At 44.9% G+C, this 72,089-nt stretch overlaps 3 protein-coding genes across 3 annotated transcripts; 2 read left to right on the top strand and 1 right to left on the bottom strand.

Moving 5' to 3' along the window:
- Positions 1 to 33,363: 33,363 nt before the first annotated feature.
- LOC123403291 lies at positions 33,364 to 34,240 on the top strand. Its single transcript, XM_045097242.1, has one exon. The coding sequence runs from the start codon at positions 33,364 to 33,366 to the stop codon at positions 34,138 to 34,140; it is 777 nt and encodes a 258-aa protein (XP_044953177.1). The 3' UTR covers positions 34,141 to 34,240.
- On the top strand, positions 34,178 to 38,514 carry LOC123403292. The gene is made up of 2 exons (XM_045097243.1): positions 34,178 to 34,692; positions 38,034 to 38,514. The coding sequence occupies exons 1-2, from the start codon at positions 34,178 to 34,180 to the stop codon at positions 38,233 to 38,235; spliced, it is 717 nt and encodes a 238-aa protein (XP_044953178.1). The 3' UTR covers positions 38,236 to 38,514.
- A 6,675-nt stretch (positions 38,515 to 45,189) lies between these two features.
- Positions 45,190 to 47,734, bottom strand: LOC123403290 (receptor-like protein 2). The gene has a single exon (XM_045097241.1). It carries the CDS (start codon positions 47,641 to 47,643, stop codon positions 45,391 to 45,393), a length of 2,253 nt encoding a protein of 750 aa, XP_044953176.1. The 5' UTR covers positions 47,644 to 47,734; the 3' UTR covers positions 45,190 to 45,390.
- Between the last annotated feature and the right edge of the window lie 24,355 nt (positions 47,735 to 72,089).

Genomic DNA, 72,089 nt, shown 5'->3' with positions numbered 1-72,089 from the left:
TGCTATCACTACTAAAGCTACATCCTAGCAAAATAGTAAACGCATCTGCAAGCACATATGTTAGTATAAAGACAACCCTATGGCTCCTGCCGGTTGCCGTACCATCGACGTGCAAGTCGATATTTCTATTACAACATGATCATCTCATACATCCAATATATCACATCACATCATTGGCCATATCACATCACAATCATACCCTGCAAAAACAAGTTAGACGTCCTCTAATTTTGTTGTTGCAAGTTTTACGTGGTGACCAAGGGTATCTAGTAGGATCGCATCTTACTTACGCAAACACCACAACGGAGATGTATGAGTTGCTATTTAACCTCATCCAAGGACCTCCTCGGTCAAATCCGATTCAACTAAAGTTGGAGAAACCGTCACTTGCCAGTCATCTTTGAGCAAAGGGGGTTACTCGTAACGATGAAACCAGTCTCTCGTAAGCGTACGAGTAATGTCGGTCCAAGCCGCTTCAATCCAACAATGCCGCGGAATCAAGAAAAGACTAAGGAGGGCAGCAAAACGCACATCACCGCCCACAAAACCTTTTGTGTTCTACTCGAGAAGACATCTACGCATGAACCTAGCTCATGATGCCACTGTTGGGGAACGTCGCATGGGAAACAAAAATTTTCCTACGCGCACGAAGACCTATCATGGTGATGTCCATCTACGAGAGGGGATGAGTGATCTACGTACCCTTGTAGATCGTACAGCAGAAGCGTTAGAGAACGCGGTTGATGTAGTGGAACGTCCTCACGTCCCTCGATCCGCCCCGCGAACAATCTCGCGATCAGTCCCACGATCTAGTACCGAACGGACGGCACCTCCGCGTTCAGAACACGTACAGCTCGACGATGATCTCGGCCTTCTTGATCCAGCAAGAGAGACGGAGAGGTAGAAGAGTTCTCCGGCAGCGTGACGGCGCTCCGGAGGTTGGTGATGATCTCGTCTCAGCAGGGCTCCGCCTGAGCTCCGCAGAAACGCGATCTAGAGGAAAAACTATGGAGGTATGTGGTCGGGCTGCCGTGGCAAAAAGTTGTCTCAAATCAGCCCTAATACCTTAGTATATATAGGAGGGAGGGGGAGGGAAGAGGCAGCCTCAAACCCTCAAGGTTTGGCCGAAATTGGAGGTGGAGGAGTCCTACTCCAATCCTACTTGGAGTAGGATTCCACCTTCCCACTTGGAAACTCTTTCCACCTTGTGTTTTTTCCTTCTCAAACCTTATGGGCCTTAGTGGGAACTTATTCCAGCCCACTAGGGGCTGGTTTATCTCTTCCCATAGCCCATGAGACCCCTTGGGGCGTGACACCCCTCCCGATGGTCCCCGGCACCCCTCCCGGCACTCCCGGTACACTACCGATGAGCCCGAAACTTTTCCGGTAATGCACGAAAACCTTCCGGTAACCAAATGGGGTCATCCTATATATCAATCTTCGTTTCCGGACCATTCCGGAAACCCTCGTGACGTCCGTGATCTCATCCGGGACTCCGAACAACATTCGGTAACCAACCATATAACTCAAATACGCATAAAACAACGTCGAACCTTAAGTGTGCAGACCCTGCGGGTTCGAGAACTATGTAGACATGACCCGAGAGACTCCTCGGTCAATATCCAATAGCGGGACCTGGATGCCCATATTGGATCCTACATATTCTACGAAGATCTTATCGTTTGAACCTTAGTGCCAAGGATTCGTATAATCCCGTATGTCATTCCCTTTGTCCTTCGGTATGTTACTTGCCCGAGATTCGATCGTCAGTATCCGCATACCTATTTCAATCTCGTTTACCGGCAAGTCTCTTTACTCGTTCCGTAATACAAGATCCCGCAACTTACACTAAGTTACATTGCTTGCAAGGCTTGTGTGTGATGTTGTATTACCGAGTGGGCCCCGAGATACCTCTCCGTCACACGGAGTGACAAATCCCAGTCTTGATCCATACTAACTCAACTAACACCTTCGGAGATACCTGTAGAGCATCTTTATAGTCACCCAGTTACGTTGCGACGTTTGATACACACAAAGCATTCCTCCGGTGTCAGTGAGTTATATGATCTCATGGTCATAGGAACAAATACTTGACACGCAGAAAACAGTAGCAACAAAATGACACGATCAACATGCTACGTCTATTAGTTTGGGTCTAGTCCATCACGTGATTCTCCCAATGACGTGATCCAGTTATCAAGCAACAACACCTTGTTCATAATCAGAAGACACTGACTATCATCGATCAACTGGCTAGCCAACTAGAGGCATGCTAGGGATGGTGTTTTGTCTATGTATCCACACATGTAAATGAGTCTTCATTCAATACAATTATAGCATGGATAATAAACTATTATCTTGATACAGGAATTATAATAATAACTATACATTTATTATTGCCTCTAGGGCATAATTCCAACAATATCACCATATTAATTGCCATTAATTTAATGCACCTATATACTTGGTAAAAGGTGGAAGGCTCGGCCTTTCTAGCCTGGTGTTTTGTTCCACCTTTTCCCCCTTAGTTTCGGCTACCGGTGTTATGTTCCATAACTGAGCGCTCCCAACACGATCGGGGTTGTTATGGGGACCCCCTTGATAATTCGTTTTAGATTAAAGCTGGTCTCGCAAGGCCCAACATTGTTACTATTCGCCCAACATAATAATTCTGATAATTCTTAAATGCATAGGGAGTTAGCGCTACTCGCGGAGTAATTCTACATAATACAGGGAGGGCCATTGCTGGTCCAAAACAGAGCATCGTGCGGGGCCAACCCGGGGCAACTCGGAAGATTTTTATCAGGCCACCATACGCTTCGCTTATCCGTCGTGTCCTGAGAACGAGATACGCGGCTCCTATCGGGATCGTCGACACGTCGGGTGGCCTTGCTAGATTAGTTTTACCCTTGACGAAATATCTTGTGCATCGGGATTCCGGTGATGCTTTGGGTAATCTTAGAGTTGAGGTTTTCCACTAGGGAATCTGACGAGATCGCAAGCTTCGTGATCGAGGATTTCTATGCGGCTTGTGGTAATTTGTGATGGACTAGTTGGAGCACCCCTGTAGGGTTAAATCTTTCGGAAAGTCGTACCCGCGGTTATGTGGCAACGTGGAAACTTTGTTTAACACTGGTTCTAGATAAATTGAAGATAACTTAACTAAAACTTGCCAACTATGTGTGTAACCGTGACTGTCTCTTTCGTGAGTTCTTTCTCTGATCGAGGACACGGTGGGGTTATGTCTGACGTAGGTAGGTGTTCAGGATCATTCATTTGATCATCAGTAGTCACGTCCGTTATGCATAGATCTTCCCCCTCTTATTTCTTGTACTCGTAAGTTAGCCACCAAATATATGCTTAGCCGCTACTGCAACCTCACCACTTAACCATGTCTCACCCATTAAGCTTTGCTAGTCTTGATACCTTTGGAAATGAGATTGCTGAGTCCCCTGTGGCTCACAGATTACTACAACACCAGTTGCAGGTACAGATAAGGGTTACTTGACGCGAGCGCGTTGATTGTACATTTGGAGTTGTTACTTCTTCTTCTTCTTCTTCGATCTAGGATGGGTTCCAGACCGGCAACCTGGGATAGCAAGGATGGACGTCGTTCTTCTTTTCTCATTTGTTTTCGTCTGTAGTCGGACCCTGCTCTTCTTCATGATGATTATGTAATGTACTGCTGTGACTCTGATGTAGCTTGTGGCGAGTGTAAGCCAATTGTATATATATCTCTTCTTTTCTGTACATGCACTTGTAACGCTATCCATTCTTGCGACAGACGAGATGCGCTTCTATCCCTGACGAGGCCTTCGTGCCAAATTGAGGATAGGGTCGCATCTTGGGCGTGACACGTATGACTACACACGGAATGCATGCCTACATCACATTGACGAACGGGAGCTAGCCACATATCTCTCCGTGTTATAACTGTTGCATGATAAATGTCATCCAACAAATCACCGATCCATTGCCTACGAGTTTGCCCACTGCCATTGTTACTTGCTCTGCCGTTACTACTGTTGCTGCTATTGTTACTTGCTTTGTCCTGCTGCTGCTGCCGCTACTGTTGCTACTACTGTTACTTGTTGTTGTTGTTACTTGCTACTGTTGCTACTTGCTACTGCTGTCACTACTGCTGTTCTTGCTACTGCTGTTACTTGTTACATTGCTGCTACCTGCTACAATACTTTTCTGGAGCCGTTGATACAACCGTTAGGAATAGTCTACCAAGTCACCAGATTGTTTCTGGCACCGTTGCTATCATACTACTTTGCTTGTAGACACTAATCTTTCAGGTGTGGTTGAATTTGACACATTCAGCTGCTAATACTTGAGAATATTCTTTCGCTTCCCGTCGTGCGAACCAACAAATTTGGGTTGAATACTCTACCCTCGAAAACTGCCGTGATCCCACATGCTGGTGGGCCATTGCAAGACAATTGCTAATTGTTGAGCAACTGGAAGCAACTCTTTTCTGGCGCCGTTGCCGGGGAGGCATCAAGTCAGGAATAGTTGCACGTCAACAACATTTTTCTGGCGTCGTTGCCGGGGAAGGATAGCTATATTCTCTGAGTCACTTGGGATTTATATCTACTGATCACTATGAAGAATCTGAAAGATCCAAGAACCAAAGTCTTGCCCTCAACTACGAGGGGAGGTAAGGAACTGCCATCTAGCTCTGCACTTGATTCACCTTCAGTTATGAGTAAGTTTGTGACACCACCTCGTGCTAGAAATCTTGATATGTCGCGTGTGCTTGATGATGCTTATGATGCTACTATGCCTGATACTGCTAGAGATGCTATGCCTGATACTGCTTTGCCTGATGATGCTAGAGATGCTATTTTGCCTGATGATGCTATGCTTGATACTGCTAGAGATACTACTTTGCGTGATATGCCACTAGGGGTATTCCTCGATGCTCATACTGCTAGAGTTATTGCCAATGCTTGTGATGCTTCTCAACCTGCCGATACTATTGAGATAGAACCTGCTTTTTCTCGTGCTAGATCTAGCTCTCCTAGATATGAATTGCCTGAGATACCTGAGGGTTATGTTATGGAGGGAGAGATAGCTGAGGATTTTCTTGCGTGTAAGGATGCCTATGACGCTGAGAAATTACTTCTCAAGTGGAAGGAAAAATCTTTGAAAGCTAGGATGAAATATGACCCAAAGTTTGCCACTTCACCATCTTTATCACCGATGAGGATTATGAATTCTCTGTCGACCCTGAGATAATCTCTCTAGTCGAATCTCATCCTTTCCACGGTTATGAGTCTGAGACGGTCGTAGCCCATCTTACCAAACTACACGATATAGCCACCCTTTTCACTAGTGAGGAGAAGATCCGCTACTACTATATCCTTAAGTTGTTTCCTTTCTCTCTAAAGGATGACGCTAAAGCCTGGTTCACTTCTCTTGCTCCTGGATGTGTGACTAGTCCCCAGGATATGGTCTATTACTTCTGTGAGAAATATTTCCCTACCCATAAGAAGCAAGCTGCCTTGCAGGAAATATACAACATTGCTCAACTCAAAGAAGAGAGTCTCCCACAAGCTTGGGGGAGGCTCATCCAGCTACAGAATGCTTTGCCTGATCACCCTCTTAAGAAGAACGAGATACTTGATATCTTCTATAACGGACTTACCGATGCTTCTAGAGACCACCTAGATAGTTGTGCCGGTTGTGTTTTTAAGGAACGAACTATAGAGCAAGCTGAGATTCTACTGAATAACATCTTGATTAACGATAATGCTTGGACTATCCCCAAACCACTTCCTAAGCCAACTCCTAAGAAAAGAGGTATTCTATTCCTCAGTCCCGAAGATATGCAAGAAGCCAAGAAATCTATGCAAGAGAAAGGCATTAGATCTGAAGATGTCAAAAATCTACCACCTATCGAAGAGATCCATGGTCTCGATAACCCGATACAGGTAGTGGAAGTAAATTCTCTGCATAGATTCAATGAGAGTGATATTCCTTTTGACAAACCTGTTAGCCTATGATTTGATGAATTTGACAACTTTGTTGCCAAACAACAGAGTTTCAATGATTATGTTAGCAGACAATTGGAACAAAGTACTCGTATGCTTAGTCATTTAAGTGCTTGTGTAGACAAAAATGTCAATGATCTGAAGCTTATGAGTAAACATGCCTCTATGATTACTACTCAGGTAGAACAAGTACTTAAAGCTCAGAATGACTTGCTCAATGAATTAAATGACAACTCTGTCAGAGTCATTACTAGAGGAGGCAAAATGACTCAGGAACCTTTGTATCCTGAAGGCCATCCTAAGAGAATTGATCAAGATTCTCAAGGAATTAATGCTGATACACCTAGTCATCCTAAGAATAAGAAGAAGGATGATAGAAACCTGCATGTCAGTTCACCAAATACTGTCACACCTGAAGAACCAAATGATATTTCTACGTCTGATGCAGAAACACAATCTGGTGATGAACATGAACCTGGTGACAATATGGACAACGATGTTCATAATAATGCTCACCCTAGCAATGATAAGGATGTGGAGATTGAACCTACGGTTAATCCTGATAACCCACAACATAAGAGATATGATAAGAATGACTTCACTACTAGGAAGCATGGTAAAGAAAGGGAGCCATGGGTTCAGAGACCTATGCTCTTTCCTCCTAAGCCATCCAAGAAAAAGGATGATGAGGATTTTGAGCGCTTTATTGAAATGTCGAGAGCCGTCTTTCTGCAGATGCGGTTAATTGATATGCTCAAAATGTCTCCATATGCCAAGTACATGAAAGATATCGTGACCAATAAACAGAAGATACCAGATCTTGAGATCTCCACCATGCTTGCCAATTACACTTTCAAAGGTGGAACTCCTAAGAAACTTGGTGATCCCGGAGTGCCCACTATACCTTGCTCCATTAAAGGAAACTACGTAAGAACTGCCTTATGTGACCTTGGAGCCGGTGTTAGTGTTATGCGTCTCTCCTTTTATCGAAGACTTGAACTGGATAAGTTGACACCCACTGAAATCTCTCTGCAAATGGCCGACAAATCAACTGCTTTCCCTGTCAGCATTTGCGAGGATGTGCATGTTGTGGTTGCTAACACCACTATCTTAACAGACTTTGTTATCTTGGATATTCCCGAGGACGATGCCATGGTTGTCATCCTCGGAAGACCCTTTTTAAACACTGCAGGGGCTGTTATAGATTGCAACAAAGGCGATGTCACGTTCCATGTCAACAGTAATGAGCATATAGTGCACTTTCCGAAGAAACGATATCAAGTACATTGCATCAACGCTATCGAAAGAACTTCATCGATTCTTATTGGGAGCTTTGAATGCCCTATTCCTCGTGTTAAGATGAAGTATGATTTGCTTGTTGGGGAGATTCATATCCCCATTGTGGTGACTTAGTGGCTATTCGACAATTCTCTGTTTCTTTTTGCAATTTGAAAAAGTTTTGTCATGAGGATTTGATCAACCCCACTGACGGTTTCTTTTCATGACCATGAAATGGATGAATCAAAGAGTCACATACCTGTGTTTTAAGCTTTCACTTTCTGTTGCTTAGAAGAAAAATGATAGATTTAGTTTAGTTTTTCCTGTTTTCTGTTATAGCGTCCCGGAGAAAAGTACCCCGAAAATAAAAGTTCTCCTATGGTCCTGAAAATCAAATATGATTTTTTCTGGATTTTTTGAAAAATACTAGGACTGAGAGCTGGCCTGGGAGGCCACACTTGTGGGGCCCACAAGGACCCCCTCCACTCATTCCTCCTCTTCTTCTACCTCCAGAAAAAATCGTTTCGCAGCTCAAACCCGTGTTCTTGCTCATTTGGCTGTGATTTTCAATCTCCTTGATCAAAGCACCATTCTTCGAACCGTTTTGGGGAAATTACTCCTTGGTAAGTGACTCCTCCATTGGTCAAATTAGTTTCTACTCTAGTGCTTTATCCTTCGCGTATTCTTACTACCTTGGTGACCCTGTTCTTGAGCTTGAAATATTGATTTTAGCGGGTCCCAAGTAGTTTTAGCGCGTGATACGGTCTCTAGGCACTGGTAGGAGTAGTTGCTACAAGGTGTGGTTGGTCTTTATTCACTTTTCTCTTGAACTTCAAAAATTTCAGCAAAAAGAAATTATGTTCAGGAGGAAGTTTCATGGTGGTTCCTCAAGTAAGAAGGGTCCCTGTCTTTCTATTCGGGAGCCCGATCCTTATCAACTAAGGGACGCACCGGTACAACCATGTGAATGTCCTTCTGATGAGTTCATGATCGAAGCAGGCTTCAAGGATGAGTTTGATACACTTGTCCGCAATGCCGGGTTAGAAGAATTCCTCTCAGATAAATGTCAATAGTATGCTATGCTCACTGCCTCTTTCGTGCGTAGATTTAAATTTTCAGTTGGCCGTGACTCATCCATACTGTTTGATCTGTATGATAAATCCTACACCATGGATTTGGAGGATTTCAATAGGATTTGCAAGATACCCGATGGGGGTAGTCTTAATGATCCTGCTAAGTCTTCGGTTAGAGATTTTGTCTCTAGTATAACCGTTGGAGAAACTCGAGACATCACGCAAGCTACCATAGGAAGCATTCATTTCCCTGCCTTGCACTACTTTGCCCTCTTCATAGGTAGATGCATTAACGGCAAGGTTGAACATTGTCACCTATGCGCATCCGACCTTAGTATCCTTAAGAGCGCAGTGACGGGTGACAAAAGCTTCAACATGGGAGCTATTATAGCTAGGAGGCTAAATAAGAATGCTATTGATGGGGATTTCATTGGCGGGATCTATGCCACTCGCATAGCAAGTTTTCCTGGAGTACCCATCCGCGCAGGAGATCCCCCACTCCATACAGCTTTCCTTGACCGCGTCGCTATGACACGCTACCAGTTCCTTCAGAGGGATGATGAATCCCTCCTACACCGATTGATATTTAACCGGCAGCGTGTTTTCCATATTAACCTTCCTGCTCCTGCTTTCTTTGACTTTTAGGTAAAACAGAGATATTACATAACCATAGGAGAGGCAGAGGAGTATGAGAGGGAGGCGACGGTTGCTCGTCTCCGTGAGGCAGCTATTCAGGCAGTGGCTGCAGCGCTCCCGTATAACCCCGATTATGATTTTGGGTTTCGCCAGGACCGTCCTTGGGAGTAGACCAAGCTAGGCCAAAAGCCTAAGCTTGGGGGAGTACGTGTTTGCACCAACTTTACATTCATGCTTATGCTTTCACTTTGTTAGTCGGTGTTTACACTTTACCACTATATTATCCATGCTAGTTTATTTTCATTTTCTTGTTTTCTTGTTTTGTGTCCTTTTGAGAAAACCCAAAAAGATTTTCCTTTCTTCTTTTGCTTGTTGGGAGCTTTCCCGTGTAAATAGTTTTCTTTTTCTTTGAGTTGAGGTAGAAGACCATGGTTACAATGTTTAGTGGCTCTCGCATGCATACCTGTTCATTTGTTAAAGAACCATATTACTTTGTCTTCTCCTTTGTGCTTGCCTGCAGATTCAGCTTAGTCCAATGCACGAGCACTCTTATTATTGTTCACATAGTTTGATCGTGCAAGTGAAAGGCAATAATGATGATATATGATGAAGTGACTGAGACTGGAAAAGTTGGTATGAACTCTATCTATTTTGTTTTTGTAAATATGACTAGCTTGTCGTCCCAGATTCAGCTTTGTTGAGAGAGAACCATGTTTGCAATGACAACTTAGGGATCATAGTTTCTGATGACATGCTTAATTAGCTAGGAGCTTATAATGTTTTGTCTTGAGTGCCAACATAGATTTTGAGATGACTATGATGTAGTATGATAGGATGGTATTCTCCTTTGGATGATTCAAGTGGCTTGACTTGGCGCATGTTCATGCATGTAGTTGAAACAAAATCAACATAGCCTCTATGATGTTCGTGTTCATGGTGATTTATATCCTGCTCATACTTGCACTCAATGTTAGTTAATCTCAATGCATTTTGATGACTGTTGTCGCTCTCTAGTTGGTCGCTTCCCAGTCTTTTGCTAGCCTTCACTTGTACTAAGCGGGAATACTGCTTGTGCATCCACCTCCATAAACCCAAAAGTTTTTCCATGAGAGTCCACCATACCTACCTATTTGCGGTATCTACCTGCCGTTCCAAGTAAATTTGCATGTGCCATTCTCTAAACCTTCAAGAAATAATCTATTTTGCTTGCCCGAACCGCTCATGTGGTGACAGGGGGCTATTGGTATCTTCGATGTTAGGCGTGTTATCCTCGACATGTGTTTATTCACTGTCATTCACGAGAAAGGGGCCGGTAATTGGAAGGCCCAGTTCCACGCTTAAATCAAAAACATAACTGTAAAACAAGACTCCCCCCGGATTGATGTTAGTATGGACGGTACCCGAGGATTCGGCTAGCCATGGAGTGTGATTGATTGGTGGTGGGGGAGTTAAAACTTTACTTTTCTGTTTGGGAACCGCCTATAGCATGAGTAGCATGGAAGATATTGAGAACTCTTAGTCATTGCGTTGACAATGAAACATGCCACCCAAAATTATTATCTCTGTTTTCAAATCTTGAGCTTTGGCACCTCTGCAAATCAATGCTTCCCTCTGCGAAGGGCCTGTCTATTTATTTTCCTATTGAGTCATCCTCTTCTTATATAAACACCAATTAGAGAGCACCTCTGTCATTTTTATGCTTTGCTTTTGATTTATATTGAGTATGACTATGACTGGATCTTCGTTGCTATGAATTATAATGTTTAGTCAGCCCTTGATCTTTGAAAGTGTTCTGCATTTATGTTTTGCGGTCTCGGAAAGAGCTAGCGAGATACCACCTATTCATATTTCTTCATGCTTGTTTTGATTAAATTGTTGGTATCTGAAACTCATTATTATTTGCTCGCTCGCTGATTATGCCATTAATATTAGTTTACCGTGAGACCTTTGTGTCACTTGCTCATATGGTTAACTTGTGATCTTGCTGAAACTCTGGTTATGAGTTAGACATAGTTGCAACAACAAGATCAAACAGAGTTTGTCAAAGTTTTTCTTTCTCTTTTAGTTTGTCAACTGAATTTCTTGAGGACAAGCAAGGTTTTAAGCTTGGGGGAGTTGATACGTCTCCATCGTATCTACTTTTCCAAACTCTTTTGCCCTTGTTTTGGACTCTAATTTGCATGATTTGAATGGAACTAACCCGGACTGACGCTGTTTTCAGCAGAATTGCCATGGTGTTGTTTTTGTGCAGAAATGAAAGTTCTCGGAACGTCCTGAAAATTTACGGAGAATATTTCTGGAAAATATGCAAAGATCCACCGGAGGGGACGGGCTAGTGGGCCACAAGCCCTGTCGCCGCGGCCTCCCCCCTGGCCGCGACCACCAGGCTTGTGGGGCCCGCATGGCTCTGCCGTCCCCAATTCCAGCGCTATTTATTCCCTTTTGTCTTGGAAAAAATTAGGAGAGAAGATTTCATCGCGTTTCACGATCCAAAGGCGCCGCCACATCCCGTTCTTGCCCTGGAGGGCAGATCTGGAGTCCGTTTTGGGCTCCGGATCAAGGAGATCGTCGCCATCGTCATCATCAACCTTCTTCCCTCTCCAATTACATGAAGCTCTTCATCGTTCGTGAGTAATCTATTCATAGGCTCGCTGGGCGGTGATGAGTAGGATGAGATCTATCATGTAATCGAGTTAGTTTTGACGGGGATTGATCCCTAGTATCCACTATGTTCTGAGATTGATGTTGCTACTACTTTGCCATGCTTAATGCTTGTCACTAGGGCCCGAGTGCCATGAATTCAGATCTGAAATTATTATGTTGTCACCAATATATGTGTGTTTTAGATCCGATCTTGCAAGTTGTAGTTACCTACTATGTGTTATGATCCGGCAACCCCGGAGTGACGATAACCGGAACCACTCCCGGTGATGACCATAGTTTGAGTAGTTCATGTGTTCATCAAGTGCTAATGCGTTGGTCCGGTTCTTCATTAAAAGGAGAACCTTAATATCCCGTAGTATCCATTTGGACCCCGCTGCCACGGGAGGGATGGACAATAGATGTCATGCAAGTTCTTTTCCCTAAGCACGTATGACTACACACGAAATGCATGCCTACATCACATTGACGAACGGGAGCTAGCCACATATCTCTCCGTGTTATAACTGTTGCATGATGAATGTCATCCAACAAATCACCGATCCATTGCCTACGAGTTTGTCTCATTGCCATTGTTAGTTGCTCTGCCGTTACTACTGTTGCTGCTACTGTTACTTGCTTTGTCCTATTGCTGTTGCCGCTACTGTTGCTACTACTGTTACTTGTTGATGTTACTTGCTACTTGCTACTGCTGTTCCTTGCTACTGTTGTTACTCGTTACACTGCTACTACGTGCTACAATACTTTTCTGGCGCCGTTGATACAACCGTTAGGAATAGTCTGCCTTGTCACCATATCGTTTCTCGCACCGTTGCTATCGTACTACTTTGCTTGCAGACACTAATCTTTCAGGTGTGGTTGAATCTGACACATTCAGCTACTAATACTTGAGAATATTCTTTCGCTTCCCGTCGTGCGAACCAACAAATTTGGGTTGAATACTCTACCCTCGAAAATTGTCGCGATCCCACACACTGGTGGGCCATTGCAAGACAATTGCTAATTGTTGAGCAACTGGAAGCAACTATTTTTTCTGGCGCCATTGCCGGGGAGGCATCAAGTCAGGAATAGTTGCACGTCAACAACGTCGTGGTATCAGCCGAAGCTTTCAAACGTCAGCAATGGAGCGACGCGCACCCGAGTGGCCTGGATAAGCATCGTTCTTGTATAAGAGGTGCCAGGACTGACATCAGCCTCCCTTGCATCATGCAGGAGCGCAAAGGGTGATGGGCCCATGACTCGTGCGCACTTAGGATTTAGACCGGTGGGATGGCCTCTCTGTTGAGCCTAGGTAGGGCTGCGACGTATTGATGTTCCTATGTCGGGCATAACCCATGAAAGTGTGTCTGGCTAGAGTTTATCAAGCGTGTTAGGTACTGTGGTGCACCCGTGCACGGATAAAAATTAACTATTCGAATAGCCATTTCCACAGTTACAGGACGACTTGGAGTTATGCCCTCATCATATACAACTTAAAGTGTTACTTAAGTGGAATGTTTGCTCCGGGATTGCTTTCTCATAGGGAATCGAGGAAGAATCTCTGGGTGTGACCTTAATTAATATTGCTGCAACAATATGACTATTTAATTGTGTTACTTGCTCTACTCTCATCTATTGTGCAAGGCACTAGAGATGCTAGTCTTTGATAGGACTAGACCTTCGCTATATTCTCGCATTGCTGCAGTCAGTCCACATATAACCCCTTCCCTTTGATACTGATGCATACTTAGTATAGTTCTGATGTCAATCTTGCGAGTACATTGGATGAGTACTCACCGTTGCTTTCCTCCCCCTTTTCCCTTGATACGATGCTGCGACCAGATGATGGAGCCCAGGAGATGGCGTATCCCGCCGACGACAACTATTACCCCGACGGTGCCTTCTACTACGTGGAGGCCGCTGACGACCAGGAGTAGTTTAGGAGGTTCCCGAGCAGGAGGCCTCACCTTGTTTGATCGATGCATATTTTGTGCTAGCCTTCTCTAAGGCACTATCATGTTTCATGTCTATACTCAGATATTTGTTGCTTCCGCTAACTCGTGTGTTTATCGAGCTTGTGTATTCTATCCCTCGAGGCCCCTGGCTTGTAATATGAAGCTTGCATGCTTTCATTTGTGTCTAGAGTTGTGTTGTGATATCTTCCCGTGAGTCCTTGATCTTGGTCGTTGATAACGAGTTGATGGACATACTTCTCGCCCCCCGTTGGTTACCCCAAGTGGAAGGTGGAGATGTAGTCAACAACAGATTTCCCTTACACGGAGACTGTAAGGTTTATCAAACCAGGAGGACTCCTAGGCTCAACAAGTAGGTGTCTCCTGTCCTGGTCAGCAGAAGACGTGGACCTACACACACAACAAATAATGTTGCTCCCAACGAGTACAGAGAGGTTGTCAATCTCTCAGGCCTTGTAGTTTGCAAAGGATCAAAACACAAGCAGGAAAGTAATAGTGATTGCAACGGGAAAGTAAATGAAAGCGGTAAATGATGGAGCTGTAAACAATGATGGTGATATGGACCGGGGTCACATGATGTTCATTAGTGATGTATCTCTCCCAAAAGATGATAAACAACAATGCATGGGTAAACAAATCACAGTTGGGCAATTGACAGAATTATGATCGCACCGCAATGCTAATTATGCTACTTGATAGTTAGAGGTTCAATAGTAATGGGCAGTACGCCAAGACAAGTAGACCGTTAATTCATCAGCATCTACTTACTAATCATCCACCTTCAGATATCTATCCAGAACATCTCTCCGGTATTAAGTTGCAAGGCCCACCCAAAGTGTAAACTCAAAGCAACGGACAACTGCATTAAGAACTATGCGTAAGGTAAACAATCCTTGCAACCGTGGTCACAAGCACCATTGTTTTCTCCCTGGTGGAAACAAGCACATCCTCTAGTCTCATGTTTCTGTCACTCAAGCTAGACATCGAGGGAAATGAACCCACAATCATGCATAACGCTCCCTCTTGGAGTTACAATCTACTACTCGGCAAAAGCAATAAATAGCAAAGGAGAACATGATGAATCACTAAGGAACATAATATAAAAGTATAATCAAATATATAGCTCATAACAATCTGAACATAATCTCATAATCCATCGGTTCCCACCAAACCGAGCATAGCAATAGCAAGAGAATTACATAGATGCCTTGATCATGTAGGGCAGCTCAAAAGGACTAACCATTGAAGCACAAGATTGGAGAGAAGACATCACATAGCTACTGTTCATGGACTCATGGTCCAAGGAGGACTACTCACGGCACATCTGAGAAGCGTCCATGGTGGTGGAGAAGCTCCCAGAGGTCAATCCTCCCTCCGACAGGGTGCCGGGAAGAGTTCTCCTGACGCTCCCGATCTCGGAAGCGTTGCGGCAGCGGAACAATGGAGAAATTCGCGATTCCAGAAAGTCCGCGAGGGTTTCCTCTCGGGACTCTAAATATAGGCCAAAGTAGGGCACCGGGGGAGGTGGGCCCACCCAGGCAACCTCCTGGCGCGGCCTAGGGCCCGACCGCGCCAGTAGGCCGCGTGGGAGGCCCCTGGCCCCCCTCTGGCCCATCTTCGGTGATCCGGAAGCTTCTGTTTCGCTGATTTTTTAATATTTTTTGTGGATTTTTTGGGGCTTTAGAAAATTGGGTAAAAGCCCCTGCAAAATAGACATCAGCACACAGAAACTGGCCCTTGGTTCACTGAGTTAGTAGGTTAGTCCAAATATGTGTAAAATGATATAGAAGTGTAGCAAAACATATAACAATGTCACCCAAAAGATCATGGAACAAGCAGAAATTATAGATACGTTTGGGACGTATCAACATCCCCAAGCTTAATTTCTGCTCGTCCTCGAGTAGATAAATGATAACACAATAATTTCTGTGGTGACATGCTAACACACATATAAGAACTTCAAAGTAAAGCAAGTGAGATATGAAATTCAAGTCAATACAATAACAAGCAAGAGTCTATATCTAGTATTGAGTTTAGCAAAGTAAGAACATAAATGTGCTAGAGCTCTCGCTATCCGTGACTCGAATGTCTCCAAATGGTGTTTGCGTGCAAGAACTGGGAGATGGGTTGAGATCATAAAATATTTTTTAATTGAGAACTCAATCTACTAAACCTCACACTTAGTCTCCTTCTAAATCTTATTTTGACTCATCTCCAGACCACTAATCAGGCACAAGTCAAAATGATCCTCTCCCTTTCGACTTTGAGCACTCATGCAATGGATGAGTGTAAGAAAGATATGTTAGCACTTAGGATGGAAAATAGAATAATGATGGGGAAGGAAGACAAGGAGGTGTGAATGGCTCACATCAATGAGGACAACCATAGGCGAGAGAAAGCCAAATGATAGATATGATGTGAGGAGTAGGGATTGCCATGTAACGGATGCACATATGAGCTAAGGTAAGGTCTCCAATGGAACTAGTGGGGGTGCATCCAACTTGTTTGCTCATGAAGACCTATAGCTCATTTGAGGAGGCTCATCATTGAAATATGCAAACCAAGTTCTATAGTGTAAGGGTCCCCACATAGTTATGCATGAATGAAAATCTATATGTAGTAGCAATATAGCAATGGAGTACGACTGTGGATCTTTCAAATGAATAGTAGTGTTGCCCCCCTTCTCTCTTTTTATTTCTTTTTTTTATTTTGTGGCCTCTTTGGCTCTTTCTTTTTATCTCTCATTTATCCTCTTTGGGATCTTTTGTTTTGTCCACTTTGGGATCTTTTCCTCTCTTAAGGGCAACATTCTATGTTCTACATGAATAAAAATAAAAATCATCACACTTTGTAAGAAGTACTCAACATAAAGACAAGTGAAAACTATCATGATGTATGCAAATGTATGCCTCTACGAGTGTAGCAGGATATGCAATGATACTAGCGCGTCATGTAGCAGTAATAAGGGCAATGCCCAACTAGCGTGCGGCTCTACAATCAACCAAAAGCTTGTATGACATGAAGATCAAGTCATGAGATGGTGGATGTTGCTTGGCAATGTATCTCGGAAAGGCTATGGAAATGCCTTAATAGGTAGCTATGGTGGCTGTTTTGAGGAAAGATATAATGAGGCTTATGTATGACAGAGCGTATCATGTCATGGGTTTGGATGCACCAGTGGAGTTTGCACCAACTCTCAATGTGAGAAAGGGCAATGCACGGTACCGAAGAGGCTAGCAAAATATGGATGGTGGAAGTGCCAACAATCGAATACTCACATTAGTCCGAAGAACTCATACACTTATTATCGGTAACTCTCTATCTAGTTAGGAGTTTCACAAAGAGGGAAGTACCCCGAGGAGGAGTATTTGGGGGTTTGGTTATCCTTGCGCATCCTCGACTCATGGTAACGTGAGGGTACTCTATATATTCCAACCCCTCCAGAGATTAGCGATCAATTTAGTAGCTAGAGTTCTCAACTAATTTTTAATTTTTGAAAAACACATGGTTTTCCCAAAATTCGACACCTATCACTAATAGGCTCAAGCTCTTGGCACCAATATTCCAAACATTACTCAAATCAATACCTCACAACTATTGCAGGTGTTGGGGAACGTCGCATGGGAAACAAAAATTTTCCTACGCGCACGAAGACCTATCATGGTGATGTCCATCTACGAGAGGGGATGAGTGATCTACGTACCCTTGTAGATCGTACAGCAGAAGCGATTAGAGATCGCGGTTGATGTAGTGGAACGTCCTCACGTCCCTCGATCCGCCCCGCGAACAATCCCGCGATCAGTCCCACGATCTAGTACCGAACGGACGGCACCTCCGCGTTCAGCACACGTACAGCTCGACGATGATCTCGGCCTTCTTGATCCAGCAAGAGAGACGGAGAGGTAGAAGAGTTCTCCGGCAGCGTGACGGCGCTCCGGAGGTTGGTGATGATCTTGTCTCAGCAGGGCTCCGCCCGAGCTCCGCAGAAACACGATCTAGAGGAAAAACTATGGAGGTATGTGGTCGGGCAGCCGTGAGAAAGTCGTCTCAAATCAGCCCTAAAACCTCCGTATATATAGGTGGGAGGGAGGGGAGGAGGCAGCCTCAAAACCTAAAGGTTTGGCCGAAATTGGAGGTGGAGGAGTCCTACTCCAATCCTACTTGGAGTAGGATTCCACCTTCCCACTTGGAAACTCTTTCCACCTTGTGTTTTTTCCTTCTCAAACCTTATGGGCCTTAGTGGGAACTTATTCCAGCCCACTAGGGGCTGGTTTATCTCTTCCCATAGCCCATGAGACCTCTTGGGGCGTGACACCCCTCCCGATGGTCCCCGGCACCCCTCCCGGCACTCCCGGTACACTACCGATGAGCCCGAAACTTTTCCGGTAATGCACGAAAACCTTCCGGTAACCAAATGAGGTCATCCTATATATCAATCTTCGTTTCCGGACCATTCCGGAAACCCTCGTGACGTCCGTGATCTCATCCGGGACTCCGAACAACATTCGGTAACCAACCATATAACTCAAATACGCATAAAACAACGTCGAACCTTAAGTGTGCAGACCCTGCGGGTTCGAGAACTATGTAGACATGACCCGAGAGACTCCTCGGTCAATATCCAATAGCGGGACCTGGATGCCCATATTGGATCCTACATATTCTACGAAGATCTTATCGTTTGAACCTCAGTGCCAAGGATTCATATAATCCCGTATGTCATTCCCTTTGTCCTTCGGTATGTTACTTGCCCGAGATTCGATTGTTAGTATCCGCATACCTATTTCAATCTCGTTTACCGGCAAGTCTCTTTACTCGTTCCATAATACAAGATCCCGCAACTTACATTAAGTTACATTGCTTGCAAGGCTTGTGTGTGATGTTGTATTACCGAGTGGGCCCCGAGATACCTCTCCGTCACACAGAGTGACAAATCCCAGTCTCGATCTATACTAACTCAACGAACACCTTCGGAGATACCTGTAGAGCATCTTTATAGTCACCCAGTTACGTTGCGACGTTTGATACACACAAAGCATTCCTCCGGTGTCCGTGAGTTATATGATCTCATGGTCATAGGAACAAATACTTGACACGCAGAAAACAGTAGCAACAAAATGACACGATCAACATGCTACGTCTATTAGTTTGGGTCTAGTCCATCACATGATTCTCCTAATGATGTGATCCCGTTATCAAGTGACAACACTTGCCTATGGCCAGGAAACCTTGACCATCTTTGATCAACGAGCTAGTCAACTAGAGGCTTACTAGGGACAGTGTTTTGTCTATGTATCCACACAAGTATTGTGTTTCCAATCAATACAATTATAGCATGGATAATAAACGATTATCATGAACTAAGAAATATAATAATAACTAATTTATTATTGCCTCTAGGGCATATTTCCAACAGTCTCCCACTTGCACTAGAGTCAATAATCTAGTTCACATCACCATGCGATTCCAACGAATCCAACACCCGTATAGTTATGGGGTCTGATCACGTCTTGCTCGTGAGAGAGGTTTTAGGTAACGGTTCTGAAACTTTCAGATTCGTGCGTTCTTTACAAATCTTTATGTCATCTTATAGATGCTGCTACTACGTGCTATTCGGAAATGCTCCAAATATCTACTCTACTATACGAATCCGTTTCACTACTCATAGTTATCCGGATTAGTGTCAAAGCTTGCATTGACGTAACCCTTTACGACAAACTCTTTAACCACCTCCATAATCGAGAAAAATTCCTTAGTCCATTAGTTACTAGGGATAAATTTCGACCGCTGCTAGTGATTCAATCATGGATCACTCTCTGTACCTCTCAACATACTTTGAGTCAAGGCACACTTCAGGTGCGGTACATAGCATTGCATACTTTAGATTCTACGGCTAAGGCATAGAAGACGACCTTCATCTATTCTCTTTATTCTGCCGTGGTCGGGTTTTTAGTCTTACTCAAATTCACACCTCACAACGCAACCAAGAACTCCTTCTTTGCTGGTCTATTTTGAACTCTTTCAAAAACTTGTCAAGGCATGCATCTTGTTGAAACTTCTATTAAGCACTTTCGATCTATCTCCATAGATCTTTGATGCTCAACGTTCAAGTAGCGTAGTCCAGGTACTCCTTTGAAAACTTCTTTCAAACAACCTTGTATGCTTTACAGAAATTCTACATTACTTCTGATCCACAATATGTCAACCACATATACCTATCAGAAATTCTATAGTGCTCCCACTCACTTCTTTGGAAATACTAGTTTCTCATAAACCTTGTACAAACCCAAAATCTTTGATCATCTCATCAAAGTGTATATTCCAACTCCGAGATGCTTGCACCAGTCCATTGAAGGATCGCTGGAGCTTGCATACTTGCTAGTATCTTTAGGATCGACAAAACCTTCTGGTTGTATCACATACAATGTTTGCTCAAGGAAACCGTCGAGAAAACAATGTTTTGACATCCTACGTGCAATATTTCATAAATAATGCATCAACAACTAACATAATTCTAACAGACTTTTAGCATCGCTACGAGTGAGAAAGTCTCATCATAGTCAACTGTTTGATCTTATCGAAAACATCTTTGCGACAAGTCGAGCTTTTCTTAATAGTGACTTATCACCATCATCGTCTGTCTTCTTTTAAAGATCCATCTTTACTCAATAGTCTTATGACCATCAAGTAGTTCTTTCAAAGTCTACACTTTGTTTTCATACATGGATCCTCTCTCGGATTTCATGGCTTCCAGCCATTTGTCGGAATCTGGGCCCACCATCGCTTTCTCCATAACTCGTAGGTTCACTGTTGCTCAACAACATGACCTCCAAGACAGGGTTACCGTACTACTCTGCAGCAGTACGCAACCTTGTCGACCTACGAGTTTTGTAGTAACTTGATTCGAAGCTCAATGATCACCATCATCAGCTTCCACTTCAATTGGTGTAGGCGCCACAGGAACAACTTCCTATGCCCTACTACACACTGGTTGAAGTGATGGTTCAATAACCTCATCAAGTTCTACTACCCTCCCACTCAATTCTTTCGAGAGAAACCTTTCCTCGAGAAAGGATCCGTTTCTAGAAACAAACACTTTGCTTTCGGATCTGAGATAGGAGATTTACCCAACTGTTTTGGATATCCTATGAAGATGCATTTATCCGCTTTGGGTTCGAGCTTATCAGACTGAAACTTTTTCACATAAGTGTCGAAGCCCCAAACTTTCAAGAAACGACAGTTTAGATTTCTCTAAACCTCAGTCTATACTGTGTCATCTCAACGGAAATACGCGGTGCCCTATTTAAAGTGAATGTGGTTGTCTCTAATGCATAACCCATAACCGATAGTGGTAATTCGATAAGAGACATCACAGCATGCACCATACTAAATAGTGCGTGGCTATGACGTTCAGACACATCATCACACTATGATGTTCCAGGTGGCATGAACTGTGAAACAACTTCCACATTGTCTTAACTGTGTACCAAAAACTCGTAACTCAGATATTCATTTCTATGATCATATCGTAGACAGTTTATCCTCTTGTTACGATGAACTTCACTCCGAAACAGAATTGAACTTTTCAATATCTCAAACTTGTGATTCATTAAGTAAATACTCTAGTATCTACTCAAATCATCATTGAAGTAAGAACATAATGATATCCACTACTTGCCTCAGCACCCATTGGACTGCATACATCAAAATGTATCACTTCCAACAAGTTACTATCTTGTTTCATCTCAATGACAACAAGGCCTTGCTCATATGGTATAATTTGCATGTCACTAGTGATTCGAAATCAGGTGAGTACAAAGATCCATTAGCATGGAGCCTCTTCATGCAATTTATACTAACATGACTCAAGCGGCAGTGCCACAAGTAAGTGGTACTATCATCATTAACTCATATCTTTTGGCACCAATGTGTAACACTACAATCGAGATTCAATAAACCATTGAAGGTGTTTATTCGAACAAATAGAGTAACCATTATTCTGTTTGAATGAATAATCGTATTGCAATAAACACGATCCAATCATGTTCATGCCTTAACGCAAGCACCAAATAACAATTATTTAGGTTCAACACCAATCCCGATGGTAGAGGGAGCGTGCGACGTTTGATCATATCAACCTTGGAAACACTTCCAACACGTATCGTCACCTCGCCTTTAGCTAGTCTCCGTTTATGTCGTAGCTTTCATTTCGCGTTACTAATCACTTAGCAACCGAACCGGTATCCAATACCCTTGTGCTACTAGGAGTACTAGTAAAGTACACATCAACATTATGTATATCAAATATACTTCTCTTTACTTTTGCCAGCCTTCATATCTACCAAGTATCTTGAGTTGCTCCGCCTCAGTGATTGTTCCCCTCATTACAGAAGCACTTAGTCTCGGGTTTGGGTTTAAACTTGGGTCTCTTCATTAGTGCAGCAACTGTTTTGCCGTTTCACGAAGTATCCCTTCTAGCCCTTGCCTTTCTTGAAACTTAGTGGTTTTACAAACCATCAACTATTGATGCTCCTTCTTGATTTCTACTTTCGCAGTGTCAAACATCGCGAATCGCTCAAGGATCATTGTATGTATCCTTGATATGTTATAGTTCATCACGAAGCTCTCACAGCTTGGTGGCAGTGACTTTGGAGAACTATCACTATCTCATCTGGAAGATTAACTCCCACTTGATTCAAGCGATTGTCGTACTCAGACAATCTGAGCACACGCTCAACGATTGAGCCTTTCTCCTTTACTTTGTGGACAAAGAATCTTGTCAGAGGTCTCGTACCTCTTAACAAGGGCACAAGCATGAAATCACAATTTCATCTCTTTAGAACATCACTTATGTTCCGTGACGTTTTACAACGTTTTCGGCGCCTTGCTTCTAAGCCATTAAGTATTTTGCACTGAACTATCATGTAGTCATCAGAAACGTGTATGTCAGATGTTCATAGCATCCACAGACGACGCTCGAGGTGCAGCACACTGAGTGGTGCATTAAGGACATAATCCTTCTGTGCAGCAACGAGGACAATCCCCGGTTTTACAGACCCAGTCTGCAAAGTTTGCTACTATCAATTTTCAACTAAATTTTCTCTAGGAACATATAAAAAACAGTAGAGCCATAGCGCAAGCTACATCGTAATTCGCAAAGACCATTAGACTATGTTCATGACAATTAGTTCAATTAATCATATTACTTAAGAACTCCCACTCAAAAAGTACATCTCTCTAGTCATTTGAGTGGTACATGATCCAAATCCACTATCTCAAGTCCGATCATCACGTGAGTCGAGAATAGTTTCAGTGGTAAGCATCTCTATGCTAATCATATCAACTATACGATTCATGTTCGACCTTTCGGTCTCATGTGTTCCGAGGCCATGTCTGCACATGCTAGGCTCGTCAAGCTTAACCCGAGTGTTCCGCGTGTGCAACTTTTTTGCACCCGTTGTATGTGAACGTTGAGTCTATCACACCCGATCATCACGTGGTGTCTCGAAACGAAGAACTGTCGCAACGGTGCACAGTCGGGGAGAACACAATTTCGTCTTGAAATTTTAGTGAGAGATCACCTCATAATGCTACCGTCGTTCTAAGCAAAATAAGGTGCATAAAAGGATTAACATCACATGCAATTCATAAGTGACATGATATGGCCATCATCACGTGCTTCTTGATCTCCATCACCAAAGCACCGGCACGATCTTCTTGTCACCGGCGCCACACCATGATCATCCATCAACGTGTTGCCATCGGGGTTGTCGTGCTACTTATGCTATTACTACTAAAGCTACATCCTAGCAAAATAGTAAACGCATCTGCAAGCACAAACGTTAGTATAAAGACAACCCTATGGCTCCTGCCGGTTGTCGTACCATCGACATGCAAGTCAATATTTCTATTACAACATGATCATCTCATACATCCAATATATCACATCACATCGTTGGCCATATCACATCACAATCATACCCTGCAAAAACAAGTTAGACGTCCTCTAATTTTGTTGTTGCATGTTTTACGTGGTGACCAAGGGTATCTAGTAGGATCGCATCTTACTTACGCAAACACCACAACGGAGATATATGAGTTGCTATTTAACCTCATCCAAGGACCTCCTCGGTCAAATCCGATTCAACTAAAGTTGGAGAAACCGGCACTTGCCAGTCATCTTTGAGCAAAGGGGGTTACTCGTAACGATGAAACCAGTCTCTCGTAAGCGTACGAGTAATGTCGGTCCAAGCCGCTTCAATCCAACAATACCGCGGAATCAAGAAAAGACTAAGGAGGGCAGCAAAACGCACATCACCGCCCACAAAACCTTTTGTGTTCTACTCGAGAAGACATCTACGCATGAACCTAGCTCATGATGCCACTGTTGGGGAACGTCGCATGGGAAACAAAAATTTTCCTACGCGCACGAAGACCTATCATGGTGATGTCCATCTACGAGAGGGGATGAGTGATCTACGTACCCTTGTAGATCGTACAGCAGAAGCGATTAGAGATCGCGGTTGATGTAGTGGAACGTCCTCACGTCCCTCGATCCGCCCCGCGAACAATCCCGCGATCAGTCCCACGATCTAGTACCGAACGGACGGCACCTCCGCGTTCAGCACACGTACAGCTCGACGATGATCTCGGCCTTCTTGATCCAGCAAGAGAGACGGAGAGGTAGAAGAGTTCTCCGGCAGCGTGACGGCGCTCCGGAGGTTGGTGATGATCTTGTCTCAGCAGGGCTCCGCCCGAGCTCCGCAGAAACACGATCTAGAGGAAAAACTATGGAGGTATGTGGTCGGGCAGCCGTGAGAAAGTCGTCTCAAATCAGCCCTAAAACCTCCGTATATATAGGTGGGAGGGAGGGGAGGAGGCAGCCTCAAAACCTAAAGGTTTGGCCGAAATTGGAGGTGGAGGAGTCCTACTCCAATCCTACTTGGAGTAGGATTCCACCTTCCCACTTGGAAACTCTTTCCACCTTGTGTTTTTTCCTTCTCAAACCTTATGGGCCTTAGTGGGAACTTATTCCAGCCCACTAGGGGCTGGTTTATCTCTTCCCATAGCCCATGAGACCTCTTGGGGCGTGACACCCCTCCCGATGGTCCCCGGCACCCCTCCCGGCACTCCCGGTACACTACCGATGAGCCCGAAACTTTTCCGGTAATGCACGAAAACCTTCCGGTAACCAAATGAGGTCATCCTATATATCAATCTTCATTTCCGGACCATTCCGGAAACCCTCGTGACGTCCGTGATCTCATCCGGGGCTCCGAACAACATTCGGTAACCAACCATATAACTCAAATACGCATAAAACAACGTCGAACCTTAAGTGTGCAGACCCTGCGGGTTCGAGAACTATGTAGACATGACCCGAGAGACTCCTCGGTCAATATCCAATGGCGGGACCTGGATGCCCATATTGGATCCTACATATTCTACGAAGATCTTATCGTTTGAACCTCAGTGCCAAGGATTCATATAATCCCGTATGTCATTCCCTTTGTCCTTCGGTATGTTACTTGCCCGAGATTCGATCGTTAGTATCCGCATACCTATTTCAATCTCGTTTACCGGCAAGTCTCTTTACTCGTTCCGTAATACAAGATCCCGCAACTTACATTAAGTTACATTGCTTGCAAGGCTTGTGTGTGATGTTGTATTACCGAGTGGGCCCCGAGATACCTCTCCGTCACACAGAGTGACAAATCCCAGTCTCGATCTATACTAACTCAACGAACACCTTCGGAGATACCTGTAGAGCATCTTTATAGTCACCCAGTTACGTTGCGACGTTTGATACACACAAAGCATTCCTCCGGTGTCCGTGAGTTATATGATCTCATGGTCATAGGAACAAATACTTGACACGCAGAAAACAGTAGCAACAAAATGACACGATCAACATGCTACGTCTATTAGTTTGGGTCTAGTCCATCACATGATTCTCCTAATGATGTGATCCCGTTATCAAGTGACAACACTTGCCTATGGCCAGGAAACCTTGACCATCTTTGATCAACGAGCTAGTCAACTAGAGGCTTACTAGGGACAGTGTTTTGTCTATGTATCCACACAAGTATTGTGTTTCCAATCAATACAATTATAGCATGGATAATAAACGATTATCATGAACTAAGAAATATAATAATAACTAATTTATTATTGCCTCTAGGGCATATTTCCAACAGCAGGTTACTACTATACTTAAATAGCAATCTTAGTTACCTACTCATGCAAGACACACAACTCAGTGCAACGAGCCAACTCTCTAAACAAGATAAGCATGATAACTCAAGAGAGTTCTAGAAGCAACCTAAATAATAGATCTTAAAAAATAAGCATGAAAACTAAGAGCTAAGCATAACAGTAGCTACGAAAAGATGAAGAACACACAAAAAGATAATCATGAAAACCTATGTTGTGTTTTAGAGTGGAATGGAGCGTGTGTATCTCCCAAACATGGTAGGCTAGGTTCTGAATTGTTATGAACAACAAGAAAAACTAAAACAAACTAAAAATTAAAGAGCAAGAAGCTCCAATCATAGCACCTATCATATGAAGTGATGAAAATATAGCATGGAGATGGACGAAGTGATGATTGTTGACAGAGAAGGGGATGCACGGGCGCATCCCCAAGCTTAGACGCTTGAGTCTCCTTGAATATTTCTTGGGGTGCATGGGGGCATCCCCAAGCTTGAGCGCTTGACACTCGTGTATCTTCTTTCATCATCTCTCCCATCACATACTTGAAAACTCCCTTCATACGAAACTCATCATAAGCTGATTAGAGTGGTTAGTTCCCTTAATAAAATAATTCATTACCTGCTGGAAATAGAGATTTCCATGAAAACCTACCGCTTCTCATGATTGACAAAAGATTTTTGCAAATAAAAAAGCAAGCTTAGGATTCGCAAAACAATGGAAACACAAAACATGGCGGAATCTATGAAAACCAGAACAACAGGTAGTAAATAATTTATTCGGGGCACTTCTGCCACTCAAATCAAAAAACTCAGAACATATGCCAGAAAGGCAATTATATAGAGCATGATGTCAAAAAAATTCAGATCAAAAAGATGATCTGGTGATTCTCGGCGAAGTTTTTCGTCAAGCATACAGAATCTGTTTCTGGACAACATGTCACAATTATTGAACTTTCTTGCAATCGGAGGCTATAACTTAGCACAAAGATTAAAAATAAAGATACAATGATGTTGCTACAGTAGTAACAAGCATCAAGACCACTAAAACATAAAGTAAAAACAAATTGGGTTTCCTCCCAACAAGCTTTTTTTTTATGCCTTTGAGCTAGGCATAATGCAAGAAGATCAAGTTGTATCAATTGAACCATCATCAAGATCATCAAAGAGCTCTTCAATAATACAACTAGTATTAAGAGAACTCTCAAAGATAGGATTAGTGGACACACTTATAGGAGCAAAAGCAAACGTAGTGAGACCGATTGGAATTTCATTTCTAATTCTATTTAAGAGATGTATCTCTTCCAAGGTCTTCACGGTTTCAACACCCTTAGCAATAGGTATACTTGTTTTGGGTTGAGGAACCTTGGGTACGTTAACGAACCTAGGTCCCTTCCTTGCGGGGGTTTCTACCTTTTTAGTCTTGATGGAGGATAGAGTAGTTCCTAAAGTTTCAAAAATATCCTCGATCTTATCAATCCTAGAATGATCCACATCATGGGATTTAAGGGTCTCCAAAATTTTGTAAATTTTGTTCATGGAGCTATCAAGTCTATTTAAGTTCCCTTGAATCCTACGATCTACTTCATTAATTTTACTCATGCTTGGCATCTCTAGCTCTAATTTCTCAAGTTTACTCATAACATGAGATAAAGTGATATCATCCTTTATGTCAACAATAGGTGGGATTCCGACAAGATTTTCTATAACGTTAAGAGCCTCCCCAACGGGAGCTTCCAAGAAATTCCCTCCTATTGTTGTGTCTAGAACAAACCTATGCCAAGAAGTAATACCAACATAAAAATTTCTAAGCAAAATAGTGGTGGATTGCTTCTTGGTGGCTCTATCTTGAGAATTTTTAATTCTATACCAAGCATCTTTCAAACTTTCTTCAACCCTTTGTTTGAAGGTGAGAATCTCTCCTTCGGGTGCAACACTAGAAACAAAGGATTTAGGCATACTGACTAAACAAAGCAAAGTAACTATTTTTATGTGGTTTTTGGTATAAGACTCTAAAGAAAAAAACTAGAAAGCAAACTAACAAGACTAAAAAGCAAAGGTAAAAGATAGAATGCAACTCCCCTATCTTAAAGACTAGAGTCCCCGGCAATGGCGCCAGAATTTTGCTTCATGACGAGTTGATGGATATACTTCTTGCCCCTCGTTGGTTACCCCAAGTGGAAGGTGGAGATGTAGTCAGCAGCAGATTTCCCTTACACGGAGACTGTAAGGTTTATCGAACCAGGAGGACTCCTAGGCTCAACAAGTAGGTGTCTCCTGTCCTGGTCAGCAGAAGACGTGGACCTGCACACACAACAAATAACTTTGCTCCCAACGAGTAAAGAGAGGTTGTCAATCTCTCCGGCCTTGTAGTTTGCAAAGGGTCAAAACACAAGCAGGAAAGTAATAGTGATTGCAACGAAAAAGTAAATGAAAGCGGTAAATGATGGAGGTGTAAACAATGATGGTGATATGGATCGGAGTCACATGATGTTCACTAGTGATGTCTCTCTCCGAAAATACGATAAACAACTATGCTTGGGTTAACAAATCACAGTTGGGCAATTGACAGAATTATGATCGCACCGCAATGCTAATTATGCTACTTGATAGTTAGAGGTTCAATAGTAATGGACAGTACACCAAGACAAGTAGACCGTTTATTCATCAGCATCTACTTACTAATCATCCACCTTGATATATCTATCCAGAACATCTCTCCGGTATTAAGTTGCGAGCCCCACCCAAAATGTAAACTCAAAGCAACGGACAACTGCATTATCGAACTATGCGTAAGGCAAACAATCCTTGCAACCATGGTCACAAGCACCGTTTTCTCCCTCGTGGCAACCAGCACATCCCCTAGTCTCATGTTTCTGTCACTCAAGCTAGACATCGAGGGACATGAACCCACAATCATGCATAACACTCCCTCTTGGAGTTACAATCTACTACTCGGCCAAAGCAATAAATAGCAACGGAGAACATGCATGAATCACTAAGGAACATAATATAAAAGGATAATCAAATATATAACTCATAACAATCTGAACATAATCTCATAATCCATCAGATCCCAACAGACCGAGCATAGCAATAGCAAGAGAATTACATAGATGCCTTGATCATGTAGGGCAGCTCACAAGGACTAACCATTGAAGCACAAGATTGGAGAGAAGACATCAAATAGCTATTGGTCATGGACTCATGGTCCAAGGAGGACTACTCACTGCACGTCCGGGAAGCGTCCATGGCGGTGGAGAAGCTCACGGAGGTCAATCCTCCCTCCGGCAGGGTGCCAGGAAGAGGTCTCCTCACGCTCCCGATCTCAGAAGCGTTGCGGCGGCGGAGCGATGGAGAAATTTGCGATTCCAGAAAGTCTGCGAGGGTTTCCTCTCGAGACTCTAAATATAGGCCAAAGGAGGGCACCGAAGGAGGTGGGACCCACCCAGGCGACCTCCTGGCGCGGCATAGGGCCTGACCGCACCAGCAGGCCGCCTGGGAGGCCCCTGGCCCCCCTGGCCCATCTTCGGTGATCCGGAAGCTTATGTTTTGCTGATTTTTTATATATTTTTCTAGATTTTTTCGGGCTTCGAAAAATTGGGTAAAAGCCCATGCAAAATAGACATCAGCCCACAAAAACTAGCACTGGGTGTACTGAGTTAGTAGGTTAGTCCAAATATGTGTAAAATGATATAAAAGTGTAGCAAAACATATAACAATATCACCCAAAAGATCATGGAATAAGCAGAAATTATAGATACGTTTGGGATGTATCAGTCGTACACATTTGCGTGTATGATTAGCGTACGATCAAATCGAGAGCGTCACAAAGGAGATGCGAGAAAAAAGTGCGACAAAACAATATTTTTCCACTATATGAATAGAAATGACATGCTTGTAAAATACACATTTCTGAAATTATAATCATTTTTTGATCAATATTTTTTTATATTTTTATATTTTTTCTGTGGCAATGCATGGGCATTCAATCCTAAAGATTTTCTCATCCACTTTGTCGAGTCATTGTTCTTCATTCCCTTGTTTTTCTTTCATTTTCAATTCTATGTTGTTGTCCTTTTATTATCTGTCTCTGTCTTTTCCATCATGTTGTTTTGATACCGCTTTCGACACAAGCTGCTAGAAGTCGAGGCCGTGCAGTTTCGTGTTCAGTTCTACATGGAAAATGAAGGGACACACTCTGCATATGTGTAGGTCATGTAGTGAACCATGTTCCACATATAACTTATGTTTCAGTCATTCTTTGTACTTTTCAAGGGTGGGTCGAAGAAGGTTTTCACTGGGTCTGATTTTAGATAGGTTGGATGGGCTTATCAAATTTCTTTTTTATGGTAGGGGGAACCATGCTTCATGAGTGTTTGATGCTCTAGATGGGATGCGTGGGAGGTGGCCTCAAAATTTATGTCCATGTCTTTTTAGCCAAACCAATGTGTAGTTCACGATATGCAGTATGTAAGAATGTCATGTGTGTTGGATTTTTTCATGTGTACTTTCCACTTATGGGATGAATGGCTATGTGTTGTACACAGGAGTCAGCCTTTTTGTAATATGCATTTTTCTCACATGAAGAAAAAACTTACACCTCCTTTTCTAACTGGAACAAGAAGACTACTAATAAAATACTTAAAGAATCTTCAACATACTAGTGCTAAAATAGGAAACTAAAATAATATTTGAGATCAATAAAAAAATCCATAGAAATATACATTTAAAGAAGGCTTAGACGGTGGCGATAATGAAGATGGATGGAAGGAGTGGTGAGGAGGAATGTTTTCTTTCAAGGAGTGGATGATTATGGAGACAACTATTGTCGAGGAGAAGGGACATGAGAGAGAATCATGACATATGTTCAACAAAGATTTCTCAATTACAACAATTGTTTTATAACTATATTCTTTTATTCTGTGGCAACACACACACATTCAAGTAGTATATCCTAATTGTGGGAGGAGGACGTAGCCATTGAGCTGTGGGCCACGAGTCTCCCGGTCTTAGTTTCTTGTAGGTTGAGGATGGCGGACTTGTGCGTATCCGAGGCCTCTGTATTTACCTCACGCTTCGTTGGTGAGGTGAGCCTCCTAATGCTCCAACTAATTACTGGGCATATTGTATCACTCATGGGAACACAATGCAATTCTTCATCGACTACACTACTACTCACGAAATTGAAGATAAGCCATGATACGAATAGAGCATGAGGACAACCACCATTATTTTCACGGAAGCACGCCCCATGCCGCGCCGATCCAACCGCGTGTGTGTCAACATTCACGGCCTGAAGCCTGCCGACCAGAGCCCCACGACGCGTTATCCGTCGAGGCACACGGCGACCACATCTTTGTACCGAGCTCCACCAACACACCCAAATTTGATCGGAGGGATCGGCGGCCCAAGCCACCGTTGCAAGCCGGGGTACACCACCGCACAGAGCACCCCACCACACCCATCACGAGCAGCACTTTCACCGTCAAATTGAAGCCTCATCGTCACCAAAACGGATCTATGCCGCCGCTAGATCGGGATCGCGCCGTCGCTAGAGAGGGAGAGGAGTCACGCTAATGGAAGGCCCTGCCATCACCGGCACTGCTCGGGCATCGCCTGACAGAGACCCCCGGTGATGGCGAGGGAGAGGTGTTGGAGGGGAGGGCCGGCGGCCGACGGGACTAGGGTTCCCCAAAGCCGCCACTATGAGCGACATTGGGTTAGCTAATATAAATACCAATGTAGTCGGTTCTAATTTTATTAAACTAACCTTAAGCAAGTGTGGCAAAAGAATGTGATAGACTGTGACAATCCAAAGCATATAACCAAATAGCCCCTAAGGGCATCTCCAGCGCCGACCCTCAAACCTCCCGCAACCGTTCAGACTACGCTGAGTGAAACATGGAATCTATCTAATGTCATTCTGTATCGGTCCGTGGAGCGGTCCGGACACGATGTCTCCTGTAAACCGAAAACAAACCGGGGGAGGGGGCTTTGCGGGGGTCCGGACACGAGAAACGTCACTACCTACCCCCGGCCCACCCAAAAGAAAGGCGGAGCCTGCCCTTTTATAGCATCACACAGTGTTTCCCGCACCAAAATCCCTCACTTCTCTTCTTCCATTCCCCGCCGCACTCGAGGAAAAGAGGGTGAAGATCGCCGCCAATGCGGAGGACCCCAAGATGTTGACCTTGAATGTCAACTCTTTAGATGCCGACACAAGAATCATCGTGCAACCCGTCCGCTCCCAGATGTTGCAACGACAGAAAGATGAGTTGGGGCGGAGGACTATGAGGACACGACGGAGGCAAGGCGGATGCGACAGAGGCTGCCTATGCGGCGACGACGACACCTCCTTGATCGGAAAACAGTTGGATGAGATTCCCGGTCTGGCAGGGTAGAAATGTATGGACTGTCACACTGATGTTCTTTTGGATACGAACATGTAAAATCTAAGTATATTTGCGTCTTTTGGTTGTGGTCCAATGTGCTATGGATCGAATCGGAGTACATTTAAATTTGAATTTATTGGCGGACATATACATGTTAACATTAAGTATGTTCCTTCTATATTCATGTCCATGAACTGATCTCCTTGTTCGCGGGCGGATGCGGAAGAAAATTTAGATTGTCGAGTGCATCTATTTTTGTATTAAGCAGTTCGATACATACTTCCTCCATCCAGAAATACTGTCGGATGAATGAATGTATTTGGATGCATTTTAGTTTTAGATACATTTATTTTTAGTTATTTTTACGATAAGTAATTTCGAACGGAGGAAGTACTTTGCTAGAGCTCAAATTGACAAGAAAAGAATGTATCAAATAATCACAAGGCATCCTCTGTTGCCTTTTCTTATGCATTTCATCAAACATTTGACATATGCAATAATTGAAAAGGTTGACGGCTCCATCCATGGAGCAGCGGCCTAAGAAGAGCAGCAATCAGCTCAGGACGAAAGCAGAAACCAGGGACAGTACCTCGTCGCTACTGCGACTCCTCATCGTGGTTCTTACAACTGCGACTCATAGGGGTAACAGAGGTCGCGATGCCGAGCTAGGGATGTCACATGGCGGCGGGATGCAGGCGCAGGCGCAGGCGCACCACCGCGGGAGATGCCCTAGAGATGTTAGAGGTGTGGGGCCCAGGCCATCGACGAAGAGGAGGACAGATCGGATATGGTGCGTCGCTGGTGGCTCCGGCGGTTGGATCACGGGCGGCGGCGGCGGCGACGGGTACGAGTCGAACTCGGATTGCGTGGTTTCTACGCGGCGGGTCTATATCAGGCGGGCTGCGGAGATAGATCGCATTTTCCGTTCGATTCGACGAGCAAACCATCTCCTGGATAGATCACGCGCGACGTTCTCCTGGTGGTGACCTAACAGCCGCCGACGGCGACGACGACGGCGAGCAAAGAATCCGGCGAGTTTCCTCTTTTTCTCCTCCGATCATTTGAATTTTAGCATCGCAATCGTTCTATTACTTCTTTCGCTTGTGCAATCACTTGGTCTTTTCTGTTCTTTGGTGTCTTCTTCTTCTTTGTTTGCAGAGATGACTAACCATGTCGCCGCGAATCTGCCGCCGTTGCTCCCTACCCCGGCGCGCTGCCCCCTCCTCACGCCTCCTCCGGCGATGTACACGGCTCGTGTGGAGCTGGACAGCAAGAAGCAGCAGCCTGGACGTGCCTCGATGAGCCAAAGCTGGATCAAATACAAGGTCGACCTGCCTGGGCGTGCTTCCCGGAGCTCCAGCTGGGTCACTGACAAGAAGCTCCGCACTTTGAACGGCGGCGTCGAGCTCGAGCGCCTCGGCCGCGTGGAGATGCCGAGGGAAAACTGGAAGAGGCCGGCGAGCCGTGCGCCATCCGTCGACCGGTGCGCGAAGAAGACGAGGCCTCCGGTTGAGATGGTGGCAGCCTCGGAGGCACCAATCCTCGCTGGCCCCGCGCCGTCGACCGGCCGGTTCGAGGCAAAGCCTATGGCCGAGATGGTGGCAGACTCGAAGGTGGCATCCTTGGCTGGCCCTGCGGCCTCGGTTGACTCGACCATGGTGGAAGCATCACCCTTGACTGGCCTCGCTCCGTCGACCAACCGGTCTGAGAAGAAGCTGGAGCCTCTGACAAAGATGGAGGCGGACTGGGAGGAACCATTCTTCGCTGGCCCGACATTCATCTTGTCGCCGGACCCGAGCGAGCTGCCAATGCCGACCTTCATAGTGTCGCCGGACCCGAGCGAGCTGCCCATCCCAACCTTCCTCTATAAGGACAAGCTAGCTAAAGTGCTTGCTAGATTAGTCGCTCCGATGATCCTTGATCAGCAACAAGATTGAAGCTGTTTTCAGTGTGCAGCTAGGTCGGCATGCATGTATGCCAATCTGTCCTTTCCGTGCGTGGGTGCACATGATCAATACAATTACTAGCATTTGTTTATTCTCGAGCTTGGCACTGAGCGATCGTCTTGTGCATTCTGCATTCTGCATTCTGCAAATAAGTGTCAGCCACAGCATACTCTTTCGTAAACAGAGTCATTCTCACAAACACCTTGAGGGCGTGAGCAGAACAGGCGTAGTTGCCTCCTTCACGGAGGCCAAGCTCTGGTCGAATCGAAGACGGCCAGGCTCCTTCTCGGACGTTGCCATCTTTTGGATGAGCTCCGTGAACTGCTTGATCGCCGTGACCCGTGCGCGTCAGCGGTCGCCGCGTTGGAGGTGTCTCCAGCGGGCTCGGGGACAGCGGGTCTTTGCTCCCTCCGGCGGGTGCTTATCCGGCGTCCTAGCATCTATCGCCGCCGGAGCCGCGTTCCCCGACCACGCTAACCTCCCCGCCGCCTCGGCTACAACCGGCGCTCTCCCCGTCGCTGCGGCCCCCCGGCTCACCCGCAGGTGCGTTTCACGTCGCCCAGCGCAAGGCGCGTCCCTCCTCGCCATCTTCAAGCTCTGACCCGTGGGAGTGCACTCCAACCTGCGGTCAACGAGCCAGCAGCCTGCGGCGGCGACGGCTATGGCCCGGCCCGCAACCACAATAGCATGCCCACCAGCCACCATATCTGTTTGAAGTGAGTGAGTGAGTGAGTTTGTAAGAGAGGAAGCTCAATCAAACATTACTATGATGCTCCCTACGCCAAATTTTGGAAGAGAGGAAGCTCAATCAGACATTACTATGATGCTCCACATCCACAGCATATATGATTGCTCAATCAGATCAATGACATCTGGAATTTTCCAGGCGCAGCTTTTGCGCCAACCAAATATTATGCTATCATATACTGATTCAGGCCATGTTGGAAGTAGCATATGGATTGTTTGACAATATTGTTTTTCCCGCTTGCTTATCGTAGGAAGAGGAGATACCAAGTGTAACACCTGGTAGCACTGACTTTGTCGAGCCCATTTAGCAAATTTTCAAAGTGGGTAAGCTCAACCAGGCATTACTAGCCAACCACAGTACCTTCTTGACCTGCTTGAAATCCCACAACATATGGACACATATGCGACATGCTTTGATAGTGATATGTCATTTGGTTTTACATGTGCAAATTTTCAGGTTGCAATTTTTTTTAAATCATCTTATTTTATTTTTCTTATTTATAATAAGTTACATGAAGTATATCTTAGAGCAAGTGCAAACCTCCTCATTTTAAAGCTTACAACCTTTATGCCTAAAATAGTTTGGTTGCGGCTGGAAGTCAGTGTTGTGAAGCAAGCTTTTGCGTCTACCTCAGGGCAACAAGCCATCTAGAATGGTCATTGTTCAAAAAACAGTGGGGTCTCTGTTTGTGTAACTTTGAGATGGTGATGTTTATATTTGTTTCTGGCCTTGGCGCTCAACAATTTTATACTGGATTAATCTGACTCATAGAACAATTTTTTTCTATAACTGCATTCATTCATAGTTCATACACCAAAACAACATACTGATGTGGTCACTATTTACTCCCTCCGTCTAATAATATAAGATCGTTCGCAAGCTGTTTTAGCTTGCAAAATGATCTTATATTATGGGACAGAGGGAGTACTATTTAGGTGGATCGTGTTCGTGCAAAACAGATCTGGCATGTTAGAGTACTATATATAACCATGTAACCTTTTGTATTTACCCCATTATATAAGGGGTTTCCTGCATATTCTACATCTGTACGTGTATATTTCTTAACATGGTATTAGAGCTAGGTCAATTTTTTGCACGTCAGAACTCGTATTGTTGATCTGCTCTGGGCCGCCACGCTCATCCCTGGCCGTCGCTCGTTGCCGCTGGCCCTCGACGCCTGTTCTTTTCCTCCTGCAGGTCAAGGCCACGCTCGGTCTCCTCTCCCGATCCCTATCCAATCAACGCTCACGGGCTCCTGGATTTCGCCCCCGCCTTCGTCTGTCCTGTCACCAGCCTCCTGGATCCCGATACCAATCCCGTCGCCAGCCGCGGAGTCCGCCTGCCTGGAGGTGAAGGCTACCTCGGGGCTATTTCCTCGCTTGGTCCTCCTGCCTGACGCTCACGGACTCTATTGAGCCGCCGTCCTCTGCCGTTCCGTCGGATCTCTGCCTGACGCTCACGGAATCCGCCAGGCCGCTGTCCTCGCCACATCCTGTTGCCAGCCGTCGTCGTCTACCGTTCCGCCGGATCCATCGCTGCCCTCGCTGGTTCTTGCCTCCAGCCGTCGTCTGCTGCAGTTCCGCCGGATTCTGCTGCCGGTCTCACTGGACTCCGCCGCTGTTGGCCTCTACCGTTGACGGATCTCCTGGCCTACTGCCGTTCCATACCTGCTGTTGTCCTCATCAGCCGTCGGACGATCGCTGGGTGACTCACGTGCTGTTCTAGTTGCTGCTGCTGCCTGTTAAAAAAAAACAGGCGTAATGTCTTCGTCATCCGGCTATGTCATTGTTCCTCGTTGTCCGATGATCTTTGACGGTACCAACTACATCGAGTTTGTTGGCTTTATGCGCATTCATATGCGTGGCCTGCGTCTCTTGGGTGTTCTTTATGGCGAGGTCTCCAGTCCGCTGTGTCCGGTTCCTCCTGTGACTCCTACTCCGCCGACGCCACCGATTCTTGCTGCGGATGCTCCTTGGACTGCGAAGGATGCAGCTAAGCTTGCCGACGAGGCTGTTGTCAGTGCTTATGATGAGCAGGTTTCGACTTATGAGGAGGCTCTTTCCACCTATCATAAGGCTCTGTCTTCTTACACCCACTGGCTTGATGATGATGCTGGCGCCGCAGCTGTTCTCGCTGCTAGTGTTCTGCCTCAGTTTGCCTCCGAGTTTCTGGGCCTTCCTATTGTGTTTGAGATGTGGACCCGTCTCCGTCAGTGCTATCACCCCTCTGGTGATGCCTTATACTTGTTTGTGGTCCGTTAGGAGCATGCTCTTCAGCAGGGTGACTCCATTGTTGATGATTTCTATGCACATAGTTCTGCTATCTGGCGTCAGCTTGATTCTCTCCAGACTGCTGGTTGTCGTACTTGTCAGTGTTGCCAGGCTATGCAAGCTGCTTTGGAGTTCCATCGTGTCTACGAGTTCTTGTCACGGCTTCGTAAGGAATTTGAGCCCAAACCTGCTCAGTTGTTTGCTCGTGGCCGTATTTCTCTCATGGAGGTGCTTTCAAAGATTCATGCCGAGTTCCTGTTATGCCACCTGCTGCACCGACTCTTCGCCCCAGTGCTTCGCCGCTCCTGCCCACTCCTCCTGGCGGTCCGGACCGCTCTCGTCCTCACTGCGGCTACTGCAATCAGGATGGTCATGTTGAGTCTCGTGCTTCCAGAAGAAGCGACACCTACGTAAGGCACATTCATCATCTTCAGGGACCTCTACTTCGACATCTTCCGCCACAGCCTTGACTGAGCAGGATATTCTAAGGCTTAAGCGTCAGCTTGCTGCTTTAGGTTCTTCTTCGACGGGTGCTGCAGGTTCTGTGACTGATGCTTCTCGTACTAAGCAACCACCCTCTACGCAGTCACGTACATCCTCGTGGGTTCTGGACTCCGAAGCTTCTTTTCATATGTCTTCTCATTCTTTCAATTTGTCCTCTCTTAGATCGCTTGATTTTCCTGTTCATGTACTCACTGCTGATGGTACTCCTCTTTCTATTGCTAGTCGAGGCAATCTTACCGCAACTTCTTTTTCTGTTCCTGATGTTGCTCATGTTCCTCGCCTTACCATGATTTTTTTATGCTGGTCAACTTACTAATTTTGGTTGTCGCGTCATCCTTGACGTTGACTCTTGTTATTTTCAGGATCATCGCACGCACACTTTGGTTGGGGCTGGCCCTCGCCGCCGTGACTCTCAGGGTCTTTGGGAGCTTGACTGGCTTCATGTTCCTTCCGCTGCCACCACTATCGCCAGTCCATCCGCTTCTGTCGCTTCAGCTAGCAGCTCCTTCCAGCAGTGGCATCATCGACTTGGTCATCTTTGTGGTTCTCGTTTGTCATCTTTAGTTCGTCGAGGCCTTCTGGGGTCTGTCTCACGAGACGTCTCTTTAGAGTGTTAGGGTTGTCGGCTTGGCAAATAGATTCAGTTACCTTACCCTACCAGTGAGTCAGTTTCCCAGCGTCCTTTTGATTTAGTCCACTCTGATGTATGGGGTCCGGCTCCCTTCGCTTCGAAAGGGGGTCATCGATACTATATTATTTCCATAGATGATTTCTCTCATTACACTTGGTTATATTTTATGACTTCTTACAGTGAAGTTCTATCCATATATAAGAGTTTTGCTACCATGGTGCACACTCAATTCTCTTCGGCTATTCGTGTGTTTTGTGCTGACCCCGCTGACGAGTATATTTCCAAGATGTTGTGTGGTATTTGTTAAGCTTCATGCACTAGCCAGCGCAACCAAAAGTCCGAACTGATGGAAAGGGCTAATGCAATCCACATATACTGTAACACCCCCTCTCACGTGTGACGGAGAAGACAAGTCAACACGTGCAACCGGAAGAGAGTGACGGCGCGTGAAACTCACGTATGACTCAAGAGGCCTTTACGTGGACACAAAGTGGGGCTACCAGCAATTTTTAATAAATTGCGAAAGCCAGGACTGGAACTCAAGACCTTAGGCTCTGATACCATGTTAAGCTTCATGCACTAGCCAACGCAACCAAAAGTCCGAACTGATGAAAAGGGCTAGGCAATCCACATATAGTGATACCATGTTAAGCTTCATGCACTAGCCAACGCAACCAAAAGTCCGAACTGATGGAAAGGGCTAGGCAATCCACATATAGTGTAACATGTGTGAGCTAAGGTCTTGAGTTCAAGTCCTGGCTTTCGCAATTTATTTAAGAAATTGCTGGTAGCCCCCCTTTGTGTCCACGTAAAGGCCTCTTGAGTCATACGTGAGTTTCGTGCGCCGTCGCTCTCTTTCGGTTGCACGTGTTGACTTGTCTTCCCCGTCACACGTGAGAGGGGGTGTTACACTATATGTGGATTGCCTAGCCCTTTCCATCAGTTCGGACTTTTGGTTGCGTTGGCTAGTGCATGAAGCTTAACAGTATTCTTGCTGAGCAAGGGACCCTCTCTCTCGGTTCTCTTGTCCTGGTGCTCATGCTTAGAATGGTGCGGCTGAGCGCAAGCATCGTCACCTTCTTGAGACGGCTCGTGCATTGATGATCGCCGCCTCTCTCCCGCCTCATTTTTGGGCCGAGGCCATCTTCACCTTCACCTATCTCATCAATCTTTAGCCGTCCGCTGCTCTACAAGGTGGTGTCGCTTTCGAGCGTCTTTTTGCTCGTTCTCCTGATAATTCGACGCTTCGTTTATTTGGTTGTGTTTGCTATGTTCTTCTTGCCCCTCGTGAACGCAACAAACTGTCCGCTCAGTCTGTTGAGTGTGTTTTTCTTAGGCTATAGTGATGAACATAAGGGCTATCGTTGTTGGGATCCTATTGGTCGTCGGATGCGTATTTCCCGGGATGTGACTTTTGATGAGTCTCGTCCCTTCTACCCGCGTCCATCTTCCTCGACCTTTTCAGTGGAGGATATCTCTTTCCTCACGTTTCCTGACATACCTATCACCCCCGCCAGCTTTTGTCTCTTCGTCTTGACGATTCGCCACCACCATCTCACACGGTTTCCTCACCTCGCATGTTACCGGATTCTGCACCTTCATCCCCGGTGATTTCTTCGTCTCCACCCCCTGATTTTCCCTCGACGATTTCTCCTCGTATTCTTTCATCTTTTCCTCAGTATTATACTCGTCGTTCACGTAGTGTGGATGCGTCTATTGATGTGTCGTCCTCCTCGTCTCGGCCTACCTATGGCTTGCGTCCTCGTCCGCTTCCGCCTGTTGATCTCCTTGATTTTTCAACCGCTAGTGTTGTTGTTCTTGAGTCGACTTCTTATCGCCAGGCTATTGTTAATCCTGAATGGCAGTTTGCGATGGCAGAGGAGATTGCTGCTCTTGAACGCACCGGTACATGAGATCTTGTTTCTCTTTCTCCAGGTGTCCGTCCATCACTTGTAAGTGGGTCTACAAGGTTAAGACTCGCTCTGATGGTTCTCTTGAGCATTACAAAGCTCGTCTTATGGCTCGTGGCTTTCAACAGGAGCATGGTCATGATTACGACGAGACTTTTGCTCCTGTGGCCCATATGACCACTATTCGTACACTTCTTGGTGTGACCTCTTCATGCCACTGGTCTGTATCTCAACTTGATGTTAAGAATGCCTTTCTTAATGGTGAGCTGCCTGAGGAGGCATACATGTAGCCACCACCTGGGTATTCTGTTCTTGATGACATGGTATGTCGTCTTCGTTGCTCTCTCTATGGCCTTAAGCAAGCCCCCCGTGCCTGGTTTGAGCGTTTTGCCTCTGTGATGACTAACGTTGTTTTTCAGCGAGTGCTCGTGATCCAGCATTGTTTGTTCATCTTTCACCTCATGGTCAGACTCTTCTTCTTCCCTATGTCGATGACATGATCATCACTCGCGACGACCCCGAGTATATTGCCTTTGTAAAGGCCCGTCTTAGTGAGCAGTTTCTTATGTCCGATCTTGGACCTCTTCGCTATTTTCTTGGGACTGAAGTCTCTTCTTACTCGTGCTGCTCTTACTGATGAGCGCATTGTTGAGACTCTCATCGAGCTCAATGTTCACCTTCGTGATACTGATGGTGACCCCTTGCCTTGTTCCGACGCGTTATCATCATCTTGTTGGGAGTCTTGTCTATCTAGCTGTCACTCGTCCGGCCTCTTATCCGGATCATATTCTGAGTCAGTTTGTCTCTCCTCCCACTTCGGTTCACTATAGTCACCTCCTTCGTGTTCTCCGATATCTTCAGGGCACGATCTCTCACTGTCTATTATTTCCTCGCTCCAGTTCTTTACAGCTTTAGGCCTATTCGGATGCTACGTGGGCTAGTGATCCCTCCGATCGCCGTTCACTTTCTGCTTACTGTGTTTTTCTCGGTGGTTCTCTCATTGCCTGGAAGACGAAGAAATAGACTGCATTTTCCCTTTCGAGTGCACAGGCTGAGTTGCGAGCTATGGCTCTTTTGACGGCTGAGGTGACTTGGTTACTGTGGTTACTTCAGGATTTTGGTGTTTCTGTCACTACACCCACTCGGCTGTTCTCTGGCAGTACAGGTGCTATTAGCATTGCGCGCGATCCTATGAAGCATGAGCTCACCAAGCATATTGGTCTTGATGCTTTCTATGTGCGCGCTGGCGTGCAAGATCAGGTTATTGCTCTTTAGTATGTGCCTTCCGAGTTACAGTTGATGGATTTTCTGACGAAGGCTCAGACTAGACCGCAACATGGCATCTATCTCTCAAAACTCAGTGTTGTTCATCCACCATGAATTTGAGGGCGGGTGTTAGAGTACTATATATAGCCATGTAACCTTTCATGTTTACCCCATTGTAGAAGGGGTTTCCTGCATATTCTACACCTGTACAAGTATATATACTGGCCTATAGCCTTCTGGAAATACAAGTTGCATATTTCCTAACACTTAGAGTATTAAGTGCATAGATAGCTGACATATTTAACCGATAATACTCGGAAATGATTAACATTGACAATGAAAGTAATTAGCTTTTACTAGAATAAGGTACCTTCCTATTTAATTCAAGGATGCTCTGATGTACTTTTTTATACCTTCCCCTGCTATACTACCCTGTGCTAGATGAATCTTATTGGTTTGCTACCAACATTTGGCATTGCCAATATTTGGTAAGCCAACAATTGGCAAAATCAAAAGTTGCCAACATTTGGCAACCTTTTGTGAGATTGGCAATGAAATTGTGCATGCAACCAATCTCTAGCCAACATGTGTCAGTTCCCAAAATTTGGCATGGCAATTTTTGGCATCATACCAGTTAGGCTAGATATTTTTCAACCTGATGTACTATTCATGCCTAGAATATATTTACATTGTTTTTATCATGGCACATCTGCTGTGACAGAATCTCCATGATGCATATTCACAATCGATAACAGATTTTGTGCCTACTTTGCTTTCTTATGCACCGTGCTGTTAGCTTGTGGGAGAATCGGTAAAAATAATTCTGACATGAAACAGTGTTTGCTTGTTCTGACATTAGTGGTTCCTCGGCGTTTCTATATCTAACTTATTTAGTTTAGCAGTTCAAGAGGATGCTTTCGGGCGAGACACCCTACTTATGTAGGAAGAAATGAAGTCAACCTGCTCCAGGGTTGTACTCCCTCCATCCCAAAATAAGTGTCGATGATCTAGTACAAAATTTGTACTAGTTTAGTACAAAATCCGCGACACTTATTTTGGGACGGAGGGAGTACATGACAACAATAGGGACACAAAGTTGGTCTAATTGGCAAGGCTTCTGGGTTAGTTAGCTCTTTACATATGGTAATTTAAACATCTGGCTCTCATATAAGTACTTCTGAAATCAAGATTTGTTTGTGATTATCATTAAAGTAAAGTATTCTTTCTAAATCAGCTTTAGCTAGGGGAGAATGGAAGAAATATTCTTTCCTTAATCAGCTTTAGCCAGGAGAGGCTAGAAAGGAGACGAAAAATGTCATTTTTGTGATAAAATATCACGGAATGCCGTAAACTGTTCTTATTTTCTAAACTCAGTATTTACAAACATTAACCATATCTTTTGTGCTTAGATCAGATCCACAATCCAAGGATGCAATAAAGCATGTTTTAACGCCATAGGCTCAGTCATACTATTACTATTATAAATCTTATTTGTCATTAGATAAATTCTTGGACCTGAAAACTGGAAACGAAAGAAGTACACAGACTAGGGGAAAGGTTCCTAGCGCACATTGCAAGTAAAGTTTTTGTCACTATGATAGGTTGGAAGCCTGTAATCAAGCTAATCACCAGATGACCCTGGATATTGATGCTTTAGTCTACTTTCCATTGCCTTATAGGCTGAAAGGGCCAGTCTTTGTTGTTCAATCTAACTTACACTCTTTCTATCCTCACTTTTGGTCTCTAAATATTACATGCTTTCTTGGCTTCTTTAGTATAAAACTACCACTTGATTATTGATGCTTTCAAAAAAAAATCAGCAAACTCAAACTGATGCTCAGGTGAAGCCTGCTAGCCTGCCATCAGCTCGGCGCCAGCCACCACCGGCGCTCCCGCCCGCGTCCAATGGCCGGAGGCCAAGCAGGCAGATGTTTGCCGCAGGCCCAACCGGCGCATCCCGTGACCCTTGCTTGCTGGGTGCTCTCTGCTACCGACCCCTGAGGTACGCAGATTAAGCTCTTGTAGAAATCATTGATCAGCTGTTTAATTTGTGTGGCATTGTAGCATCTTTGTGCGATAATTCCATGGATTTTTCTTAATTTCTTTTGGTGCATGTTGGTTTCTGAAGGATTACGATCATGGATTCGTTGGGGTTAGATGGAAACTGTATCGAGCTTTAGGGTTCCATCCTGTTCTACCCATGATTTTAATCTATTAACACGCCAGTCTGCTTAGTTGGTTAAATACGTTATGTTGTTGGTGGATCACTAATTTCTTAACTGTATGTTAGTGTGCTAGACTGCAAATTAGTAATGGTTGTATGCTGTCCCTGGAGATTTTATATGATATGTACTCAGCAGTGATCCTGGATAAACATTCAATCACCTTTCACATGTGTAGCAAAGTAAATAGTGAACGACTGTTTATACAATCTCGAAAAACAATACAATTAAACACTGTTGATGTAGCTCACTCGCTAATCATTTTCATTTACATGACGATGAAAACAGGGTTTCACCCCGCTTTGTATTACAAAGCAGCCAACCAGAACATCCGATGATAGGTGCTGGGGCGGAAACAACACAGTCACGCCCAAAAGAAATGGAAAAGAAAATAAAAAAGAAGCAAATGCCGACACCGGCGGATTGACAGAAAACACAAAAGACTCGCGACCGCCGTGCCCACCAAGAGTCTTCCATCAAGCTCCAGGACTCCGAAGCGCCGGTACCCATCAACACCTCCAAGAAGGAATGCGGCGATGACGACGCTGCTGCCAAGGGTTTCCCCCGGTACGCGATGTGGCGCAAGGAAGGGTAGCCCCGACGCCCTCCAGGAAGGTTCGGGGACACCCAAGGGCGTCACCGCATCAGTGTCGGCCGGGCCGACAGGGGTTTCCCCCGATCCCAACTTGCACGTCGGGCGTTCCGGAGCCAGCCACCAAACCAACCGACACCCTATACCAACACGGTCTTGAGACCCCTGCGCTGTCTCACCACGACACCGTAAGGAGAAGCCTGCACAGCGATGAAGAGGAGCCGGGACAAGGAGCAGCAGCACTGTCGACACGCGGGAGGGCTCAACCTCCACCGTCAACGACGGTAGCCGACCGGATGCAATAGCAGGAGCATACCAGGCCCGTGGGCCCACAGGCCTGGCCGGGACCCCCCCGTAAAGCTCCCGCCATCACGTTGCAACAGGCATGCCGTCGGCAATGCCGCCCCCTGGCCAAGCTGCTCCGCCTCACCACCATGCAGAAGACACCGCAGCCACGCCGGGAGCCAGCCCACTAGGACCCAGATGGGGCCCGCAGGCCAAGGAGCAGCGCCGCCGGCCACCCCGCACCACCACGCCGCCCTGCCGCCAAGGAGCAGCGCCGCTACCTCACCCGTCGCCGGCCACCATCACTGGGTCGCTTGACCGCAGCCGGCCTAGCTGCACCGCCGCCGCCCCTGCCCCGGGAAGGGGGAACGCGCGCGCGAGGAAAGGAGGGCCCGCCGCCGCCGACACCACCCGGGCCAGCACCGGGGGCGCCCGCCGCCGGCGGCGGGGGAGGAGACGATGGAGGAAAATGCCCGTGGGGGAGGAGCTTGCGTGCCGCCCCGGCCACCTCCCGGGAAGGCGGCGCGAGGGCGGATCTGGGAGGAGGGGGAGGGACGGGGGCGGGGGCGGGGAGGGGGAGGGAGGCCTGACCGGCGGCCGGCAGTGGCGGGAGGGCCGGCGGCGGCGGACGGGGAAGGGCGGAAACCCTAGGTTGCCCCTGTCGCGGGAGCAAGGAGCGGTCGGCCTCACCATTTTCATTTACATGGAGTACAGATTGAATGCCAATAACTTAAGATACCGAGTTTACCAGGGATGTTGATCTTGCTGGGGCTGGAGCCACTGACTTGGTGGTCTTGCTGAACTGAGGACAATTTAAATCATGTCACAGCTTGGGCGATGATAACAATTACAAGTCTTTAGCCAATGCCTAGCTAAGATTTTCTGATCATATAGGACTCCTACTCCAAAGAAAACAACGAAGGCAGTCATGAAGATGATGACCTCACTACCATTCTGTTTTATGGGGTCAATGGAGACAAGACCAGCTTCTGCCGAACCACAATGGTTTGCAACCATAGGGCCACACAGTTTTGGGTTTCCACCAAAGCTAGAATTTGGAAACGTGCTAAACTGGCCCACGTTTGGAATAGAGCCTTCTAAGTCATTATTAGAAATGTTGAATCTGGAAAGGAAGTGCAGATTTTTCAGTGCAACTGGAATTGTACCAGTGAGATGATTATCAGACAAGTCAAGCATCTGCAGGTTCGTGAGGTTGCAGATCTGTTCTGGTATCTGTCCAGATAATCTGTTGGAGCTCAAGTTGAGTGAAAAGAGTCCTTGTAACTGTCCGATCTCCTCCGGGATCATACCACTGAAATTATTCATGGCTAGATTAAGCGCTTTAGGAAAAGCACTGGGCATGAGGTATTGCATAAATTTGTTCTTGTTCCAAACAGGCAGCTCAAAGAAGACCTTTGGTGGAGTGGTATTATCTGATTCTAGCATTGGCATCTCCATTAAGGCACTCGGAATTTCCCCTGTAAGGCTGTTGTTTGATATATCTAGACAGAAGAGAAAATGTAGGCTGCTGATCCATTCAGGTATCGGTCCAGTTAGCTGGTTGCCTTGCAAAAATAGCATCCCCAAATTCGGTAGCTTTGATAACCAATCAGGTATTTTTCCGGACAATGAACAATGATTTATATAAAGAACCTGAAGATTCTTGAAACCATCAGTGCTGACATCTTCTGGCATGGTCTCATGCAGAAAGTTGAACCCAAGATAAAGGGTGGTGAGGCTCCTGGAACTGCTAAGGATCTGAAGTGTTCTTGTGATGTTTGTAAGAGATATATTAGCAAGTGATAGGAATGAGAGGGACTTCAGATTGCCTATTTTTTCTGACAATTGACCATGGAAAGGATTGTAAGATAGCCGTAGTGCAGTCAGCTTGCTGCAGGAGTATATGCTCTCTGGAACTGTGCCGGTGAAGTTGTTGAAAAGAAGATCTAGTTTTCTTAGATTGGACAGGCTTACGAAGTTGACCTTGGTAAGTTCACCGCTAAATTGGTTGCTGTTGAGGTCAATTGTTACAAGATTTGTGCAGTTGCTTAGACCTGTTGGCAGCACCCCTGACATGCTGTTGTGTTCCAAATGCAGCTCCTCCAAACTCTTCAGATCACCTATAGACTCTGGAATGTTGCCGCTGAACTCATTCCCCCCAAGATCAAGGGTGACCAGATTTATGAGCTTGGTGATGCCACCGAGATCCCCTACTAACCAATTGTTTGGTAACGAGAGGTGCTCTAATGAGGTGACCTTGAAGAGTGCATCTGGAAGTGTACCACTGAGGTTGTTGTAGCCAGCACTGAGCAATTTCAGCGCCGAGCAATTACTGAGTCCTGGAGGGATGTTTCCACTGAGTTGGTTGAAGCTGAGCTCAATCACAGCAAGAGATGGCGCGCTAACACATGGGGTAGTTGGTATCTGACCAGTAAATCTGTTGCTGCTGGCATTAAGAACAACCAGGCTCTTCATCGCCTCCCATGTTGTCGATGGTAAACTGCCCGTAAACAAGTTGCTTGAGATGTTGAGTACCTGCAGAGGCCTTGCAGGGGTTGAAGATGGCAGCTCGCTCAGGCCTCCTGTCAGGCGGTTGAAGCTGACGTCAAGAACAAGGATGCTGCTGGATGACACTAATTCCGGTGGCAAGCCACCGGTTAGCAAGTTCCGGGACAGGTTGAGGCGCAAAAGCCCGGTGAGATTGCCAAGGAACGGCGAGATGGCCCCCTCGAGGCCTAGAGAAGTCAGCGAAACATCAGTGACCTTCATATCTTGATTGCAGGTGATCCCTTCCCATGCGCAGCAGTCAGTGTCATGCCGCCATGACGCCGTGAGGCCGCCGTCCCGCGAGAGCCCGGCGAGGAGCTGGTGAAGGGAGCTCTTCTCCTGCTCGGTGCAGGAGCTGGTCGGAGAGACCAAAGAGACCAGCAGCACGAGAGCCAAGCCAAGTGAAGGCATGTGAAATTTCTTGTATGAAAAACAGTGGCTGCATGGTGTTGTGGTGGAACTGGCCATTCTGAATATTTTTGTTTGACAGTCTCCAGAAACTGTCCATTCCGAAAGCATTTCTAAACTGCCATTTCCTAAATAAAATATAAGAGCTGTCCATTCGGATTCTGTCAGTTTTGTTGAATATTTTCTGTTTGAAATTTTTGGTGATGCATTTTGACGCGACCTTATGTTTCTTTCTGAGGTGCTAATAATATGCCGTGTTAAGTCGAGTGTTGACTAGCGGTGTCTCACTGGTAGTTGAGTGGCTAATAATATTTCGTGTTAAGTAGTGTCACTGTATTTCAATGGGTGTGCATATATGTCATGTATCATTGTACAGGTGGCTAGTAATGTTTCGTATTAAATCGAGTGTCGATGCTATTAAGGGTTGCTGCTACTCAGATGCAATCTTCTCTTACAAATTATATTCAGATTATTATGACGTACAGGAGCATGACAACAGACTTTGAAGACTGCAACTGCACGCGTACCACTTTACGACTTTGTGGAGGTCTGGAATTCATATTGCTTTGTACAAAAGTCCACCACAAATTCTTATTGCTTTGTACAAGTCCACCTCACAAAGTCACAGTTCCACACTTGGAAGGAGAAGATCCTCAGCTGATGGGCATGTGTCTGTGAACGCTTGGAGCATCTACAGCCGAACCCATGTGTCCGTGAATATAGTAGATCGTCTTCGATTCTCCTTATTTAAGTTACAGTGTAAGTATTTTGACACGGTTGTAAAGCAATAATGGTAGACCTACAAAGTTTTACTTCCTCTGTCACAGTTTATAAGACATGCACGTGTACCTAGGTCGTCAATTTAACTTATATGAAATATATTGTTTAACATAAAAATTATATCATTAAAAAATAAAACATCTAAAGTTTTCAATGATGTATTTTTTGTAATATATGTCTCTCATTAAGTCGGTCAAATTGACGACCTACATACACGTGCCGGACTTATAAACTGAAACGGAGGGAGTACTTAGGCTTCCTCCAATGCAAAGGCGCTAAGTGAGGTGCTAAGAGCATTAAATATGTTAAGCAACTATAATCTCCAATGCATTGGTGCTTAGTTTGTTGTTGCTAAAGTTGCCCTATTTAATTGTTTAGCAACTAAAGTCTTGCATGCATAGGCTAGTTCCCTTTATTTTTAATATTTTGCATAGGTTCCCGTGACTAGCACTGTTTCCTTCTAAGGACACCAAACTTCTCTCTCTCTTCTTAATTAGATTGCCACATAGGATTTTTTGCCTTGTTGACATGCTTAACACCTATCCAAAGTGGAGCATTGGGAGCAACCTTAACCTTCCAAAGTAATTTTCTCTCTCCTCTTGATTTTCAGTGGGGTGGAACCCCTCATCCCTCTGTTACCAATCATAATCCTCTACGTCAAACCTTTATAGATGTAGCATTACTCATCATAAGGAATGATGATCCCGATAAGTAAGGTGTTTTTTTAGAAAAGGAGGAAGACCCCCGGCCTCTGCATCTGAGCGATGCATGCAACCATTTTACTCCCTCCGTCACGGTTTAGAAGGCACGCTTGAAAAATCTCTGGGACCAAGGTAGTAACTGATTGGTTGTGAGATGTAGTAGGTGTAGATGCTAATGCGTCTAATCAACTGAGAAAATACTAGTACTACTTCGTGAGCAGCAAATTGAGAGGGCGCATGCATGAGTAGTACTAGTACTAATTAATAAGAGTAATTGCTTTCGCGTCTTAAACCTTGTCTATTTTGAAAACGCACGCAAGTTTAACTGTGCCTTCTAAACCGTGACGGGGGAGTATTAATTATTCATAAAGACCTTACAAAGTAATACATCAGTAAGACTGAAGCCACCGTCTACACAACATATGTCGCTACTTCTATACAGTTGATGAAGGGATGCTGATAGTCTGGGCCTAATACCAAACAGACCTCGCAGCCAAACCTAACATCTAAGACCTGATGCCCCAACCAAGCCACCTGCCGGATATGGGGCACCCATCGGTCCGGCGCACACTCACAGGTCGCCGCCGCTAACTGCCATCAATCCATCTTCAGAACTATACTGACGCATCCACCTTGCCCGGTCTAGCTGCCGTCGACGACACCGCGACGCCAGACAACGCCGCCCTCCTGCGCGAGTCCATCCTCGCATATCAGACGCCTAATCACCAGGGCGCCACGCCATCGAGATCCATTGCCTTCAATGTGCAGAATGAAGCACCGCTCCAACAAGTAAGGTAGGCCTTTAATAGTTAAATAACAAGATCGAGGTTCAAATATTACGGGTTAGACAAAGAGACAGGGTTCCGGCTCCCTATAGAAAAAAGAGGCAAGGCCTCTGCAAAAAAAGAAAAGAAAAGAAATGATAAATCATTTTTCGCTAACATGGTCTCCCTCATACATCACCGATGCGTAAAGAAAGACAAATCTTGTGGGTTAGACAAAGAGATGTACCTGTTCTTTTGCTTTATGGACCTTAGAAAGGTTAATGCATGGATACATACATATATGACATCTAACCTCCGGGCTAATCCATTTAGACAAATATAATTAATCTATGTATCAGGCATCTAGTTTCAAATCTTTGGTGATACGTCATGTTGTTCTCTTTGAAGATTATGATCTCAATGGACATAATCCAAAATCTCATTGCGAAATGACCAAACAGGTGAAGATAAACTTTAGATGGGGAAAGCAGGTCTCGAGTAGAGAGATAAACCCTTTGCACATGGAATATGGGTGGCTAAAGGCGAAAAGTAAAGTAAAAAAATATTTAGCTTACTCAACTTCAATTGACCGCTGCTGGATTTAGTGTATTTAATATGACTTAGCGACCAGAACACCTATCAGTATAACTTCTAAAAGGTTATTGAAAAAAGGGTAATTTTGGTGGGCATGTGTTCTTTTTCTAAGCAGCGGGTAGGTTAAAAGCGAAACATGTTGCATATAATGTTTTAATTCAGAATCAGGTTTTGTGATAACCATATTGTTTATGTACTTCAGTATTGTTTGACCTTGATACCTCCTCCACGGCTTGAACCTTGGCCACGAGAGCCGGAGTTTGCTCCTCTGTATGAAGGGAACGTTTTGTATTGCCATTGCCTATTATAACGCCCTTAGGTTTTTAACTTCAGAAAAGCGCAATGCGGGATAGTGTTGAATCGACGGGGCATGATAATCGCCGCGGAAAGGAACGATATCAAAGTTAAACGCTCGCTCCGAAAGTTCTTGGGGGAGCCAAAGATGCCTTCCAGGGTTAAGGTCCGGGAGCATTGCACCTCAACACATACCCTTGAAAGTGGTGTAGCTGGATTTAATCCTTGACGGTCGATGCCCATCTTCCTGACTATGTCAGCATAGATCAGGTTTAGGTTGCTCCCTCCATCCATAAGGACCCGTGTGGGATCAAGAACCAGGGCCGTTGTTCCTCCATGACGGATACTGGTCGGATGGTCCCTTCGGTCGAAACTTGAAAGTAATTGGGCAAGTCGACCATGGATTATACTTTGGCACTACGAGCTCTAAGGCGTATACATCACGTAGTGCTTGCTTTTTCTTCTTTTTAGGGATGTGGGTAACATAAATCATGTTCACATCCTTTACTTCGGGAAGGAACTACTTTCAGCCTCCATTGCTTTGCCTAGGGGGCTCGTCCTTGTCCTCACTATGAGGCTGGCTCTTGCTCGGGTTTTTGGCTGCAATCTTGCTAGCCTGCTTTATAACCCAACGACTCCGGTTTGAATGATTAGAAGGTTTGTCCGAATTGCCGTGAATTTGGCAAGGCTTGTCGAGGGTCTTGTCCAACATAGATGGGCCATCTCTATTATGGCTGTTGCTTTGGTTGCTAAATTCAACATTTACAGTTGCCTCATCGGCGTCATTGTTGTTGCGTGTATGACAACACTTACTATTTTTATTGTGTCGATGCTTCCCATTCTCATCGCGCGTTGATACGTCTCCAACGTATCTATATTTTTTGATAGTTTCATGCTATTATCTTGTCAAACTTTGGATGTTTTGTATGCCTTTTATATCTTTTGGGGACTAACTTATTAACTCAGTGCCAAGTGTCAGTTCCTGTTTTTTTCCGTGTTTTTGACCCTTTTCAGAGGAGGATTTTAAACGGAGTCCAAACGGAACGAAACTTCCAAAAAGATTTTTTTCGAAACAGAAGAAGATCGGGGGACTTGAGGACCAAGTCAGGGGGCCACCAGGGACCCCACAAGCCCCCTAGCCGCGTCCAGGGGAGGGGCCCGTGCCTCCCAGGCTTGTGGGCTCCCTGGGCCACCTCTGCCCTAGGTCTTTCGCCTATATATTCCAAAAATTTCTAGAAAAAATCAGGAGATCATCGAAAGTACTTTTCTGCCGCCGCAAGCTTCTGTCTCCGCAAGATCCCATCTGGGGCACGTTCTGGTGCCCTGCCAGAGGGGGGATTCAGATACAGAGGGCTTCTTCATCAACACCATGATCTCTCGATGATGCGTGAGTAGTTCACCATAGACCTACGGGTCCATAGCTAGTAGCTAGATGGCTTCTTCTCTCTCTTGGGTCTTCAATAGAAAGTTCTCCATGATCTTCATGGAGATCTATCCATGTAATCTTCTTTTGCAGTGTGTTTGTCGAGATCCGATGAATTGTGGATTTATGATCAGATTATCTTTGAATCTTATTTGAGTTTCTTCTGATATCTTATATGCATGATTTCATATCCTTGTAATTCTCTTCGAGTTGTGGGTTTTGTTTGGCCAACTTGATCTATGATTCTTGCAATGGGAGAAGTGCTTGGTTTTGGGTTCATACCGTGCGGTGACCTCACCCGGTGACAGAAGGGGTAGCGAGGCACGCATCATGTTGTTGCCATCAAGGGTAAAAAGATGGGGTTTCCATCATTGGTTTGAGTTTATCCCTCTACATCATGTCATCTTGCTTAAGGCGTTACTCTGTTCGTCATGAACTCAATACACTAGATGCATGCTGGATAGCGTTCGATGTGTGGAGTAATAGTAGTAGATGCAGAAAGTATCGGTCTACTTGTCTCGGACGTGATGCCTATATGTATGATCATTGCCTTAGATATCGTCATGACTTTGCGCGGTTCTATCAATTGCTCGACAGTAATTTGTTCACCCATCGTAATATTTGCTATTTTGAGAGAAGCCTCTAGTGAACACTATGGCCCCCGGGTCTACTTCACACCATATTTTCAGCCTTACTCTTTTACTTGTTGCACTTTCCGCCTTCAGATCTCACTTTGCAATCAATCTTGAAGGGATTGACAACCCCTTTATAGCGTTGGGTGCAAGCTCGTTTGTGTTTGCGCAGGTACTCTGGACTTGACGAGATTCTCCTACTAGATTGATACCTTGGTTCTCAAACTGAGGGAAATACTTACTTCTCCTGTGCTGCACCACCCTTTCCTCTTCAAGGGAAAAACCAACACAAGCCCAGCCTCCGTCAACGTGTCAATCTCTGGCGTTGTTGTCTGTTGCCGTAGCAGAAGAATTTCTGGCGCCGTTGCCGGGGAGGATCAAGCCAAGAACTCATCCAAGTAAGTGTCGCAAACTCATCTCTTGCATTTAATTTTTTGCCTCTCGTTTTCCTCTCCCCCACTTCTGAAAAAACAAAAATTTACAAAAAAATATTTGCCATCTTCGTTTTCCTTTTCGTTCGCCCTTTTCTCTCACTTGCTCTTTGTTCGCTTGTGTGCTTGCTTGCTTGCTGAAGTCACCATGACTGAAAACACCAAACTTTGTGACTTCTCGAATACTAATAATAATGATTTTATTAGTACTCCGATTGCTCCTGCCACTAGTGCGGAGTCATACGAAATCAATGCCGCTTTGCTGAATCTTGTTATGAAAGAGCAATTCTCCGGCCTTCCCAGTGAAGATGCCGCATTCCATCTTAATACCTTCATTGAGCTTTGCGATATGCAAAATAAGAAAGATGTGGATAATGATGTGATTAAATTGAAGCTTTTTTCCTTTCTCGTTGCGAGATCGAGCAAAAACTTGGTTTTCGTCTTTGCCCAAAAATAGTATTGATTCTTGGGATGAGTGCAAAGATGCTTATATATCCAAGTATTTTCCGCCGGCTAAGATTATCTCTCTCCGTAATGATATCATGAATTTTAAGCAACTTGATCATGAAAATGTTGCACAATCTTGGGAGAGAATGAAATTGATGATTAGAAATTGTCTCGCTCATGGCTTGAGTCTTTGGATGATTATACAAATCTTCTACGCTGGCTTGAATTTCGCTTCTAGAAATATCTTGGACTCCGCCTCAGGTGGAACGTTCATGGAAATCATGTTAGGAGAAGCCACAAAACTCCTAGACAATATCATGACGAACTACTCTCAGTGGCACACTGAAAGGTCACCTACTAGTAAGAAGGTACACACTATAGAAGAAATTAACTCGTTGAGTGCTAAGATGGATGAGTTAATGAATTTGGTTGCTAGTAGAAGTGCTCCTGTAGATCCTAATGATATGCCCTTGTCTTCCTTGATTGAGAGTTGCAACGCTAGCCTGGACGTTAATTTTGTTGGTAGGAATAATTTTGGCAACAACAATGCTTTTATAGGAAACTATGTTCCTAGGCCTTTTCCTAGTAACCCCTCTAATAACTTTGGCAACTCCTACAACAATACTCATGGAAATTACAATAAATTACCCTCTGATCTAGAGAGTATTATCAAAGAGTTTATCAACTCGCAAAAGATTTTCAATGCGTCCATAGAGGAAAAACTACTCAAAATTGACGATTTGGCTAAGAGCGTTGATAGAATGTCTAATGATATTGATGCTTTGAAAGTTAGATGTGCTCCTCCCAAGATCAATATGGATGAAACTTTGAAATCTATGCGTGTTTCCATGAGTGAGAGAAAAGAAAGAACCGCCCAAATTCGTGCTAGACATAAATGGCTTAAAAAGGCGTGTTCTCGTGATAAGAATCACGAAGATCTTAAAGTGCTTGGTGTGACTCCCATTGAATCTTTGTTTTCTTGCGTCAAACCTAATGATGATGTGGCTGGATATGAATCCACTTTGGTTGAAAAACGCCCCAATGATTCGGAGTCCATCCATCTTGATGCTAAAAGCATTGAAAGTGGAGTAGAAGATATCAAAACTTTGAGTAGTAATGAAATTACTACTTTGGATTTCAAGGAATTCAATTATGATAGTTGCTCCTTGATTGAGTGCATTTCCTTGATGCAATCCATGCTAAACTCTCCACACGCTTATAGCCAAAACAAGGCCTTTACCGATCATATCGTCGAAGCTATGATAAAATCTCTTGAAGAGAAACTTGAATTGGAAATCTCTATCCCTAGAAAGCTTCATGATGAGTGGGAACCTACTATAAAAATCAAAATCAAAACTATGAATGCAATGCTTTGTGTGATTTGGGTGCTAGTGTTTCCGCAATTCCAAAGTCTTTATGTGATGTTCTGGGTTTTAATGAGATTGAAGAGTGTTCTCTTAATTTGCATCTTGCGGATTATACTGTCAAGAAACCCATGGGAAGGATCAATGATGTTCTTATTATTGCAAATAGGAACTATGTACCCGTGGATTTCATTGTGCTTGACATTGATTGCAATCCTACATGCCCTATCATTCTTGGTAGACCTTTCCTAAGGACTATCGGTGCTATCATCGATATGAAGGAATGGAATATTGGATTTCAATTTCCTTTAAAGAAGGGCATGGATTAATTTCCTATAAATAAAATAAGATTGCCTTATGAATCCATGATGAGGGCTACTTATGGTTTGAGCACCAAAGACGACGATACGTGATTCTATCGCTTTATGCCTAGCTAAGGGCGTTAAACAATAGCGCTTGTTGGGAGGCAACCCAATGAATTTATCTTTTTCTTTATATTTTATTGCGTCCACACCATCATAATTCTTTTATGATTGTGTTTTTTGTGTTCCCTTTTGTGTTTGAGCCAAGCAAAACCTTTATGACTAGTCTTGGTGATGGTTATTTGATCCTGCTGGAAAAAGATAGAAACTTTTCGCTCACGAGATTATTTTTCATTTTTATTCAGAAAGAGGTTTTGAGTTGATTATTTTTTCTGATGGTTTATATGCCATTTTACCAGGCATTCGAAAGTTTTCAGAATTGTTGAGGTACCAGAAGTATACAAAGTATACATATTGCTATAGACTGGTCTGTTTTTGACAGATTCTGTTTTTGTTGAGTTGGTTGCTTGTTTTGATGAAACTATGGATAGTATCGGGGGTACTAGCCATGGAAAAGTGATAATACAGTAGCCTAAAAGCAATATAAATTGAAATCAAGATTGCTACAGTACCTAAAGAGGTGGTAGTTTGTTTTCTTGTGCTAATGTTATCACGAGTTTCTGTTTAAGTTTTGTGTTGTGGAGTTTTCAAGTTTTGGGTGATGTTCTCATGGACAAAGAGATAAGGAGTGGAAAGAGCTCAAGATTGTGGATTACCAAGGCATCCCAAGCCAAATTCAAGGACAGCAAAAAGCCTAAGCTTGGGGATGCCCCGAGAAGGCATCCCCTCTTTCGTCTTCAATCCATCGGTAATATTACTTGGAGCTATATTTTTATTCACCACATGATATGTGTTTTTCTTGGAGCGTCTTGTATCGTAGGAGTCTTTTCTTTTTGTTGTGTCACAATCATCCTTGCTGCACACTTTTTGAGAGAGACATGCACTCATCGTGATTTTGCTAGAATGCTCATCGTGCTTCACTTATATCTTTTGAGCTAGATAATTTTGCTCTATGTGCTTCACTTAGATCTTTTAGAGCACGGCGGTGCGTGACTTGGTAGATAGCTTGTGCCGTGAAAGTAGTCCCAAAGGTGATAGGTACCCAAAGAGGATACAAAAACCTCCAGCTTCAAGTGCATTGAGTAGAAAGAGAAGTCTTGACTCCTCTCAATTAGTTTTGAGACATGGATTTGCTAATATTAAAAGTTATGTTAGTAGGGTGTTGTGAATCTAGAAATACTTGTGTTGAAGTTAGTGATTCCCATAGCATGCACGTATGGTGAACCGCTATGTTAGGAAGTCGGAGCATAATTGATCTATTCATTGTCATCCTTTGTGTTGAGGTTCGGATCGCGCGATGGTTAACACCTACCAACCCTTCGCCTAGGAGTATGCGTTTAGCACTTTGTTTCGATTACTAATAAAAACTTTCGCAACAAGTATGTGAGTTCTTCATGACTAATGCGAGTCCATGGTATAGATGAACTTTCACCTTCCACCATTGCTAGCCTCTCTAGTACCGTGCAACTTTTGCCGGTACACAAACCCACCATATGCCTTCCTTAAAACAGCCACCATACCTACCTACTATGGCATTTCCATAGCCATTCCGAGATATATTGCCATGCAACTCCCACCGTTCCGTCTCATGACTTGTGTCGTCACTCTCATATTGCCATTGCATGATCGTAAGATAGCTAGAGAGATGTTTCAATGTCATACGCCGAGCTAGATCGTTGCACATCCCGGTACACTGCCAGAGGCATTTCCTATAGAGTCATCATCGTTCTGAGCTTTGAGCTGTGAGTAAATAAAAGTGTGATGATCATCATTATTAGAGCATTGTCCCGTGTGAGGAAATAAAAAAAGAGAGGCCAAAGAGCCCAAATAAAAAAAGAAGGAGAATTTTTTTTGGCACAAGAGCCCAAATAAAAAGAGAGAGAGAGAGAAAAAGAGAGAAGGGACAATGCTACTATCTTTTTCCACACTTGTGCTTCATAATAGCACCTTGTTCTTCATGATTGAGAGCCTCTTGTTTTGTCACCACCATATGCTAGTGGGAATCTTTACTATATAACTTGGCTTGTATATTCCAATGATGGGCTTCCTCAAAATTGCCCTAGGTCTTTGTGAGCAAGAAAGTTGGATGCACACCCACTAGTTCTCCTTTTGAGCTTTTACATACTTATAGCTCTAATGCATCCTTTGTATGGCAATCCCTACTCATTCACATTGATATCTATTAATGGGCATCTCCATAGCCCTTTGATACGCCGAGTCAATGTGACCATCTCCTCCTTTTTGTCTCACAACCACCACCACACTCTATTCCACCTATAGTGCTATATCCATGGCTCACGCTCATGTATTGCGTGATAGTTATAAAAAGTTTGAGAAAGTAAGAGTGCGAAAACAATTACTTGGCCAATACCGGGGTTGTGCATGATTTAAATTAGTTGTGTGAGGATGATGGAGCATAGCCAGACTATATGATTTTGTAGGGATAACTTTCCTTGGCCTTGTTATTTTGAAAGTTCATGATTACCTTGCTAGTTTGCTTGAAGTATTATTGTTTTCATGTCAATAGCAAACTATTGTTTTGAATCTTACGGATCTGAACATTCATGTCACACGAAAGAAGTTACAAAGGACAACTATGCTAGGTAGCATTCCACATCAAAAATTCAGTCTTTATCACTTCCCTACTCGAGGACGAGCAGGAGTTAGGCTTGGGGATGCTTGATACGTCTCCAACGTATCTATAATTTTTGATAGTTTCATGCTATTATCTTGTCAAACTTTGGATGTTTTGTATGCCTTTTATATCTTTTTTGGGACTAACTTATTAACTCAGTGCCAAGTGCCAGTTCCTGTTTTTTCCGTGTTTTTGACCCTTTTCAGAGGAGGATTTTAAACGGAGTCCAAACGGAACGAAACTTCCAAAAAGATTTTTTCTGAAACAGAAGAAGATCGGGGGACTTGAGGACCAAGTCAGGGGGCCACCCGGGACCCCACAAGCCCGCTAGCCGCGGCCAGGGGGACCTGCGCCTCCCAGGCTTGTGGGCTCCCTGGGCCCCCTCTGCCCTATGTCTTTTGCCTACATATTCCCAAAAATTCCAGAAATAATCAGGAGATCATCGAAAGTACTTTTCCGCCGCCGCAAGCTTCTGTCTCCGCAAGATCCCATCTGGGGCATGTTCTGGTGCCCTGCCGGAGGGGGATTCAGATACGGAGGGCTTCTTCATCAACACCATGACCTCTCCGATGATGCGTGAGTAGTTCACCACAAACATACGGGTCCATAGCTAGTAGCTAGATGGCTTCTTCTCTCTCTTGGATCTTCAATACAAAGTTCTCCATGATCTTCATGGAGATCTATCCGATGTAATCTTCTTTTACGGTGTGTTTGTCGAGATCTGATGAATTGTGGATTTATGATCAGATTATCTATGAATCTTATTTGAGTTTCTTATGATCTCTTATATGCATGATTTCATATCCTTGTAATTCTCTTCGAGTTGTGGGTTTTGTTTGGCCAACTTGATCTATGATTCTTGCAATGGGAGAAGTGCTTGGTTTTGGGTTCATACCGTGCGGTGACCTCACCCAGTGACAGAAGGGGTAGCGAGGCACGCATCATGTTGTTGCCATCAAGGGTAAAAAGATGGGGTTTTCATCATTGATTTGAGTTTATCCCTCTACATCATGTCATCTTGCTTAAGGTGTTACTCTGTTCGTCATGAACTCAATACACTAGATGCATGCTAGATAACGGTCGATGTGTGGAGTAGTAGTAGTAGATGCAGAAAGTATCGGTCTACTTGTCTCGGACGTGATGCCTATATGTATGATCATTGCCTTAGATATCGTCATGACTTTGCGTGGTTCTATCAATTGCTCGACAGTAATTTGTTCACCCACCGTAATATTTGCTATTTTGAGAGAAGCCTCTAGTGAACACTATGGCCCCCGGGTCTACTTCACACAATATTTTCAGCCTCACTCTTTTACTTCGTTGCACTTTCCGCCTTCAGATATCACTTTGCAATCAATCTTGAAGGGATTGACAACCCCTTTATAGCGTTGGGTGGAAACTCGTTTCTGTTTGCGCAGGTACTCTGGACTTGACGAGATTCTCCTACTAGATTGATACCTTGGTTCTCAAACTGAGGGAAATACTTACTACTCTTGTGCTGGACCACCCTTTCCTCTTCAAGGGAAAAACCAACGCAAGCCCAGCCTCCGTCAACGTGTCAATCTCTGGCGCTGTTGTGTGTTGCCGCAACACGCGTCTCCCAGGTGTCTGCGTCTCCATTATGGTAGTACTACGAGCCAACCAGCTATCCTCGCGTGCGTAGCACCGGGTCATGAGGGAGGTTAGGGCTGCCGTGGTCCTTGATTTATCCTGTCCAAGCTGTCACGCCAGTCATTCATCATGAATGATGTGTCAGAAAGCGGCGATCGCTTCTGCATCAGAACAATCAACGAATTGGTTCTTCTTGGTCAAAACCGATTCCAAAACTTCCTAGCGGACTCGCGAGGATGTTGGGTGATGTGGCATCATCATAAGTTCCCTAGAAATTAGCTCGGAATGCATCTTCGAGTTCTTCCCAACTCCCAGTAGAATTCTCCAGCAAGCTGTTGAGCTAGTGCCTCGTTGGCTCTTTAAGTTTTAATGGCAGATATTTAATGACATGGAGGTCATCACCTCGAGCCATATGTATGTGGAGAAGGAAGTCTTCGATCCACACAACTGGGTCGCTAGTCCCATCTCACTATTCGGTATTGACGGGTTAAAACCCCTCTAGGAACTGATGTTGCATGACCTCGTGATGTAAAGCATCCTACGGTCATCCTCATGGATGCTACACCAACTCCCCAAGCACCAAGTATACCAACCACAAGAGCTCACACACGTTCAACTGAAACTAATGTGAACTCACTCCTCTTCGAGCTAGAGATGAATATGAATAGAAGATGGATGCTGCATCACAATGAAATCCTATGAATCATTAGATATGAGGAAGACATCCAACAAGGGTCTAGGAAGCCACACCAAGCCCAAGAATATGAGAAAGAAGATAGCACAAAATAAGAAGCTCAACAGCAAGAAGTACATGCGTCCATGCGACTCCGTGCACACGACCTTCCTGGACCCCGTGTGAGCCGGTCATCCAGAAACTCTCTGAGTACCCCGTGCGCACGCCCCCTGGACACTGTGCACATGGGCCCCGTTGTAGCTCTCGGACACCCCGTGTGCACAAGACTGTACTGTGTGCACAGGACCCCTCGTTGCACATGAGGCTGACTTAGGTCACGCACACAGGTCTCACTGGAAACATGGACGGGGAATGCCCCTTTTTCCCTTACTCGTCTCCCAGCTCTAGCCACCTATATATTTCGTACCTAGGTCATTTGTTAGGGTTAGCAAAGCATATGTGATGAACTAGAGCTTTGTCTCCTTCCACTACCCCTCCATGGAGATCAAGGCCTCCATGTGAGAAGATCCCTAGTGGATGTCAAGGCCCCTTCTTAGGGAAGATCCTCTTGGACACAAGGCCCCTCTCTCCTTGAGATTAGGAAGAACTATCTATCTATTTTGCTATTTCCTTTTTGTTGGATTTGAATCTTGGATCTAATATGCGTATGTGGATTTAGTGGATGTGTGATTGGGAACTTGTCTTAGGTGTTTTCCTCTTGAGTTCATGTTACTTTCTCTCCTCCCCACCTCTAAGTGTGAAGAAGATCAACACTAGGGTTTCACCCTATATCATCTTGGATCACAGTATAGGTTGATTCACATCTTGGAGTCTCATCCCCACTTGCTAGCCTAATTTTGTTGCTTTTTGTCCCAATTCGAAAATCCCCACCAAAAATAGGCCTGCCAATTTTTTTGCAATTCGTTAGATGTTGTGAGATTTTGTTGTTTGGATCCACAAATTTGTTGCTTGGTAAGTGGATCAGACCCCTCTTTTCATTTTCACCCAACATCCAGTTTTGCCCCAATTTTTTCTCCCCATAAAAATTGAGGTCAATTTGTGCAGTCGGACGACCCCATGCGCACGGCCCTTGCAGACCCTATGCCCATGGGACCACATGCACATGATCCCTTTAGATCCCGTGTGCATGGATTCAACAGAAATTCTCGCCTCGTTTTTCTTCATTATGCCACCATTTACCACCACTATTAGCATTTCGCAATACAACAGTTCGACCATACCATCACATTTCCGCTACAAACTCATTGACCCTTTCAGGATTTTGAGTTTTCATTTCCATTTCCTCAGGTGTTTCGGCTAATTAGGGATGGTTCATCATCAATGATGCCGCTACTCATCATCGCCCCGAACACGACATCGACAACGTCCACCTTCCATTGAAACTATTGTAAGTAAGGATGGTAACCTCGACGACATCATTTGTTCATATCCTTGCCATTTGCATTCTTAACTTTGAGCCATTTGTGTTGCTTACCTAACGAGACTAGCCATTTGAGAATTTTTGGGCCACATTAGTTGCGCACTTTTGTTTTCCAAATGCCGCATAGTTTCAATTGTGGGCAAACATCTTTGTACTTGCAATTTGTGAATTGCTTTCAACATTACCAATATCTTGACTCGTATTTGCTTGAATTTTTTGCCACTCACCCTAACCAAGCTACTCCAAAAGCCTTACTTGTGTAGGCATGAGAGTGACAAGTTCTGGTACCAATTCTACTACTTCCATAATACAATACCAAGTGATGATTGATCCATTTTCAACATTGGGAAAGGCAAATTTGGTATAGTTATTTTCATTCTCCCACTCACATTTGCTTGAGTATGATGCATAGGACAAACACATCCAACCTGACATATCAAGACCACGAAGATGACTCAAACATCCACATCACCAAGCTTCATTTCTTTGGTGCAAAAAAATCTATGCATCAAGCACAAGATGCTTTGGGGGATCACATCGAGCAACTCGCCGCGAACTTTTGCCAATCTGAAGCAAGAACTCAGGACTATCTTGACACCCAGCTCTCTCGGAAAATGGAAGATATTCACGCCTTGATGGTCAAGCACACTTCTTCAACAATGACACGAGTGCTAATGTACATGGATGCGGTTATATTTCCATGTTTTCTTCTTATCATACCATAGGGACTACTTCCGCGCCGATGGACAATGGTTCAAGTGATTCTTTTTGTGGTGTTGGCATAGTTGACCTGAAGTTTACTTTGGGGAATATCGCGCAGCTGAAGAATGCGCATTATGTCCCTTTTGGTCAATAAAAATCTTGTTAGCGGATCTCTTTTGTGTACAAATGGCTACAAGCTTGTCTTCGAGTCCAATAAATTTGTAGTATCCAAGTATGGAACTTTTGTCGGTAAAGGTTATGAATTAGGAGGACTGTTCTGCTTATCCTTGTGAGATGTTTGTAATAAAGTTGCTAATCACGTTCACAACAATAGTGAATCAAATGTGTGTCATTCACGTCTTTGTCATGTTAACTCTGGTTGCCTAACGCGGCTAGCCAAGTTGAACTTAATCCCTAAGTTCACCATTGTCAAGGTATCTAAGTGTCAATGTTGTGTGCAAGCTAAGCAACCTTGTAAGTCTCATACAACTACGGAAAGAAGAAGCCCTGCGACATTAGAACTCATACATTCAGATCTTTGCGAAATGAATGGTGTTTTGACAAAAGATGAAAATACATATTTCATGATGTTAATTGATGACTCCACTAGATATTTTCATGTGTATCTTTTGAAATCAAAATATGGGACTTTGAACTTTTTCAAGAAGTATAAAGTTGAAGTGGAAAACCAACTTGACCAGAAAATCAAGAGGCTTAAGTCCGATCATGGTGGAGAGTATTTTTCCAATGATTCTGATTTTATTTTGTGGAACATGGTATAGTCCATGAGAGGACGCTTCCCTATTCACCCCCTTGAAATGGGTAGCCGAAAGAAAGAACCATAATCTAGCTGATTTGGTTAACACCATGTTAGACACATTGGGTCTCTCAAAGGCATGGTGGGGGGAGGTGATATTGACTGCATGTCATGTCCTAAATATAGTTCCCATGAAGAACAAAGAGATAACTCCATTCAAGGAATGGGAGAAGAAAAAGTTGAAACTCTTTTACCTACAAACTTCCAACTGCTTGGCGAAAGTCAATGATCCAATTCCAAAGAAGCCCAAGCTTGGACCAAAAACGGTGGATCATGTTTTCCTGGGCTATGCTTTTCAAAGCATTGGTTATAGATTCTAGATTGTAAAAATGTAAGGTATCAGACATGCATGTCGGTACAATCATGGAGTTGAATGATGCAACTTTCTTTGAAGATATCTTTCCCATGAAGGATATGTGTACCTCATAAATCAAGAGTTGCCTAGTTCATCAAGTAAGGATGTAGTTACAATTTTTGAACCTACAATTCCGATGCAACATCTTGAAGATCATGTGGAGGAAAATAATGGGACTCTTAAAAGGAGCAGGATACTGATGACTACAAAGTCCTTTGGTGATGATTTTCTTGTGTATATCATAGATGACACCCCAGTTCTATTTTAGAGGCCTATGCATATGAAGATGCTGACTACTGGAAGGGAGCCATAGTGATATGGATTCCATCTTGGCAAATGAAACTTGGGAGATCAATGATCGTCCATATCGGTCCAAACCTATAGGGTGCAAATGGGTATTCAAGAAGAAGCTTAGGCCTGGCGGTACTATTGAGAAGTACAAGACACAACTCGTGTCCAAGGCTTATACCCAAAAGTAAGGAGAAGACTTCTTTGATACTTACTCACTTATGGCTCGACTGACCACTATTCAAGTAATACTTTCATTAGTTGCCTCACATGGTCTTCTCGTTCATCAAATGGATGTTAAGAATACTTTCCTAATTGATAGTTGGACAAGGAAATTTACATGGAACAACTGGATGGATGTTAAAATTGCTTTCCTAATTGAGAGTTTGACAAGGAAATTTACATCGAACAATCGGATGGGTTTATAGTGGACGGTCAGGAAGGAAAGGTGTGCAAACTGTTCAAGTCTTTGTATGGAGTTAACTAAGAACCTAAGAAGTGGCATGATAAGTTTGAAACAACTTTAACAACATCAAGCTTTATTGTAAACAAAGCTGACAACTGTGTGTACTAACACCATGGTAAGGACGAGGGAGTTATCCTTTGCTTGTATGTTGATAACATACTAATTTTTGGAACAAATCTGAATGCTATTAAGGAGGTCAAAAATTTCCTATCTCATCGCTTTGAGATGAAGGATTTAGGGATTTTTAAATTTGCGCCCCTCGTTCCTTAGCTCTACTCATTCATCCCCACGCTCTTAACATTTGCTACTTTTACCCACTCCTTGTCCGAAACCCTCACAAATGGTCACGCTGGGGGATGCCGTCGAGTCAATGGTTTGACCATTAACTACTGACGAGTGGGGTCCAAAGCAAAGCCTGCCCCCTCCACCCCCGACAGGATCTACAAACCTTAGCCCGCCGGCAACAAACCCTAGCGAGTAGCAACCATGGGCATCTTCTCAGGGGCTGACTCAAGCTCCAGATGAACAAGATCAAGGCCCCTACTGCCCCTTCCCCGGGACCTATTGCCACCGCCTGGGAGATGACGTTCTCCTAGGCTAGCCCGACACCAACCCTCGTCGACCTCACCGGCCCCGACGATGACGACGTGGATGCCTAGGGTAGCGCATCTCCTTGTTTTTTATTTTTGTTTTATTGTTTTTAGTTAGATATCCTTTTACTTAATGCATGGTAGACTTGTGAACTATCACCGGACTATGTGTCCGACATTAAATTTAATTGAAGTTAATGCAGGGCGATGTGAAGTGAAGTGATGTTTGAATGTGATGTGATGTGATAGAAATATGAGCACTTATTGTTGATGTAATCAAATCACACACCATTTTCAATACAAATCATTATAAGAATAGTTTAAAAATTAAAAAACTGAAAAAGTAATTTCACATCCTTCTCAAATGTTAGGCATATGCATGTTAAATATAGGGTCCATGCCCAATATGAGATCATTTTGAAAAACTATGACATGCTTAGGCACGAAATTTGAATGTGAACTAACCTTTGAATTATAAGCAACATTTTGAATCCATTGCTCTATGATGTGATGGTGCAATGATTTTGAATTATTACACATGTTAGATGATTAATCCGATGTATCTGCGTAGTCATGAGAAATATGGCATGGTGATGAGCTCCAAAGTTAGGGTAAGAGGACCATTTTTAATAGGAATCATTATAAAAACAATTTAAAATTTTAAAAATGAAAAAATAAGTTCAGATCCTTCTCAAATATTAGTCATATGCATTTTAAATATAGGGTGCATGCCCAATATGAGATCATTTTCAAAAACTATGACATGCTTAGCCGTAAACCCTAGCTTGAATCCCGTGCAACCTCGTTCATGATAGCTATATTTTTGAAGGTTTTTTCATGAAAATAACCATATACCAGGTTTTTTATTTTTTCGAGCAACTCAGTCACATAAAACGATGATGGGTGCAAGTTTCATTTTTTTGATTTTTTTGAATTAGTTCTGCTCATTTGAGCTTGGAAATTGTAGCTCACGTCAAGATATGTTTTTTCATAAAATGTCCCTAAACCAAGTTTATATTTTTTATGCTAACTATGTCTTATAAAATGATGAACCACGAAGGTTTCCTATTTTTTGATTTTTTTGAATTAGTTAAGGTCATTTGAAAGTTGGTCAAACCTAAGATAACCCTGCTGACTGGCTAAAAACTCCTTAGTATCTCCCCAAACCCTAGCGTCGAACTACAACCATCGAATCATACCCTAGCGCCAAGCGACCGTCCTAGGCTGCGTGCAGTCTCCGTGCCGTTGGATCACATGGACGGCTTCACACTATTGGATCATTAGGCGATCCGCAAGAGGCTAGTTATGCTCGCCCACCCGTCTGCCCAAAATGAAACCAGTCCTGGTTGGGCTTGCGCAAGGCGTTGACTGTCGAAGTCCCACAAAGATAAAACATGCCTATAATATAGTGCACAAGTTATTATGTTTTTTATTCTTTATTAATTGGACCATGTTGGCAAAGTTGGCTATGAGCCCTGTCGACACAGACCTAGAGTTTGGACGCAGTTCCTCCAGTCGAAACATCACCAGCGAGCCCACATGGAGGTGGGCGAAGCCTGCACGGAGGATCCACTCATACAAATCCCTAGCACTCCTCTAGCATGAGATCGTCCACACACGAAGCATTTTCTCCACAACGACGCCGTTGGGGTACCATCTCTCCGGCACGGTTAGTGGCAGCTAGAAGGTGGGGCCGTCGTACTCCATATTCACCACACTTCGAGAGTGCTCTGGAAGTCTGGATTTGGGTGAAGAAGAGAAGGGGTCCGATGGAAATGGATGTGTGGAAAATATGTTGACGGGTGGGTGGTTTAAATAAGGGTGCGCACCGGTTGCATGTTTGCTACATTCAAACTAGGCGCGTCGATCGGTTTGTCCTAGACTTTAATTGCCATGTTGAATCGATGCGAGTGGATCGAAAAGGTTGAAATGACGTGGCGTGCGAGAAAATATGAATTAGCGGTAGCGACCATCGTTGCGTCCGTGGCGGCTCGCGTGCAGGAAATTGACTCGGTCAGCGTATCGTGGCGGCGCACATCGGCTCATGCAAGCACGACTAGCTAGGTACATCGTGCATGCATAGGAGGCTTCTATCGTGGCGGCGTGCGCACAAGTTTCATGCAACGGCCCAACAGTCCAAGGAAAGCGCCGCCCAACGGTCAAGCAACACTACCATCCAACGCGGCCCCACTAGTTAGGTTCAACAGGCAACAGAGTCCAACGTGACCCCACTCGTGAGAGTTAACGGTCAATGGTTTGACCCGATGACATCCTTCGTTGTGACCATTTGTGAGGGTTTCAGACAAGGGAGTGGGGAAAAGTGAGAAAAAATTAAGAGCATGGGGATGAATGAGTAGAGCTAAGGAACTGGGATTTATGAGTAGCGGATGTGATTCTAAACATCAAGCTACTAAGAAATGATGATGGTGGGATTACATTGCTTCAATATCACTATGTGGAAAAGATCTTGAGTCACTTTGGCTATAGTGACTGTAAGCCCTCTCGAATACCATATGATGCTAATGTGCTGCTTCGAAAGTAGCGAAGAATTGGTGGAGAACAATCGATATGTTCTCAGATTATTCGCTCGCTTATGTAGTTAGCTAGAGGTACGGGACCTATCATCTCTTTTGATGTTAGCAAACTGAGACGGTTTGTGTCAAAACCAGGAGATGTTCATTGGAATGCTCTAGAGAGAGAGAGAGAGTTAAGCGTTATTTCAAAGGCACTACAAGTTGTGGAATTCACTACATTTGGTACCAAAAGGTACTTTAAGGGTATAGTGATTCAAAATGGATCTCTGATGCTGATGAGATAAAGGCAGTGAGCGGATATGTGTTGATGACGACATCAATACCATTGTTACACCCACATCCCTTGCTGCTATACATAGTGGACCAATTACTAGAGTTTGCGCACCCCAATTGAATTACGAGCTACTTCTGTTTCTCGATAACAATTCTGATGTTCATAAACATATGATGCGTCCTAAATTAGATACTATTATTTTACTTATGAATGAAGGACCTAGCATGGACAAGAAGGATGGCCATTGGAGCGGGATGAAGCATGGAAAAGGAGGTTCACACGCGGGGAAGAACAACTAGTTTCTAGTGGTGATTTTAGCACTTTGAGGCCACCCTAATGAGAGCACGAAGGATTGGGCAAAATATACAAGATGACACTTCATAAATTTCGTCCATATGCTGTTATAGGTGTTGTGTCACCTTATTATTGGGCCAGGCACATCTAATTTCGAAATAACACAATATAGGTTGTTTTTAGAGTCCGTTTGTGTGGGGGAAATTGAGTTAGGGTTGTGTTGGGGATATTACCTGCGGTGTAACCCGCCCTAGCTGGGCCGGGTCAATAAAGGGGGGACTCATTCATTGGTAATACATGCCTTGGCCCAAGGGGCCCAGGAGCTGGATGGCAGTTCAGGAGCTATACAGAGGATAGACCGCCAAGGAGGTTTCCTATCTTGGAAAGCATGACGACTTAGAGATAGGGAAAGATACGATCTGTAGCATAGTCAGGACTCTTGTAAATCCTACGGCCTCAACCTGTATATAAAGGCGAGTCCTTGGGGGAGATAGAGGCAGGTTAGAAATCATCGAGAGCTAGGTCAGGCGAGTTACGCCCTCCTTGTAATCGAAACCATCATCAATCTACACAAAGAAGGACGTAGGCTTTTACCTCCACACGAGGGGCCAAACCTGGGTAAATATGAGTCTCGCTTTCGCTCACCCCCTTTGAGTTGCCACCAGGGTGCGATGGATCCATCCTTAAGTCCTTTCACGAGGACATCTGCCGTGACAAAACCACAACAGTTGGCGCCCACCGTGGGGCTAGCGCACGGTGGAGTTGAGTTCTCAAAGGGAGCCCTACCAGGGTCAGAATGCTATGTGGTCGGCATCATGACGAAGAGCCGCCGCAGAAGGTACTACATCGACAACTCGCTGTGGGTGCTAGAAGCCGATTCCGCCGAATCTGGTTACAGAGTCCCCTTCGGCAAGATCAACATCTTCATTGGCATGATTGGAACACCCGTGCCTGAGCCGGACACCTCCACTGACATCGTCGAGCCGGCCAGGTATGTCCTTCCCATCACATGACAGGACAGGAGACGCCATGTTTTTGTCAGTTTTACACAGGGAGCCAGCGTACAAGATGAACCGGCAATCTAGGAGGTCACCCCCGTCAATTCTGACGGCGAGTCATCCATGCGCGAGACAGATTCAATTCAACTTCTTCATGAAGGACAACTTGGAGGGTTGTCACTGGCAATGGACCCCGAGATTCTTGAAAGATCCCGTCGACAAATCACCATCTATACGACAGGGGTGGCACAACCTCGGCAAAACCCGACCGGCAACAATGGGACAGGCGAGACGTCGAAAACCCCGGCTCAAGCCATGGCGGACTTAACGGCGGAGGTCACCAGGCTCATGACAACCGCTGTGACGCCAGAGAATTAGTAATCGATCAACGCCGAGCTGGCGAAGCTGTGGGAGGCGATGGCCAAAGCCTACCGAGACATGGAAGCGGAGGCCGCCAAGAAGGAGACGCAGCATGACATGATCGCTGTGGAGACGGAACGGCTGAACACCGAAGGCTGGCGGCTCGAGAGACAACAGCAAGCGTCCGATGCTATTCACCAAAGGAGGCATCATGGACGCCTCCCGGCTGACTTACATCCAACTCGCCTCTTCGACACCCCGCGCACTCCCGGGGTGGGACCTGATCGACCTTTGCAAGACGCTCGAGGGGGAGGCCCGGTTCAACCACCTAACCCGCCACCGCCTCAACCGATGGATGCCCACGCAACTCGCTTCCAGACACCAGGAGGCCACTTCTCAAATCCCGTCGATAACGTGCTAGCCTCAACCCGCCACCTGGAGTCCCTCCCCATCTACGGAAACTCCCCGGCCGATGTAGAAGCAAGAAACGCCATCGAGATGTTGAAGACAGACGTGGTCCAAGTTGCGCAATACTCACACAGCCTTGACCGGTTACACTCCATGCCCCAGGCGAGTCACACCAGGATTTGCCACGAGGACCAACCCGCAGTGACCAGTGGGCAATGATGTTTTCCTCAGACCAACCCGCTCGGAATGCCCGATACGCGAGCCAAAGACATTGTGGATGCAGCGCGAGCCGCGCGTTAGATGGAGACGGCTGCCGCGGCGGGTCAGGGTTATCCGGCTTATACCCAGACGCCTCCCGCACCGCTCGATGCCAGAGGCAAGCACATTGGGGTGTCGTGTCTCATGCCCGCCCTACGCAATGAGCGGATGCCTAAGGATTTCAAAGGACCAAGGAAGGTACCCAATTACACACCTGATCTCGAACCAGGTCATGGATTGAGAGTTATGAGCTTGCAATGGACATGCTCGACGTAAATGAGGCGGTTTGCGCCAAGTATTTCACTATGATGCTTGAAGGAATGGTGCGTGCGTGGTTGAAAAACATGCCGCCTAATTCCATCAACACTTGGGCAGAGTTAAAGGAGCGCTTCATCAAAAATTTCAGAGGGACTTGCAAACGCCCGATGATCATCGTCGATCTACAACACTGCGTCCAGCGGCCGAATGAGTCGGCCCATCACTGGACTCGGCGAGTCGCAGAAGTTATTCATTCATCAGATGGCATCTCGGCGGCTCAGGCAGTTTTGATTCTGGAGAAAAATTGCCATTACGATTCTCTGGTGCTGAAGCTGGGGCGACTTAAGCGTAAAGTGCAGGACATGGGCGAGTTGATGGATACCCTCACCAGAAATGCCGAGTCAGATGACACCAAGGATCCTGGAAAGGATGATGACAAGGCTAGCACCGCCAGGAGGGGCGAGTCGTTGAAGGGTCACTCTCATTTCTAGGCCGGGGTAACGACCACCATGGCGGGCAAGGCAAAAAGAGACAACAGGAAGGTCCCACAGATTTCGTTGCTAACACCAATACCGGCAACGGAAACTAGTGCCAGAAGAAGCAGGGTTTCAGTGGGAAGAAGCCACACAACTATCATGAGATGCTCAAAGGCCCCTACCCACAGCATGCTACGGCTGAGGGGCCGGCGACCCACTCTTGGGAGGATTGCTACGTGATGCAGGAGTTCCGAGCTGAGGCGCTCAAGAAAGGCCAAGGAGGTGATCAGGGCCAGCGACAAGAACAGTTCGGCGCGCCTGGGTCACCCAGAGCTCGTTCGTCGGTTTCCCTAACCCGGGTCCACAGGGTGGGTCACAACCCAATAGTGGACAGTACCAAGTTCACAACCAACAACAGTATAACCCGCCAGGAGTGTTTCAGCAACCACCCCCGCAAGGGGATCGCCAGCGACAGGATGATCGTAGCGGTTTCCAGAATAACCCTAAGGAGCCAAACAATGGGAAGTATCATGTGTTCACCACCAGCACCTGCAAACGGGATCAGAAGGTGAAACATAGAACCTTCAACGTGGCTGAGCCGGTGCTCCCCAGGTAACTTCATTGGTCTGAATAGCCGATAACCTGGAGTAGGGAGGATCACCCGCCCCGAGTTGATAACCCTGGCGACTTGGCTTTGGTCGTGGCTCCCCAAGTTGGAGGATACACCCTTTCCAAAGTCCTCATGGATGAAGGAAGCAACATCAACATCCTATACTTCGATACCTTCCGAAGGATGAATCTCTTGGAGAAAGACTTGATGCCATCGTCCACGGTTTTCCACGACATTGTTCTGGGTAAGTCGGGTATCCAATTGGGAGGATTAAACTTAACGTGGCTTTTGGCACAGAGTCCAATTACAGGAGAGAGTCTCTCATGTTTGAGGTGGTCAAAATCAAGAGCCCTTACCACGCGTTGTTTGGAAGGCCGGCGTACGCTCGATTCATGGCCCGCCCATGTTATGTTTATCTCAAACTCAAGATGCCTGGTCCTAAGGGACCTATTACGATCAGCGGAGACAGGAAGATAGCCCAAGAGTGTGAAGAGGGAGGCACAACTTATGCCGAGACGGCTTGCACAGCTGAGGAGCTCAAGTTTCACCAAGCCAATGTTGATTCGGTAGACATGACGCCACTCAGGAGGCCAACAATCGACTCTGAGCCGCCCCTCAAGTTTAAACCAACGGATGATACCAAGGTTATAGACTTCA

Source organism: Hordeum vulgare, chromosome 6H (genome assembly GCF_904849725.1).
Source record: "Hordeum vulgare subsp. vulgare chromosome 6H, MorexV3_pseudomolecules_assembly, whole genome shotgun sequence".
In the NCBI taxonomy this organism is placed as follows: domain Eukaryota; kingdom Viridiplantae; phylum Streptophyta; class Magnoliopsida; order Poales; family Poaceae; genus Hordeum; species Hordeum vulgare.
The sequence above is the reverse complement of the archived record's forward strand: the minus strand, read 5'-3'. Positions and strand labels throughout refer to the sequence as shown.

Bases quoted from the DNA above. Each gene is read 5' to 3' on its own strand.
- LOC123403292 (XM_045097243.1), top strand. From the start codon at position 34,178: ATGCCAATCTGTCCTTTCCGTGCGTGGGTGCACATGATCAATACAATT. The intron at 34,693-38,033 runs GTGCGTTTCACG...TGTTATTTTCAG, and splicing joins GCCCCCCGGCTCACCCGCAG to GATCATCGCACGCACACTTT.
- LOC123403290 (XM_045097241.1), bottom strand. From the start codon at position 47,643: ATGCTTTCGGAATGGACAGTTTCTGGAGACTGTCAAACAAAAATATTC.
- LOC123403291 (XM_045097242.1), top strand. From the start codon at position 33,364: ATGACTAACCATGTCGCCGCGAATCTGCCGCCGTTGCTCCCTACCCCG.